The following is a 72,089-nucleotide window of genomic DNA, read 5'->3' on the forward strand; positions in this document are numbered from 1 at the left end:
ATGCAATGAAAGCACTGAGTACTGAAGTTTCTTCATTACCCGATGTAAGATGGTTTCTAGCATTGACTAAATAAAAAACAAGACCTAAGAGCTCATATGGCACTTGTGACGAGGCGAGAAGAGCTAAGAGCCAAGAAATCATATGGTATGAGCTCTAACAAAATTCTATGGATCAATAGATTGATTTAAAAAGGAAAATAAGAGGCTTAATGCCGATCAGGATTTAAAATAAGAGCTCTGAGTCACGATGTGTTTCTAAATATCAAAATTCATTAAGTTCCGATCACCCACTCGTAAGTTATAAGTACCTAATTTTTTCTAATTTTTCCTCTCCCTTTAGCCGAGCTCTGAGACACGAGATCCTTCTAAATATCGAAATTCATTATGATCCGTCACCCATTCGTAGGTTAAAAATACCTCTTTTATTATAATTTTTCCTCTCCCTTTAGCCCCCCAGATGGTCGAATCTGGAAAAACGACTTTATCAAGTCAAATTGTGCAGCTCCCTGACACGCCTGCCGATTTTCATCGTCCTAGCACGCCCAGAAGCACCAAACTCGCCAAATCACTGAATCCCTCCCCCCAACTCCCCCAAAGAGAGCGAATCCAGTACGATTCTGTCAATCACGTATCAAGGACATTTGTTTATTCTATCCACCAAGCTTCATCCCGATTCCTCCACTCCAAGTGTTTTTCCAAGATTTCCCCCTCCAACTCCCCCATTGTCAAAAGATCTGGTCGGGATTTGAAATAAGAGCTCTGAGACATGAATTCCTTCTAAAAATCAAATTTCATTAAGATCCGAGCATCTATGCGTAAGATAAAAATACCCCAATTTTCACGTTTTCCAAAAATTCCGGTTTCCCCCTCCAACTCCCCCCAATGTCACAGGATCTGGTAGGAATTTAAAATTAGAACTTTAAAGCACAAGATCCTTCTAAATATCAAATTTCATTAAGATCTGGTCACCCTTTCGTAAGTTACAAATACCTCAATTTTCAAAATTACCTCCCCCCCCCAATTCCACCAAAGACAGCAGATCCGGTCCGGTTATGTCAGTCAAGTATCTTAAACAGGTTTCTATTCTTCCCATCCAGTTTCATCCTGATCTCACCGCTTTAAGTATTTTCTAAGATTTCCGGTCCCCCCAACTGCCCCCCCAATTACGCTTGATCCGGTTGAGATTTAAAATAAGAGATCTGAGTTACGAGGTCCTTCTAAATATGAAGTTTCATGAAGATCCGATCACTCCTTCATAAGTTAAAAATACGTCATTTTTTCTTATTTTTCAGAATTAACCCCCTGCCCCTAATAGAGCGGATCCGTTCCAATTATGTAAATCACGTATGCAAGACTTCTGATTATTTTCCCTACCAAGTTTCAGCCCGATCCCTCCAATCTAAGCGTTTTCCATGATTTCAGGTTCCACCAACCCAAACTTCCCCCAATGTCACCAGATCCGGTCAGGATTTAAAATAATTGCTTTGAGACACGATATCCTTCTAAATATCAAATTTCATTGAGATCCGATCACCCGTTCGTAAGTTAAAAATACCTCATTTTTTCTAATTTTTAGGAATTAACCCCTCCCCCAAGTACCCCAAAGAGAGCGGATCCATTCCGTTTATGTCAATCGTGTATCCAGGACTTGTGCTTATTTTTCCCACCAAGTTTCATCCCGATCCCTCCACTCTAAGTGTTTTCCAAGTTTTAGGTTTCCCCCTCCCAACTCCCCCCCCAATGTCACCAGATCCGGTCAGGTTTAAAATAAGAGCTCTGAGCCACGATATCCTTCTAAATATCAAATTTCATTGAGATCCGATCACTCGTTCGTAAGTTAAAAATACCTCATTTTTCTAATTTTTCAGAAATACCCCTCCCCCCCAACTACTCCAAAGAGAGCGGATCCGTTCCGTTTATGTCAATCATGTATCTAGGATTTGTGCTTATTTTTCCCACCAAGTTTCATCCCGATCCCTCCACTCTAAGTGTTTTCCAAGTTTTAGGTTTCCCCCTCCCATCTCCACCCCCCCCCAATGTCACCAGATCCGGTCAAGCTTTAAAATAAAAGCTCTAAGACACGATATCCTTCTAAACACCAAATTTCATTGAGATCCGATCACCCGTTCGTAAGAATTACCCCCCCCCCCCAACTACCCCAAAGAGAGCGGATCCCTTCCGATTATGTCAATCATGTATCTGGGACTTATGCTTATTTTCCCATTAAGTTTCATCCCGATCCCTCCACTCTAAGTGTTTTCCAAGATTTTAGGTTTCCCCCTCCAACTCACCCCAATGTCATCAGATCCGGTCGGGATTTAAAAAAAGGAGCTTTGAGACACAATATCCCATCACCCGCTCATAAGTTAAAAATACTTCGTTTTTTCTATTCTTTACGAATTAACCGGCCCCCCACTCCCCCCCAGATGGTCAAATTGGGAAACGACTATTTCTAATTTAAGCTGGTTATGTCCCTGATACGCCTGCCAAATTTCATCGTCCTAGCTTACCTGGAAGTGCCTAAAGTAGCAAAACCGGGACCGACAGACCGACAGACAGACCGACAGAATTGGCGGTTGCTATATGTTGGTTAATACCAAGTGCCATAAAAACTATTTTCTTCGACTGAAAATAAGGAGCGACATTAAAACTTAAAACGAACAGAAATTATTCCGTAAATGAAAGGACCCACCCCCTCCCCAGCACCTCGTTGTTTATACTAAAGTTTGACTATTTGTCACGACTTTACTTTTAAAGAAATAAAGACAACTTTATAGTAAAGAGTGACGTGTTGAGGAGGAAGCAACTCCACTCATAAACGGAATAAAATCAATTTTTTTTTAGTTTTAGTTTCGCTCCTTACTTTCAGTTGAAAAAACCTTTTTTTTTTTTTTTATTTTACACATGATCAATGCAATGAAAGTATTGGCACTGGAACTTTTTCCTTACCCGAGTTAAGAGGATTCCTAGCATTGATAAAATGAAAAAAACAACATTTTTTTTCGACTGAAAGTAAGGAGCGACATTAAAACTCAAAACTAACAGAAAGTATTCCGTACATGAAAGGATCCAACCCCTCCTCAACACCTCGTTCTTTATACTAAAGTTTGACTCTTTGTCACGACAGTACTTTTAAAGCAATAAAGAAAACTTTAGAGCAAAGAGCAACGTATTGGGGAAGGAGCAGCCACTTTCTTATATGGAATAATTTGTGCTCATTATAAGTTTTAATTTCGCTCCTCACTTTCAGTTGAAAATTTTTTTTTGTTTAATTTACACGAGATCAATGTAGTGGAAGTTATTTTTTAACAATACGATAGAACTAGAAAGGATCATTTCTTCGCACTTTTTTTAAACAGCGATATTTCACTTCAAATATTTTAAAAGAAAGTCGGTAAATAAAACACTTGTAATCAACAACCACTTATGAATTAGCACTCCAAATGCTTTCAATTAAGAATTGATCAGATTCCAGAGTATAAAGATTGAGTGGCGTGCAACCCCCAATAATTTCAGTTCGTTGTGAATTATAATGTTTATCTTCACTCTAATTTGAAAGATTATGTTTTATTTAATTATAGAAAGGCCCATCAGGCCATTAACCCTTGCTATAATCGTATTCTCATTTTTAGCATATTACACAAATCTGAACATATATTCCCTATTGCATCCCCTGTCAGGCTTCGTCAAAATCTGAGCTTCTACCACACGCTGTGGCTGATTACTACCCAGGGTATGACAACCCAAGGGTATTCTTTTTAACTAGATCGTTTTGTTTGACCCTTGCACAAAAAGATATAACACGATACATCAGCTCATCTATTCAACAATAGGCTTAATTTTATAGGTTTGTCAGCTTAGGCAATAAACCTTTTAAAATTTATTGAAGGGTCCTCATTTTTTATGGTCTGGAGCTAAGATAGTAGTTTTGATTGTATTTTGATTCTATTTGCCTATTTTAAACCATTTAATTTTCCGAAAATAGAAATGGACACGGTTATCTGAGCGTCTTGTCTTGATTAGTGCCACTACACGTTTTCTTTTGTATCTGGAACATTGTAACTCTAATTCATGTTTTTATTTCTATGCTAACTCTAAACGTTTATGCTGGTTATGTGTTGATGCTAATGTTATGCTGATTAATAGGTATCTAAAGTATAATGTTTCAAGTTCTTGTCTCTGACGTTCATCCTCTTGACGTTTTCTGACGTTCATTGTCTTGACGTTGTCTCTGACGTTCTTGTCTCTGACGTTCATCCGTAATAATGAAGGAAAAACAAATACAATTTAGAAACAGTAGAGAAATTTCTTTGTTTGATACGGATAAGCAGTGTAGTCTTTGTCGCTATTTAATCAAGGACAAGAATCAAAGAACATATCTTCTTTTCTTTTGGTTCTAAAATTAACTCCCTAAAAGTTTTGAGCGATTAAGCAGTGTTTTTTTTTTCTTTTTTCAGACATGTGTGTCTGGCCAAGCACCTGCATTGGCTAAGAAGTTTAGCTAGACATACATTAGGGCGCCACCGTTAAGCGTAGATAATAAAAATAGTAGTGAAAAAGTTTCTTGGTTTCTAGAAATTGAAGCATAAGACATAGAGTTCCCGACCCAGCTGGAAGTTGCAACTTGGCTGTAACTGTTGCAACCCAGCAACAGCGAGTTTCATATGTAAACACGAGCTTCCTGGATGACCTACGGCTGTTGGACCGCGGGAACAGATACTTGTCTAGACATATACATATAAGCGGACACGCATGTAATAGTCAAGCTTTCCAAGAATCTTTTAAATGGAACATTTCAAGCTGCTTATGTTTTTTCCCTGCTACACGGGCTTCAGTGGCAGTGAAGGCAATGGACTTAGAGAGAATGAAAAAAGACTTCAGAATCCAGAAAAAAAAATTAAACTTGATTGAGGATGGACATAATAATATGTTCGCGCTTGTAACTAGATGAATTTGAAGGTTTTTTTTTCATAGCTCGAGGAGCTTCGCTTTGTCGTATTAACAGTGCACCAGCTCAATCCCCTTCAGCAGACCCTTTAAATGGAACTCAGCCAATCGGCAGAAATTGATCACGTCTCCTGGCAATGATTGTCAATGACAATATTATCGTTCATTTCTTTTGGTAGCTGGAAGATTTAAATAATCTTTGAACAATTTTTTTTCACGGCAGGCACAAGTCACAATGTCTTTTTGCATGTTCTATATGCAATTATTGTCACATTTGAAACCACAAATCCAGAGTCTTTGAAGCAAAAAAGTCGTTCAACTCCTGATCACTAGATTGGAAAATGAGTGTGAAAAAGCTTCTTTCATGGTCTATATTCATCTATATTTTTTAAATTGTTGGGATGATGTAAAACAAAATTGCATTGGGAAAATTTAGGTAGGATTTTGAAGGATGTAAAAATCAAGTCATGTTAATTGGAGATGTGCGTATTTGAAGGGGGTGGAGCTTCTGACCCAAGCCCAAAGATTTTTTTCCATTTTATCCGATTTGTTCAGATAACTTGTTCTTATTCCTTTTCAACAAAACTGAAAAACCTAAAAGTAAAAAAAATAAATACGAATTATTATTAACTTGTTGAAAATGAACTGAAAAGAAGAATTTTTTGTTGGGGATCTATGAATATAAGTGAAAAAAAGTGCAAACTGGATTTGACATTCCATAATCTTGTCTTTTTAATTCGTTTTCTTCAAATTGCTAACTTTTTTTATTTATGACTTTTTTATCTATTTATTCAAATCAATTTGATAAATATCTTATACAAAGTTCAATCGATTTTGTGCCCCTCGGTTTCATTAATACTACTAGATTCTCAAGAAGAAAGAAAAGCATTTTCTAATCTAGGGCAATTTTGGAAACGAGTTTTAAAAAATCTATATTTATTTACATTCATTGTAGCATTTACTTCAAATTTAGGGATGAAACCGTCTATTTTAATGTTAGAATTTCACAACAGTAAAAATTCTATTTTTCATTTAATCAGATTTATACATAAGCATTATTAACCTAAAGACTTCAAAAAACAAAAGTGTTTCTAAAAAAGAACGCTGAATTTTAATTTACTATAATTCGAATTTATCCATTTATTTTTTCTGTGTTTAAAAAAACGCACTATTATCTTCAGGAGATGTTGAGATTATATGTGAAACGTAATATCAGGTATATGGCCCCATACCTACAAGCGCTTATTCTGTCCATGAAATTAACCATTATTCGCTCACGTATGTCCACTTCAACTTCGTTGAGAACTCATTCAATTTCTTGTTTGTTCCAACAGATTGACAGATTTCTTTTTATAAACCCGTGACTTAGTATGCCCCCAAAGGAAAACGTCACATCTTATGCAACAAAATACTTTGATGCTGACTCCAACACCTCCACACATAGTTTCCACTGAAATGCTCTGCTCGAACTGTAATCATCGAAGGACTTATATTCTGTATGATTAGGGAACTAAGGTAGCCCTTTGAATTAGACCTCCTCCAATAGTTCATTAGCGATAAGGCAGGTAAGTAGGCTCTTATCTAGGTAATCTAGGTAAGATTTTTTTTTATCCCTTTGTATCCCTTGCCATGGAGCCTTTCGAGGGGGAATAAGAGTATTGTATTTATATTGGTTGAATAAAACTCTGAGGTCTTTTTGAGACACCCTAATACTGCAGCAAGAAAAAGAAAAAATTCAACACCACCGACCAGGGAAGTACACAGAGGGGCATCTGGGCCAAGCCCAACCCTGAGTAGTCCTAAAATCCTGGACACTCCATATTCAAACTATGATGAAAGTTTTTTTTTGTTTTATTGCTCTCCACCCGAGACAAACTCCTACACACATGCCTGTCATGGGTGTATAGTGAGGCTGTTCGATTTAAGTAGCCAGCTAAATTAAACTGTTAACAGCAAAACAGAAGAAAAAGCGTAACGTAATTAATACTTCTTAAGACTTGTGGTTTCACGGCTGAGGACATGTGAAGCACTTAGGACACAAATGATTATTTTTCTTTGGCTCCTTAATATTGATGATAAAAAAACTGATATCAAGCAGTTCGTGGTAACGAACTGTAGTAAAGAGCGACCCGGCTCAATAGTAACAAAAACTCTAAAAAATGAAATTTTGATACCAATAGCTACATCATAGTAATTGCAATTTAATCCTGATTTTAGATATATAAGTTTCATCAAGTTTAGTCTTACCTATCATAAATTACGAGCCTGAGAAAATTTGCCTTATTTTAGAAAATAGGGGGAAACATCCCCTAAAAGTCATAGAATCTTACCGAAAACCACACCATCAGATTCAGCGTACCAGAGAACCCTATTGTAGAAGTTTCAAGCTCCTATCTACAAAATTGTAGAATTTTATATTTTTTGCCAGAAGGCAAATCACGGATCCGTGTTTATTTATTGTTTTTTTTTTCCAGGGGTGATCGTATCGATGCAGTGGTCCTAGAATGTTGCGAGAGGGCTCATTCTAACGGAAATGAAAAGTTCTACTGCCCTTTTTAAGTGACCAAAAAAATTGGAGGGCACCTAGGCCCCCTCCCTCGCTAATTATTTTCCCAAAGTCAACGAATCAAAATTCTGAGATAGCCATTTTATTTAACGTAGTCGAAAAACCTTATAACTGTGTCTTTGGGGACCACTTACTCCCTTACAGTCCCCGTGGGAGGGGCTACAAGTTATAAACTTTGACCAGTGCTTACATATAGTAATGGTTATTGGGAAGTGTATAGACGTTTTCAGGGGGATTTTTTGGTTGGGGAGGGGTTGAGAAGAGGGGTATATGTTGGGGGATATGTTTGGGTATTTTTCCATCGAGGAATTTGTCATGGGGAAGAAAATTTCCATGAAGGGAGCACAGGACTTTCTAGCATTATTTAAAAAAACACAATGAAAAAATAAATATGAAGAAGTTTTTTCAACTGGAAGTAAGGAGCAGCGTTAGAACTTAAAATGAACAGAAATTATTGCGTATATGAGGGGCTCACCCCCTCCTAATACTTGGCTCTTTACGCTAATGTATTTTCAGTAATTTCAACTATTTATTCTACGGCTTTTGTGATCAAGGGGTCATTTTTAATGAATTGGGACAAAATTTAAGCTTTAGTGTAAAGAGCGAGGTACTGACGAGGAGGTGAGCCCCCTAATATATGTAATAAAAACATGAGACTACAAAAGCTCGTTACGTAAGCTAATTTATAAGTTACGTATATCTTTTACTAATAAAAACATTCGCAAAAAATTAAAAGTTCTAGTATCCTTTTTAAGTCAAAAAATCGAAGGGCAACTAGGCTTCCTCCCCCACTCCTTTTTTTTCAAAATCATCCGATCAAAACTATGAGAAAGCCATTTAGCCAAAAAAAAAAAAAAATGCAAATTTGGTTTTAATTATTCCTTTGCGGAGAGCCCAAATCAAAACATGCATTGATTCAAAAACGTTCAGAAATTAAATTTAAAAAAAAATAAGTTTTTTTAACTGAAAGTAAGGAGCGACATTAAAACTCAAACGAACAGAAATTACTTCGTATATGAAAGGGGCTGCTTCCTCATCAACGTCTCGCTCTTTACGCTAAAGTTTTTTACTGTTTTAAAAAGTAGAGCTGAGAGAAAGAGCCAAACTTTAGCGTAAAGAGCGGGGCGTTGATGAGGAAGCAGCCCCTTTCATATACGAAGTAATTTCTGTTCGTTTTAAGTTTTAATGTCGCTCCCTACTTTCAGTTAAAAAAAACCTGTTTTTTTATATTTAATATAAGTAAGGAATAGCATTAAAATTTAAAACGAACGGAAATTATTCCATGCATAAGGAGGTTACCCCCTCATGAATTCCTTGCTCTTTACGCTAAAGCTTGACTTTTGTCAAAACACTTTAAGAGCAACTGTTGAATACAATGAGAAGCATTTTCAAAGCACAAAAATTTTTTCACGTACCAAGCAAAGGATTGAGAAGGGGGCATCCCCCTCATGCAAGGAATAATTTCTGTCCGTTTTAAGTTTTTCTGTTGCTCTGGACTTTCAAATGAAAAAAAAAACATTCTTTTGATTTCAGATTGTCTTTTAACTTATGCAGAGAATTAACCTAACCTTTTTGAAAATCTTGCACTTTTTCTCAGCTTGTAGCTTTTGATGAGTAATATTAAATTTAATGAAATTTAAATATTTGGAATCAGCATAAAAGCCAATTCTTTTGATGCATTAATTGTTGTTAAAATTCCCTTTTTTAGAGCTTGGATAACTGCTGGGCCGTGTCGCTGCTTACTTAGGGTTCGTTACCATGAACTGTTGGATTCTAAATGGTTAGAAAAAAATCGAAAATAAATGGAAAATGAAAATGAAATAGCAAAAATTAAAAAGTAATAAAAAGCATAAATTTAGAAAATTTAATGAAAGTAATCCATGACTTAAACCGGAAAGCACAAAATATCTTTATATAGAATGTGATAAATGTGAAACTGAACAGTAAGATCTTTTCCAAAATTTTATGGCACTTGGTATTTATCCAGTGACATATAGCGATCGCAATTGCTGTCGGTCTGTCTGTCGGTCGGTCTGTTGATCCCGGTTTTGCTAGTTCGGGCACTTCCGGATAAGTTAGGACAATGAAAATTGGCAGGCGTATCAGGGACCAAACCGGATTAAATTAGAAATATTTTCTTCTGCGATTCGACTATCTGGGGAGGAGTGGAGGGACGGTTAATTCGGAAAAATTGGAAAAAATAAGGTATTTTTAACTTACTAACGGGTAATCGTATCTTGATAAAATTTGATATTTAGAAGGATCTTGTACTTCAGAGTTCTTATTTTAAATCCCAACCTAATCCGGCAACATTGGGGGGAGTTGGAGGGGAATCCGGAAATCTTGGAAAACACTTAGAGTGGAGAGATCGGGATGAAACTTGGTGGGAAGAATAAGCACAAGTCTTAGATAAGTGATTGATAAAACCAGACTGAATCCTCTCTCTTTGGGGGAGTTGGGAGATGTTAATTTGGAAAAGTTAGATAAATTGAGGTATTTTTAACTAACGAATGGGTGATAGGATCTTAATGAAATTTGATATTTAGAAGGAACTCATGTCTCAGAGCTCTTACTTAAAATCCCAACCAGATCTGGTGACATTGGGAGAGTTGGAGGGGGAAACTGGAAATCTTGGAAAACACTTAGAGTGGAGAGAACGGAATGAAACTTCGTGAGAAGAATAAGCACATGTCGTAGATACATGTGTGAGACTGTATCCGCTTTATTTGGGGGAGTTAGGGGGGTCCAGTGCTTTGACGGGTTCGGTACTTCTGGACGTACTAGGACAATGAAAATTGGTAGGCCTGTCAGGGACCTGCACAAATTGATTTGGTAACAGTCGTTTCCCCCGATCCAACCATTCGGGGGGCTGAAGGGAGAGGAAAAATTATAATAAAAGAGGTATTTTTAACCTACGAATGGGTGACGGATCATAATGAATTTCGATATTCAGAAGGATCTCGTGTCTCAGAGCTCTTATTTTAAATCCCGACTGGCATTAAGCCTCTGATTTTCTTTTTGAATCAATCTATTGATTCTTGGAATTTTTCTAGAGCTCATGCTCTATAAGCTCTTGGCTCTTCCCACCTCGTCACAAGTGCCATATGAGCTCTTAGCTCTTGTTTGTTCAAAAGCCATTGATAGATTTTCAGAGGGTATTTTGACCGGACCAAGTTGAGGTAGCGCTGAATAATCTATGAGGATTGTTTCCACTTGAATCCCCATCCCACACCTCCCCGTCCACAAAACTCCCCCACTTAACATCCTACCTAAAAAAAAAATTATTCCACGCATTCTCCGCTCATTAGACTCTTCAAAATACAGGTCCCAGCCTCTCAACATAGCAAGATAATATTTAATTTGCTTTAAGATATTTGTATTCCGCAGCTTTTCAATTACTGCACCTCGGCTAATATTGGAATATAGAAGTCTAAAACCAAATCTGGCACTATAGGAAGGAAATTAAAATTAAAAATTAAAATTATTATTTAAAAAATTTTAATTATAATAATTAAAAAATTGAAATTAAAAAATTACCCCCACCTCTAAACGTTGAGGAAATACCCTTTTTACATCTTCATTTTCTAAAATTGAAAAATCCCCCTCCCTATACTTTTTATGTCACTAACGAAAGTCACTAACGAATTTGGGCAGGATACATCACTTTGCAAAATATATGCTTGCTGTAGTTCACAGCTTAGATACACAATAAGTATATATAAGCTCTGCTATAGTTGCTTTATGACAATCTGTTACACTCAAAATTAATTATCATTAGAAAATCAAAAACATTTTTCGTCGTAGAAAAAAAAAATATTTTATCGATTGTTGGGAAGTGGGCAGTTGAGCGGAAGGAGATGTTTCAGGATGGACAGTTGTGTTTGCATTTGATTGTACGAAAAGGTAGTTCTGTATGGGTAGTTGTGGGTCCGAACTGTTTTAAAAGAGTTCAGTATTTTTATTCAAGGATTAAACCCGCATTATCAGGACTAGATCGAACACAAGCACGAATACAACGATTTTAATTTATTTTTTGGAAGGGGTTGCTCTTAAATGAGGAGAGGGGAATAATACATAGCAATAATAACTACATGAGATTATTTACTGATTGGATACAAATTTCTTCTAAAAATATGCTAAAAGATATATCCTCCCATTTATAATCGGTTGAGCCTCTCCCAAAATGTAGTTTTTACAAAGCCACATTCTTAGAAATCTGATAGTAAGCCCAGGAACAGTTTAACTCAGTTGTAGCTTAGGAATTCCAGGAAGCCAGCACTTAGGCAAATAACAACCAGTAGCCCTTAGGAAGCATTTGCTGGCTGCAGCTTAGGTGTTTGAAAGCCGTTCTCCGTTTTCCTTTAGTTTTCCGTTTCCGTTTTCCGTTTTCCGTTTTCCTAGTTTTCTTAGCTTGCACAGGAGCTGAATATTACTCTTTTGACTTCTAAATCCCAGCATAATGGAAATATTATATCTTTATTCAAGAAATTAGATAATACTAGCTGTTGGGGTGGCGCTTGGCGCCACCCTAACACCTAGTTGTTGGGGCGCTTCGCACCCCCCAAGCCCCCCCGCGCGCGTAAGTCGTTACGCGCCATATTAGTTACGCGCCTTTGTAGTTGTGTCCCTGTGTCCCACCTTTGAATATATATATATATATATATATATATATATATATATATATATATATATATATATATATATATATATATATATATGTTTTTCACTACGTAAAACATGCGAATATACAACATTCTTCGCTGTCCCATTGTCTGTGCATATAAATAGATTGTCTATTTATTGACTCTCGTTTACTGACTCTTGAACATGCAACATATAATTGTCCATGGGAAAAACAATCCGTATTCAGATCTATACCTCATTATTCTAATGATGTGTCCCTGTGTCCCGGTCGTCATTTATATTCCCTGTGTCCCAGTCGTCATTTGTATCCCGGTGTCCCAGTATGTAATTTCTCTTTGAGTGTCCCGGTCGTCATTTATACTCCCTGTGTCCCGGTGTCCCGGTCGTCATTTGTGTCCCGGTGTCCCGGTCTGTAATTTATATTCGAACAATCCCTGTGTCCCGGTCGTCATTTATATATCCCGCCTGTGCCCCTGGCGTCCCCGTTGTAGTTGTGTCCCTATGTCCCGGTCGTCATTTATATTCCCTGTGTCCCGGTCGTGATTTGTGTCCGGGTGTCCCAGTCTGTAATTTCTCTTTGAGGTTCCCGGTCGTCATTTATATTCCCTGTGTCCCGGTCGTCATTTGTGTCCCGGTGTCCCGGTATGTAATTTCATCAGTTGACAAACATGACGTCAGTCGACAAAAAACTTCATGACGAAATACAGCTCAATCCTTATAATGACGTCAGTCGACAAACATGACGTCAATCGACACACAAACATGACGTCACTCGACACACACACACACACAACTTATTTTTATATATATAGATATTTTATGGTAAAATACCGGGGTTAGAAGGAATCCTACTTTGTGTTGCCACAGGGCCAGGGCTACCTGACGTCCTCCTTTTGGAGAAAGAACCTGCCTTTTTTATATCTATCGTCTTGTCCTTCCCTTTTTGCAAAAAAATAAAATACGTTTGCCCTCATTTTCATGTTTAACCAGCACGAAGCAATCACACAAACATGAATACCCAAAACTTGTGAATTTTTAAATATGAAATAGAACATTTTGCTCATTAGAACAGGGTCCTCTTGTTGTGAGATATTTAGAAATTATATTTAAGGAGAGTAGAGTTATATTGCACAGCTGTCCTGGACTGGCAACACCAAACTACATTACTGAAAAACCTTTTTCGCGCGATGCCCAGGTACCAACCTCCTGATCCATTGGCTTCGACCGGGAAGTGAAATGTGTGGTTGGGGGCAAATTATTCAGCGCCCCCCTGCCTTTCTCCCAGATTTCTCCTAGTATCCAATTAGAACTAGATTGAATCTGTCTGACCTTACATAGTCATATAATTGACCCCTGTTTCAAACCAAATAACCAGTGACACCAGGACTCGAATCCCAACCTCCGGATTTCAAGTCTTGCTAGGACGGCTACAACTACAGGATATAATTGAATACATTCAGAAAATATAATTTTAGCATCCTGTTGAATGAATAATTCTTTTGTAAAAATATTTATCTTCCTATTTATACAAGAATAAAGGACATTGTCAAAGGTGATTTGTCAAATGATTTTAATTTGTCAATGATTTAATTTGTCAATGATTTGTCAATCATTGACAAGATGTCAATGATTTAATTTGTCAAAGGTGATTTGTTCCTATATTGAAGGCACTAACTGTGATTTTAACGATACAAGTTTGTTGCCAGTCTTTCAGGGCACTCAGATCCCTTCACCCTTTGTTAAAGGTACTTCAAAACAAAAGCAGTGCTTTCTAAGCATGGCTATTTTTGAACATAGACCTATTAGAAATACTGAATGTTCTCCTTTCTCCACCGAAAATACCAAAAATACTCCTTTTATCTAAACAGAGATTCTCCTGCTTGGCAACCCTGCCTACGGCCCTACACTAAAACAATTTTTTCAACTGTCCAGGATATGCTATACATGGCGCTTTTGTCACTCCACCTTTTGGACAAGCCTTGGTAATGACAAATTGAGTGACAATTTTGTATTCACTCATTTTTTCATGACGGGTGAACATTCAATCTTTTTTTCTATTTAAGGTTCAAGCCAACAGAAATAACAATAAAGGATAAAAAAAACTAAGTTATTCATGCGAAGTATGATTAGTATATAAAATTAATTCAAATCCAACATGAAAGGGAGTTTCCTTATAAGATGCACTTTTTTCTATTTTATTTTGTTTTTCGGTTACACCTATATCTGTTCAAGCTTGCTATTTATGGTTCTGTTAGCTAAAAATCCGAAGATCTTTACAATTCAAATTCAATTTTTTGTTCATGAACCTGTAGCGTGAGAATGTATATTTTGCAAAAGATTTAAAAATTGTATCAAAAATAAAACTACCGTGTTCTGGTTATGTTAGCTAAAGAATTAAGCTTCTTTAATTTTGTGTCTTAGAAAGTAAAAAAAAAAGGGAAAAATAACAGTAAATAAATTGGTCAAACTGCCTTTGATAAGTCTTCTTCTTTTTCAGTATTTTTCATTCTTTTTTTCTCCTGTTTTTTAAGCACTGAGGGCGGCTTAGCAAATAATACTTATAAGATGCGAAACATTATTTTTTTAGCTTATTTTTTGATTTTCGAAGAAAATTTTCTATGGATTATTTTATTTTTAGTTATCTTGTGTCATCACCGCACTATACCATGTTAAGCCTGTTTTTTTTTTTTTTTTTTTTTTTTTTTTTTTATTGGATTATGTGATCTTTTCCTCTTGTCGCTTTTGAAAAGTCTTCCCTTTTTCTGTATTTTTCATTCTTTTTTTCTTCTGTCTTTTTTTTAATTTATTTTTTCATTTTCGAAAAAAATCTATAGGGATTATTTTATTTTAGTTATTTTGTGTCATCGCCTCACTATAAAATGTTCTGCCTTATTTTTTTATTGCATTATGTAATCTTTTCCTCTTGTCGTTTTTGAAAAGTCTTCCTCTTTTTTTGTATTTTTCACTCTTTTTTCTCCTAGTTTTTGAGCGCCGAGGTCAGCTTAGCAAATAATACTCATAAGATACAAAGTATTATTTTTTTAGCTTATTTTTTTATTTTCATAGGAACTTTTCTAAGTATTATTTTATTTTTAGTTATCTTTTGTCATCACTGCACTATAAAATGTTCTGCCTGTTTTTTTTTTTTTATTGTATTATGTGATCTTCTCCTCTTATCGTTTTTAACCTTTTTTCTTTTCTTTTCAATTGTTAAATTATCATGATCGTTTCTGAGTGAACGGGGACAGTTCGGCGTAATCTTAGGAAGTATTCAATTCTTATGGCGTGTTTGATTAGTAAAATAATTTAGACATACCAACATTTTCCTTGGGATTTGAAAACATTAAAAATCTCTTTAGAAAAACAGTTACCTTTTCCTAACTGTTGAGGTTGATCACCTTCAAAAATAGTACCTCTTAACTGCTGAAACAACATCGAAGCACCTACCACACAAGCGCCCTTAAGAAAATAAGTGTAATTTTTTTTTTCAAAAAATCAAACATAGAAAAACAAATCAATTTCATATTTTTCACTCATAAGTGGACTATCAAAAATGTCTCCATATGGCCAAAAAGCTAAAGTAAAAAAAGATATATAAAAAATTATCAATCAAATTAAAAAAAATATTAACTAGATCAAAGAATAAATATTTTTTATCCATTAAATACAGAATAAATTTTAAACAAATGTTTTGAAATAAATATTAACTCAATTAATATTTTTTTAAGGATTTACACATAAATTTGAAAAAATAAGTTGCAGTTTTTAAAAATCGCTGAAAATACGATATTCGTTAGATAACAGCGATCCTCATCCATCAGTAGCTCGTGTCATCTCGCCGTCAATTTGAATCTCTGCAGTAAAGAGAACTACCCACTGTGTAACCTACCCGCAGGTAGAACGATGGGACTGCGGTATGCCATGTACCCGAAGCTAGCCTTGGTTAGTAGTTAAGTTGAAATGGATGGTGATTAAACAGATACTGCAGTATAAGAGGATTTAGATTGGAATACCCCCTGCTAAATTATTACCTACAAGGTACGATTCGAATTCTAAAGAAAGGGGAGGGGTCTGCAGATATCCCGCTCTTGAGTATTTTCTGTAGCCGATTTTCTCATATTTCACGTTTATTTCAGAGATGACAAAAATAAACATATAATAAGCTTCTCCATTCAATATCCTTTCCAAATATAATAATCGCTGTTGTTGTAATTGCACATCCCCGAAGTGGTTCAAATATAAACCTAGGCTTCATACAAAAATTTGCTTATTTTGTTTTTTTCTTGCAAATTGTTGATGAGGAAAATGCCAAACCCTCAAAATCATTCCAAGGCTATATATAAGGGTGTATATAGTCTAAAACTATATATGACCTCATTAGTGGTGTGGGGGATGGGATATACTTGCACCGGCAGCTGGTGTTATATTTAGAAGGAGCGTTGAATTCAGAATACAAAGAATGCGTCTTTTTTTCTATTTGATTTCTCACTTATACTATGCCTTTCTTGAATTTCTGGTCTATGAAATAAGTAAGCAAATAGGCTAACTGAACTTTTATTGTAAAATATTATTCTTTATAAATATATATTTTTTTCATAAGGTTAGTTGTAAAAAAAAATTAAATACAAATACAGAAGAGAGAATAATGAGGACTTTTTTCCCAAGACAGTGAACGAACAACACCTATTGGAATATTTCGGCCCTATATCTAAGGGCCGTCTTCAGTAAAGAAAATAATAAATAATAACACACTTACAATAAAAGTTCTCGGTTAAAAATCCATTTTTTAAAATAGCCTTGGCATCATTCCTTCTTGACAAAACGTTCAGCCAAGACTGTGTGATAAAAGCTAACATTTTACAAGCTAAAAAGGTTCATTCATTTCACTAACTGTATTTACTAAAAATTGGAATAATTTCTTATTGCGATATTTGCCTTCTCTGCAGCTAATCTTGTAGTTCTTTTGGGATTGGGCTTGTTTTTATTCATTCCTGTTTTTGTTTTATTTTGAATTATATTATTTTCTATAATTAATTTTGTGTACATAGGGTTGAGTTTGTATTCACCCAAGTCTCTATTTAGGGATGTATTATTTTTTAAGTTTGGTTTGATTTCGATTGCCTCGTGGACAGTTTGTTTGATTCCTAGGTCATTGCTAATTAGAACTGTTTTGTCAAACAGAACTTAATGGTTTGGATTTTCAAAAATATGATTGCTTAAAGCTGAATCGAAAGATATGGAGTTATTTTTATATTTTAATGCTTTTCAATACTTTCTTTGTGTTGCTGCAATCTTGTTCCTAAATTTTGGTGGGTTCGACCAATGTAATAATTTCCACAACTACATGGTATTTGATACACCCCTCTTAGACGAGTAACTGGGGTTTTATCCTTACCAGAATTGAGAAGATTCATTATACTTAAATTACTTGTGAATACAACACGTAAATTGTTTTTTAAACAAACTTTTTTCAGTTTTGAAGTAATTTTTGGAATATAAGGTAGGTAAATCGTGCTTGTGGGTTTATTCGAATCGTTTACTGGTGTGGGATTTAAGGCTTTAGGAGAATGCATCTTTAATCTTTGAGCAATAACAGTATTTATGAGAGAAATTGGGTACCCGTTGCCAAAAAGTATGTCTGTAATAAAATTTTATTCTTTTTTAATATACGGCTCCGAACAGATATTAAGTATTCTATCCACAAGAGATATTACCACACCTCTTTTAACCTGTGGAGGATGGTTAGATTTGAAGTGAAGGTATCTATTAGTATGCGTAGGTTTTCTGTGAACCGTAACATCAAGTTTATTCATATTATGTATTATCAATACATCTAAAAAATGTATTTTTCCATCTGTTTCGGTCTCTAGAGTGAATTGCAGGTTTCTATCGTAAGTATTTAAATGTTCTAGAAAACCTTTAAGTTCACTTTTGCCATAATTCCAAACTGAAATTACGTCGTCCATGAAACGTCCCCAAAACACATGATTAAGAATGATTACGAATACCGTTTTTGTCAAAATTTTAAGTTTGTACCAGTTCACGGTTAAGAAATTCCGAAAATCGCAGAGCTAGGTGAAAGAGAAAATTAGGGTAAATTTGTCAAATTTTAGGTTAACTTGAGTACTGAAAGCTGAACGTACCGTTCATTTCATCATCTACATGTCTATCCAAATATCACAATTGCTACCGTTAAATTTGTGTCCTAGCCCCTTCCCCCCTGATGCCCGGATTTAACCCTAGGTTCTATATAAAACTTTGCTGATTTACTTATTTTACATTATATTTTTTGTATTATTTCTCATTATCAACTGGTTAAAAATGGCAAATATTCAAAATCCTATTCGGAGGGGGGGCTAGGGGCTTTGTATCCTTCCCCCTCCAGAAATATTTGTCGACTCGTAAAAACGTAACAAGAATGAATGTGAAACCAGTTTCCTGTCTCCACTCGGAGATAATCAGCTTAGCCTAAGCCAGATAAACTGTATCTATGCGGGTATATTTTAATTGAATTTTAATATGCAGAGGTGGTTAGTTTAGGTATTTAATATAAGTTTTATAAGGATAGTTTAGGTATTCTCTGGGCGGCCTGCTTTCTATAATTATCTTTTGTAGTTTCCACAATTTTGTTGCAAAAGTATTATATTTTCATCAGATTTTAGTATATTTCATCAGGATTAGCCTAACTTCACTTCTTAGGTTTGGTCGCTATAACACTTAAGTAACAATATTTCAATCCCCCCAATTTAAAAAGAAAATGAAGATGTGTATTTTTTCAGAGAAGGACGATGACGAAGTATGTTTAATTGTTTACTCGCTTGTTTTATTTTTTCATTGATGATCGAAAAGCACCAATGATCCTAGAATATCGGGAGAGGTCTTAATTGAGCGGGATTGAAAGTTACAATTCTGGTTTCACATAGCAATGATTGCACCATAGTGAAGGGGTTCAAAATAGTCAATAGGTCCAATAAACCGTATATTGCTAAGGCCCATAGGCCCTAGGGCGAGATGCATAAATGATGGAAATTGGTAACGGGTTAAACATTGTCAGTGCGCCAACTACGGCAGCTCTAATGTGTCATAAAGTGTTTCCTGTTCCATGATAGAAAGTGCCTTTGCTAAAAAGCAAAACATAAAAGATAGTGAAAGAAGACCTCTTGTAATTTATTTAGTATTAATGGGACGTGTCACAAGGTCTCTAAAATTGATTAAGTGCTCCAAAGTTAGGATATACTACTCCTCCACGCACATTTTTGGTAAATGTAGGTACAACACTCCAACATATATTACCAAAAAATGCTGTTTCGGGTTAGTGAAGAAATCTTCGCTTAATATGGTAACAGAGAGCTTGCTTGAAATCTATTTTTGCCAAAGTCTAATAAAGTCTAATAGCATGTGTAGGGCTGACAACCCCCATGCCTTCTCCAGACCAGAACATAATTTGCACTTTTCTGAAAACAAAATACATTTTAAATGTTTTCTGTTTTTTAACTTTAATAAACCAAATTCCTTAAGACTTTAAGGAATGAATATCAACATTCATTTGTTTTTTTCAGTAAAGTACATATTATGTTCTGGTCTTCTGATGGCATGGGGGTTGTCAGCCCTGCTCAAGTTGATTTCTGCTGTTAATCTCGGCAAAAAATATTTCAAGACCCACGGGAATGGATTCCTTAATTCAGGAAAACAACCGTTAAACTTAGGTTAAATAGCTAAAAGTGTTCGAAACTTGAAGAAAAAGGGGTCCAAGCTACCAAAGCTAATTGTGATGTGCCACTTGGGGAAGCACGGGGGATGGAGTCTCATATACTACCATGCTACTGTATCCATATTCCACGATATATAACATAACAAAAAAAAAAAATCACCCTAAATGCCGAATCAAGAAACATGAAAAATTACCCTTTAACATGTTAGTAAAATTTTTAACGCTAGTTTTCTTTTGCTTTGAATTGTTTCTGCACCGTTCATCATAAACAACTGAGTGAATGAATGACTGATGAAAACAATTCAGTAAAATTCGTTTATTTTCCAAAAACATTGCGATACATAAATCTTAAATGGATCAGATGTAGAGTATTTACAGGAAAAATGAACAATAGATGCCATGACTCAATGATTGTATATAGTACCCGACCAGGTATTGTGCTAGGATGGTTGATATTTGGATTAAAAACGAAGCGTCATAGAAAATACTGGCGATATGAATATTGTGAATCATCATTTTTTTTTTCATTCAAGGTTTAAAATATATACAATTATAAAATATGAGGAAATGCTATCATTCGTTTCTCAGGAAAATTGTGAGAAAAATATAATTTAAAAGCGATAGTTGATTAACTGCAGTAGAATGTCAACCTGTCTTTATTTATAAAAATGGACAGAAATAAGGGTTTAGGAGCATGTTATGAGTTAACCCGAAAAGGTAACCCTTCAAAGGTTGTTCCTAACTCATTTACTTATCCCAGTGTTTGAGAACCAATTTCGGTTCCAGTCTCTCTTGTGGCCTGGACAAAATCTTGATTAGCTCCCCCCTCCCAGTCCCAACACAATTTTCTGGCCAAATTTTAACAGAATTGTCATTCATCAACAAAATTATTTTCAATATTAATTAATCAATACTTTATGTTTTAATTATTCTTTAGTTTTTTATTTAAATTGTTTAATTATTATTAATTCAATTTTGTATTAAATTTTCTTATGCATTGTTATTTTATTAATTACTCAGTAATTCTTAATTAATTTCATTTAGTAGCTGCGCCCTCAATTTTTTTTAATAAAAATAAAATTTCCAAAAAATACAAAATAATTATAAGCATCGGATTATTTATTTGAAATTTTGTGCTCCTAGAATTTCTGCGTCCGGGGCAAGTATCCCCTCTGTCCGTCCCCTATAACAGCCTTTGAAAACAACTTAGGTTTTGGTCAAATCGCATGTTTTGTCATTTTTTTACGACGATCACAAAATCTTAAATATGTTTAAAGATAAAATAACAAAGACGAAATCTGAATTAAAGACGAAACAAAAATTTAATGTTCGAAGCAGAATACCGTCTTTTTCATTTTTTGTTACTCTTTGAATCAGCACCGTGGATAATATTTTTGTTTGAAGCTTAATTTCATTTTTAACATTTGTATTTGGTACGTTTTGTGTTTGGAGCTAAGCCCAATCGTATGTGCTTTGTGTGTCCGTCTGTATGTTTGTGTTTCTTAATCAAAGAAAGCTTAATTCTAATCAAAAATAACATTTTGTACATGGTTGAACGCAAGGAAGGTTTTTTTTCTGAAAGCCGAATTGAAAATAAATGAAAACCGTTTCTTTTCGTGATATTGGGAAAATTGCAGCACTTTTCTGAAAGAAAAAATTAAAATTCTGACCACTCCAATGTCCTGGAAGAATTGTAGGCCCTCCAGTTAGTTTTTTTCAGTTACTCAAGTTGGGGTACAAAAAATGTCCTATCTCTGACAATTTTATATTTTTTTTCAGGATTCAAAATGTCTGAAAATCCCTTGCTTGACATAATTAGTGCTATAAAAGATTTAAGTGAATCTGATGAATATGAAGATAGTGGACATAGTTCTAACCCTCAATCAAGATGCTGGGGTTTCAGAAAGCCCGACGTGGATTCAATTGGATATGCAGGGACAAATACAAATGACTCTGGTTACAAGAGCTTTTGTGCTACACCTGATGTGCCTGAATATGCAGATTATGATTTGCAAAAAGTAAAAGAGATACCTCATGATTGTTCAAGTGAAGAACAAATACTGAAACTGCGCAACGCTCTGGAGTGTGCATTATCTCGTTATAAGCCCAAAGTGTGTGAAAAAAACAACTACCTCAGACACAGAAAGTGTTATTGTTCTGTTTCATGTCATGTATGTCAGCCTAAGCCTCAGATTGACTGTTGCTCATCTACCCAAAGAACTATAAAAATAGACAGTGCCCATGCTGATATTGCAAAACCCAGCGACATCTATGGTATGACGAGTGTTTCCGAGCAGTTGGATATGATTTTATACCGACTGTCACCTGGTAGGTGTTTAATTTTTTTTCTATAAAAAAAAAATTATATGTATGTATATTTATGTATTATTCTTGAGATACTGTCAAATTACACTATCTTATATCCATGGCAGCAATTTTTTAGACATGGATTTAAAAAAAGGCACTATACAAATAATCCACTGGGGTCAATTCACGATGATTTAGGAGGAAATAGATTTTCAACCGGGGGGGATGTATTTTGAGCGTTGGGGGATCGGGCAAATTTACCTAATTTATGTATAAACAATGATAATACCCCAAAAGGGTATTTTTTTTAGTTTAAGGGGATCAAAAAATTCAGTGGGACATAGAACCCTCCAGATTGACTCCTCTTCAATAATTTAAGGAAATCTACAGCCTATTGTAAGGGTATATTTTGTTATACAGTTTCTGTACGTTGGGTATGTCAAGTAGCCTAGTCTTAGAGCTAGCCAGCCACCACCAGCTGGTATCTTTTACCCGCCAAACTCTTATGCAATACATAGTTATCAGCAACTTTAAGCTTCTTAAGCCCCGAGACCTCTTAGGAGTAGCACCAAATGGTTTTAAATACGAAAATACGTGTTTATTTTTATGGATATGAATTTACCAATAAATCAAAACAAAAATCAACAAAATATCTGATGTACCTAACTTTGATGGCTTCAAATCTACAAGAATCGTTCGCTCTGCAAGTTTTGAATGTTCACTGTGCATAGTAATGGAACCTAAATATGTCCACAATTATACATACGCCGTATCTTTAGGGGGGAATCAGAAGAATTTTCAATAGGTAAGGGAGGGATTTGGTGCTTAACGAAGGGGAAATTAAGCCAAATAACAAAAATCTTTGACGGTGGGGGGGTCTTTACAACTAGTATTTTGTAAAAACCCTGGACTCCCTGTCTGCAGAAATGAATAGGCTGTGTCAAACTGTAAGTGAGGAGTGACTCAGTTCAATAGTAACTGAAACTCTAAAAATGAAATTTGGTATCAATTGATACATCAAAAGAATTAGCTTTTTATGCAAATTTTAATACATAAGATTCATTTAGTTCAGCATTACTCACCTAAAGCTATGAGCCTTGGACAATTTGGTTGATTCTCGAAAAAAGGAGTAAAAACCTTCGAAAAGTCAAAGAATTTTAATGAAAATCGATCCATAAGATTCAGCTTATCAGAAAAACCATACTCTTGAGGTTTACCAATATGTTTTAAAAGTATGTTTGAATTAGGAAGTGATATTCATACACATTCTACGAGACAGTCCGATATAATTCGTCGTCCGCTTGCTATTACCCGTAGATCTCAATTTTCTATTCGGCATCTAGGACCCCATGCATGGAATTGTTTACCTACGACTTTGAGAAACATGGATAGTTTTTTTGAATTTCGGCGGGAATTAAGGCTATTTTGCCTTAATATTTATGGTTTTGATAGTTGAGTGGACCTCAAGTGGAGCCAAGATGTTGGTTTTGATTTTGGCGATACTGGTAAAGTGGTTTTAGTTTCTTTTTGTTTTGTCTCTTTTGAAGTGTAAATCCGTTTCGATTGAAATGCAGGGTAATTGATTTTTTTCTTCTTCTTTCTTTCTTTTTTCTTTTCCTTTTCTTTTCTTTTTATTTTTTCTTCTTTTTCGTATTGTTTTATTTGTATGTGTATTGGGGTTGTAAGCCCAAACAAGCTTTGCTTCGGGCCATTTGCTTGTTTTGTTTTGTTATTTATATTAATAAACCCATCTTTCTCTCTCTCTTTCTTTCTCTCTCAAGGTCTCTTCTGCGAAATTGTGGAATTTTGAATTTTCTGCAAGAAGAAAGATCATGGATGCGTGTTATTTTTTTTTCTAGGGCTAATAGTATCGAATGAATAGTCAAAATTTTGACCGTGAAGTGACCAACAAGATTGGAGGGGAACTAGTCCTTTGTGCCGTTTTTCCCTAAAGGTGAATTGACTCCCCCTCCTTGCTCGATCAAAATTTTGCGATAGCTATTTTGCTCAGCTTAGTTGAAAGGTTCAATAACTATGGCTTTGTGTAGAACATGACTCCCACAGCCGTTGGGCTGTGGGAGTCATGAATGTTAAAGTATGTTAAACGCAGATGAATGTTAAACGTTCACAATAGATTTTATAGCTGTAAGCTTTAAAATTTGCCCATTATTTACGTTTAGTATCTGTTATTGGAAAGTATACATATATTTTTCTTTGGGGGGGGGGAATTTTCTATTGGGTGAAATTTCTGTGTGGAAGAAACTTTCTGGGGGGACTTTCCATGAGAAATTTGCGAATGTCTTTTCATTTTTTTTACTTTCTTTTTGTATATTCAATTTTACATTTAAAGATGACCTGGGGGAATTATCCTGGGGAACGGTGTTGGAATTGTTGGAGGGATTTTTACATGTGGAGGGGGGGGGTCCACAGGGGAAATTTCCACAGGAGAAAAGTCTACTGCCGTTTAAGTAACCAAACCCTGTTAATTTCTATACGGAATACAAATTACTCAGTATATGAGGAGGGTTGGTCCCACCTTAATGTCTCGCTCTTTACATTAAAGTTTAATTTTGTTCCGATTGTTTAAGAATGACTCCTCAAATAAAAGTGTCGTTTAATTAGAATAAGAAGTTTTTTAAAACTACTAAAAAAAATTTGCGTGAAGAATGAAATGTTGAGAAGGGGACAACATCCCTCACATACAGAATAATTTCTAGTCATTTTAATTTTTAGTGTTTCCCCTTTTTTATAGTTGAGAAAACATGTTTTTTAATTTAATTATATGTTATAAAATTGGCAGCAATTATGTTTCAGTATGTTATAAATATTTCAGGGATTGTCATGCACATAATCATCAAGTCAAAAAGGCTAAGATATATATTAGACTTGGTTTTGGAAAAGCGTACAAATTGCATACAGAGAGCTTAGAGAAAGCCTAAAAAAGCCTAAAAAGTCGATAAGCCTACAAAAAGCCTAAAAAGCTTTCAAAAGTCTACACACAAGAAAACCCACAAATGATACTCCTAATTTTAAGATAAATTTTTCATGTCCGCTGGACAAGGAAGGAGAGGGTCGGAGATTCAACCCCAACCTGCTGAGGTTGGATCCAGAAACAGGGTGACACCCTTGGCCTGGGTGTAGTTTACTTTTATGACGCCTGAAGCAGCACTTGTATGGTTTTATCGAGCAAGAAAAGTTTTTTCAAAATTCTAAACATTTGACCCATTATCAAAATTCTGAAAAATTCTGAAAAAACTGCCTCTAAAAATATGCACCCAGATTCAACAATTAACCTCTTCTTCATTTTTATGCGAAAGTAAATTTATTTTTGGTTCTATAATAAATGGTTTTTGTCAATTAACTTTCATGTATTCTATGCCTTTGACAACTTGCTAAAAGGTTAGGATCCCAAGAGCCAATACCCCGCTGTTAAAGATACCCGATTTGAAACAGCACCTGTACAAAAGTAATAAATCGTTTATATAGCAACGCTGTTGGCCGACAAGCTAATTCAGCCTCCATTAGTGTCCCATTTTAAAAGGATCAACTACATTCAGGTCGTTTTACCTCCTTCAATGACTTCTTGGTTGAATGAATTGAATAGCAATAAAGAAGTTAAGGAATTCATTTAACCTCTTGTTTCAAATACCGAAAAAATATAGGAATATCTATAAATGCAAATCCAAGGTTATTTAGCAAGAACAGAGCAAACGTAAAAAAAATATTTTTATATTCTTTTCCTTTTCTTTGTTTCACTAGAACATCATGAGAAACGGAGGAAATAGATTTGGTTTGTTAAAAAAATGAGGCCCGAGAAAATATGAATGTATTGACCTTAAAGGGACTTTATTTTAGCCTAATTATAGCTATACTTCTACCCTAAGCGCGTTTGCAGGGATGTGGGAGAGCCTCATCTCTCATAAATTCTTTATTTTTTCAAATTTCTGGCCACTTCTATTACGAATTTTCAATTGCTTTTTTTTTATATTATCCCTCCTCAAAAACTAAAACAATTCATGTGTATTTTCCTGGTCTGTACAACGCTTGTATAGCTGTGAAATTCAACGAATGAGCTTGTTAGTAGTATCCCCTCTGTGAGTTTAACCGGGCCCTGTTCTGGTGTACTATTGGAGTTGTTAACATCTTTTTTGGCATCATTCCAAAAATGTCCAAACGGGTTTCCAAGAATTTCACAAAATTTAAAGAATGAAGCGTTATCTGGTATTGCGTAATCATTCATGTTGTCGATGAAACAATGCATCGAATACAACCAGCCGATATTATGTTTTTCGAGAATTTCACGAATAATGGATTATCTGGTATTGTGTAAGCATTCATATTGTCAGTCAAACATTAAGACGAATACAAGCGGGCCCACGTCCTGATTTCTGAGCTTGTTTCTGAGAATTTCAAGAATGATGCGTTATCTGGTATTGTATAATGATTCATGTTATTGGTGAAACAATACAAAACGTTCTCTGACAGCCCTCACATCTGGTCCTTTGAGATAACAACTGAGCCAACAATGTTTATAGCTTACAAGCAGTTTTCCAGTTATTCGATGAAATTTATGTTTGATGCATGAATCCAACGTGAGATCCATTATTTCCTACGGTAATAGAACGACAAGCTACTCGACTGAGCCAACAAGTCATTGATTTTATTGTATTCTTAGAAATACATTCTAAAGAATCAATGTATTGTTTATGGGATGCTAGCCAACTGATTTTAATTGTCACTACATCGTAAAAAGTTATTTGCGCAATTGATTTCTCATTTGGATATAAGGTAAAAGCAATCAGTGATTTGTTTCCGGGCACCTTTTTTGGCGTCATTCCGAGAATATGCAAAACAAGGTGACTTGAGATACTTGCTGGACAGACATATTATTTTGATGGTTAATGAAACTTATTTTGGTCTCCTAAAATTATAATGACTACAAGCGGCCAGACACCATTTTTGTAATGTAATGATCCTGAGCACTGATTATTGATTATTGATTATTGATTATCGATTATCGATTACCGATTATCAATTACTGATTATTAACGATCGATCATTTATTGTAGACTATTGATTATTGATATTCATTATGGATTACTGGTTATTGTATATCAATTATTAATTATCGATTATTTACCATTGATTTTTTTGTTATTCGTTTTGGAACCTAGAATTTATTTTGGTTCAACTAGAAACTAAAACCCAAGTATATTAAATACTAAAAAATTATTTAAAAAATCAGATGTGTTTTAAACGTGGAAAACTAAAAACCAAGTCTAATAAATACTCAAATATTATTAATAAAATCAGATGTATTTAAACGTGAATGTCCTTATTTCTGTAAACTAAAACCAAAGTTTATTAAATACTCAAATATTATTAATAAAATCAGATGTACTTTAAACGTGGATGTTCTTACTTCTGAAAACTAAAAACCAAGTTTATTAAATGCTCAAATATTATTAATAAAATCAGATGTATTCTAAACGTGGTTGTTCTTGTTTCTGAAAACTGAAACCCAAGTCTATTAAATACTCAAATATTACTAATAAAATAAATTTTGGTTTAAAAGCAGATATTCATATTTCCGAAAATTAGAACCCAAGTCTACTAAATACTCAATTATTATTAATAAAATCATATGTATTTTAAACGTGAATGTTGATATTTCTGAAAAGTAAAACCCAAGTTTATCAAATATCCAAATATTATTAATAAATCAGATGTATTTTAACTAGGATGTTCTTATTTGTGGAAACCGAAACCCAAGTTCATTAAATATAAAAATATTATTAATAAAATAAAATGTATTTTAAATATGGATTTTCTTATTTCTGAAAACTAAAACCCTAATCTATTAAATACTTGAATAATATTAATAAAATCAGATGTATTTTAAACGTGTATGCTCTTGCTTCTGAGAACTAAAACTCAAGTCTATTAAATGCTCAAATATTATCAATAAAATTAGATGCATTTTAAATGAGGGTAGTCTTATTTCTGAAAACTAAAACCCTAATTTATTAAATGCTTAAATATTACTAATAAAATCAGATGAATTTTAAACGTGGATGTCCTTACTTCTGAAAACTAAAACTCAATTTTATTGAATATTATTAATAAAATAATAAAATCAGATTTAGGCTAAACGTATATATCTGGATTTCTAAAATCTAAAACCAAAGTTTATTAAATACCTATATATTTTTAATAAAATAAGATGTCTTTTAAATGTGGGTTTTCTTATTTCTGAAAACTAAAGCCCAAGCTTACTAAATAATCAAAAATTATTAATAAAATCAGATGTGTTTTTTAACGTGGATTTTCTTATTTCTAATTGCAGGGACGCTTAGTTAAACCAAGCGAACCTAGCATAAAAAACAGTTAACATAATGTAACCTAGGTAAAAAATTATGTTTACTGTGGGTACCTGGGTGCGGCAGGTTGGCTGCGGGAACCCTGGGTGTGGCAAAATGGTAGCATTTCGGGTAGTAAAAAACACATCTTATATTATTAATAATATTTGAGTATTTAATAAACATCGGTTTATATAAAAAAATATGAACACACACGGTTGAAATACATCTAATTTTATGAATAATAGATGATTATTTAATAAACATGGGTTTTAGTTTCAGAATTAAGAACATCCATGTTTAAAATAAATCTGATTCTTTTAATAACTTCTGAGTATTTAATAAACGTGGGTTTTAGTTTTCAGAAATAAGAACATCCACGTTTAAAATACGTATGATTTTATTATAATGTTTGAGTATTTAATAAACTTGGATTTTTGTTTTCAGAAATAAAGACATTTTCGTTTAAAATACATCTGATTTTATTAATAATATTTGAGTATCTAATAAACTTCGGTTTTAGTTTTCAGAAGTAAGAACACCCATAGTTAAAATTTATCTGATTTTATTTATAATTTTTGACTATTTAATAACTTGGGTTTTAGTTTTAAGAAATAAGAACATCCTCATTTAAGAGAAAATCTAAGTCCAAATAAAAGTCCAAATAAATTCCAAAGTAATCAGTTTTGATAATCAATAATCAATAGCCAATAATCGACTACAAAAATCGATAATCAACAATCATTGTCAATAATCGATAATCAATATCCAATAATCAATAATCAGTGCTCAGGACCATTACATTACGAAAAAATACCTGGCTGCTTGTAGTCATTACAATTTTTGAGATGAAAAAAAGTTTCATTAACCACCAGAAGACTATATCTGGCCAGCAAGCATCTTAAATCATTGTTTTCTGCATACTCTCGGATTGATGCCAAAAAAAGGTGCCCGAAAACAAATCAGTGATTGCATTTACCATATATCCAAATGAGAAATCGATTGCGCTAATAGCTTGTTACGATGTAGTGACAATTGAAATCAGTTGGCTAGCATCCCATAAACAATACATTGATTGCTTAGAACGTATTTCTATGAATATAATATAATCAATGACTTGTTGGCTCAGTCGAGTAACGTGTCGTTCTTTTATCTCAGGAAATAATATGTCTCACGTTCGATTCACGCATCAGACATAAATTTCATAACATCGTTCGAAAACTGCTTAGAAACTAAAAAATGTTCTTGGCTCAGTTGTTATCTCAAAGGACCAGATGTGGGGCTGTCACATAACATGAATGGTTACGCAATACCAGATACCGCATTATTATTAAAGTTATCAGAAAACTGCCAAGAAATTATCGGAAGTCGGATGTGGGCCCGATTATTTTTGTTGTATTGTTTCACCAACAACATAAATGCATATGCAATATCAGATAATGCATCACTTGATATTCTCGGAAATATGCCAAGAAATTCTCGGAAATTATGATTTGGGCCCGCTTGTATTCGATGTATTGTTTCACCAACAACAAGAATGATTGTGCCATACTAGATACAGAATCATTCTTGAAATTCGCAAAATTCATGGAAATTGGTTTATATATTCTTGTAATGATGTCAAAAAATGTGTTAGCAACTCCAATAGTACACCGGAAAATGGGTGAACTTGACCTATTTTTTCTTGGGTTAGGACGGTTGAGATGTTGCACTTTTGGATAAAAGTCTAAAAGCTTAGAGTAGTGCGTATATTTAGAGATATTTTCCTCGGGGAAAAAATTCCCTGACCATTTAAAATCAAGCGTACGCTTGAAACCGCAGCAAGGGCGCCATATTAAAATGTACGGAGGGGAAAAAAATTTTCCCTCCTGTGACATAGCGGATTTGCCTCTGCTTTCGCAATGCGAAGACCAAGTTTCGATCCCAGGGGCAACAGGGCCGACGCAAGGGATTTTGCAGTCAAGAAACCTCGTTATTCGTAGAGTAGAGCCTACTAGATATATGTTCGTATGAGCTCTCTCCCGACCACCACAGGGCCCTGCTTCTATGCGATCATTCTTGAGGAAAAACAAAACAAACATATAAAAACGCATCAGTGGCACCCTCCAAGTGGACAATGCAAAATTTAGTTATGTAGCCAAGGGGTACAGAAATGAATAGGGGCGTTTGCTGTCTTCCATAACTATGGAATCTTTGTTATTGCAGTTCATTTTTAACTCTGAAATTAAATTAATGGAGGTTGTAAATTGCGAAGCAGTATTAAAACCAGATTCTTACGCATGTACATGTCGCAGCAAGATTAAATAACCGATAGTTAGATTAACTACCTAGGTTTTCGGTCAAAACCCGATGGATCACAAATTTTCGAAAGTTTTTAACCTAGATTTGTGATTCCCGAAGTTGGGTACAAGCCCCGCCGGTGAGGCATAGCAATATTTTGGCGAATCATGAGCAGGACGTGCAGCTTTTGGCTGACTATGCTTTAGAGTCTTAATTCCAAAAAAAGTTAATGTAAATGATGTCAGATTAACATGCATTTAAAGAGCAAAAAAGATAGAAGGTAGTATTGCAATAGCACCAAGTACCACCAGGAGGGGAGGGAGGCATTAGGATTTTGGAAATGTCTAGGTCGGGCATGACCCAAAATTCGTTGGGAACCACTGACCTAGATGAATTAAAATTTCAGAAACCGATTTAGAGCCAAATCAGGCTTATCCTAACCCCCATTAACCTACATCTGAAGAATCTACTTTTCATGCTCATTTCATATTTAGCGTGGTCCTGAAATGTAGCCACTCGGTATCGCCATTTTGGTCCATTAAGCATGCGCAGTGTTAAGCGTATACTCATGTATGGCGGGTAAAAAGAGATTGTGCCAATTGTACCAAACGTGTTTCAACAGTAGCGCGGAATGGTCCTCGATTGGATAAAAGTGATCGCACTAAATCACTTTCAACTAATCAGAGATGTTTTTCAGTGGCGTAAATTTACTGAAAGGGGAAGTGGTTCCCCTTTGAGTAAATTCCCCTGAAAATTCCCCTTTGGCGTAAATTCCCCTGAAAGGGGAAGTGGTATGCCTATAGTCAAAGCGTCACAGACAGACAATGAGAAACTCTCTGGCTCGAGTAAATTCAGTCTTCTGCGCCACCATTGGTTCAAATTTGAGACTGTTGGTCTGGAATGTGAGAGGGATTAGTCAAATTTGAGACAAATGTACAAAGTAGCGATACTGGGAAGCCAACGAGACTGTCAGACCTCGTTTGCCAGCCTGAGATAAATGAAATTTGTTCTGTGGATGAAGGATGGCATATTGCCGATTGTCCTTTTTGGCCAACCGTCTGGGGCTACACGGAAAGCATGTCGTCCTCCTCTGGGTTGGGAGGATGTCATAAATAAAGATCTAAAGAAAATGGGAGCTTCCTGGGAGGATGTAAAGAGGGAGGCCTTGAATAGATTGGGTTGGAGAAGAAGCGTGCGTAGCTGTGTTGGCCTCAGGTGGCTTGGTGCTGCAGTAAGTTATTAGTAGTAGTAGTAGTAGTATTAATCTTAAATTTAACCTTTACATGTTAAGCCTACAGGGTTTTCTTTTCCTTTTCCTTTTAGCAGACATTCGGTTTCCGTTGATAAAGGTTGATCTTTACTTGCCTTTCATTACCAAGAATGGTTTGATAATTGATTTATGCCAATCAAATCAATTTGACTCGCAAAATCCAGCTTTCAAATTAATTACAATGATTATATAACGATTAAATAACAATACTTCATAGAGAATATAAATAAGTCCCAATATTCTTCTAAATTATATGAGTATTTGTTCTTTTAGGACTTGATGACTTAGTACCAGAAGAGCACAAAACATTCACAACAAAATTTTAATCGTCAGTCGGGTATCAAAAGGTCGTATCTCCGTATTTTCAACGTAACACCCTAAATTAGGTATCATTTTCTCAGACAACACTGCCTTTCTAAGACTAACAAATAAATGTTCAAATGGGGATAAGTCCATTTATTTAGACAGTGAAAACAGGTACAAAAGTCTAAATATTTTAATCACATATACAGTGCTCGTCATCAGTAGAGATACTACTGATATTTGTAGAGATGACAATCACTGTATATGTGATCGAAATATTTAGATTATTGTGCTTATTTTCATATCTAAAAATGGATTTATCCCCATTTGAACGTTTTTTTTTCTTATCTCCATAATTGTAAATTTTCATAAAGAGCAAATAAAAACCTCATAAATTTGTTATTTCCTCTCCGATAGCCATAAAAGACAATGAATTGATATGCAAAATCAAAGCAATATATCTAAAATCAAAGTCACCAAAGGTAAAATAAAAAGTTGTCAGGTTTTTTGTTTGCTCTTCTGAAAATTTTTAATTATGGAGATATGACCTTTTGATACCCGACTGACGTAATATAATGTAAAAGATCATATCCGTGTTGTAGAGTTTCACAATAAAAACAATAGATTTAGAGAAAAATATTGACAAAGCAGCTAAAAATTGGTCACCATGAAAAATCAAAAAGGTGTAGTTCTTTGTGTTCACTTTCGGGCTTCAGATGACAGTGAAAGAGAATTTATTTTCTCGATATTTTTTCCCTGAAACACTCCGTTAGTTGGTTTTCATTCAGAAAGAAAACAATAAAATGAATTTATATTTTAGGGTTTAAATTATTACATAGTTGCATTTATAAGATTTTACTTCAGGAATGACGTGATTTGTATTGATTTTTATATTGCATGTCCATTCTTAAAATAAAATTACTTCCTAAATATTTTTTTGCCCAGAGGTATTTTGTCAATTGGTTTTATTCAGAAAAAAACCATTAAAATAAATTTTTGTATTTTCAGAGCTGGTAAATCTATATATTGTTCAAAAACAATATTAAAGCAAACGTAAAATAAATATAAAACAAAATTCAAAAGGATCTTAAACTCATATATGTACTAGTCTGTAATAGACTCCTCTAACTAATTTGTTTAATTAAATCATTTTCTTGATTTGTTGCAGCTGACACAATTATTCTGTTTCATTAAAAAAAAGCGCATGACAGACATATGGCGTAAATTAAATAGAAACTTTGCATAACAATGAAAATGTCAACGAAGACAAAAAGATGGCATAGTAGATAATTAGACTAAAAACAAAAGATAAGAATTTGTAACAATAGAAAACTAACACGAAAAATAAGCAAAAAATGAGTGGAAAATTTGAAGCAAAGATTAGGGTTTAACCCAGTTGTGATGAATCCTGTTCGTCAAGGTTTTTCTTTCTAAAGCAAATTTTACTATTTTCAAATTAATTTCAAAGGCAATTTGTTGGTGTCAGAAATAACGTTCAAAATCCAAAAATCCGAACGGAAAATAATTACTTGACTGACTACTACTACTAACAAGTCACTGTAGCATCGATCCACTGGAGGCAAACGCAGCCACGCACGCGCCTCATCCATGCCACTCTTCAAAGATAGAGTCTTTATCCAGTGCCAGATCTAGTTCCGGGTGGGTAGGGGGTAGCTGCTCCCAATCAGATTTTCCGACATAAAATTCCTCTTATTAATATTTCTAGACTCCTATTAAGGTACCCCCCCCCCCGATTGTAATGCATAAAACTCCTAGTATCTTTACCCACTCCCATGAAGTTCTAATTTTCTTCAAATCCTTTATTATCATATTTGCACCAATGTTTGTTGCTGTTATCGCCATTCTCAAGAAAGATATTCACAAGAACAAGAGTTAAGAGCTCATATGGCACTTGTGACGAGGCAAGAAGAGCTAAGAGCAAAAGTTCTAATAATCAATAGATTGATTTAAAAGGAAAATCAGAGGCTTAATGCCGGTCAGGATTTAAAATAAGAGCTCTAAGTCACGATTTACTTCTAAATATCAAAATTCATTAAGATCCGATCACCCACGCGTAAGTTATAAATACCTCATTTTTTCTAATTTTTCCTGTCCCTTTAGCCCCCAGATGGTCGGATCTGGGAAAACGACTTTATCAACTCATTTTGTGCAGGTCCCTGACACGCCCACCAACTTTCATCGTCCTAGGACGTCCAGAAGCACCAAACTCGCCCAATCACTGAACGCCTCCCCCCAACTCCCCCAAAGAGAGCGAATCCGGTACGGTTATGTCAATCACGTATCAAGGACATTTGCTTATCCTATCCATCCACCAAGCTTCATCCCGATTCCTCCACTCCAAGTGTTTTCCAAGATTTCCCCCTCCAACTCCCCCTAATGTCAAAAGATCTTGTCGGGATTTGAAATAAGAGCTCTGAGACATGAATTCCTTCTAAATATCAAACTTAATTAAGATCCGATCACCTATTCGTAAGATAAAAATACCCCAATTTTCACGTTTTCCAAGAATTCCGGTTTCCCCCTCCAACTCCCCCCAATGTCACAGGATCTGGCCGGAATTTAAAATTAGAGCTTTAATGCACAATATCCTTCTAAATATCACATTTCATTAAGATCTGGTCCCCATTTCGTAAGTTACAAATACCTCACTTTTCCAAATAACCCCCCCCCAACTCCACCAAAGAGAGCAGATCCGGTCCGGTTATGTCAGTCACGTATCTTAGACAGGTTTTTATTCTTCCCATCCATTTTCATCCTGATCTCTCCGTTTTAAGTATTTTCCAAGATTTCCGGTCCCCCCAACTGCCCCCTTCACTGACGCTGGATCCGGTTGAGATTTAAAATAAGAGTTCTGAGTTACAAGGTCCTTCTAAATATGAAGTTTCATGAAGATCCGATCACTCCTTCGTAAGTTAAAAATACGTCATTTTTTTCAATTTTTCAGAATTAACCCCCCCCCCAATAGAGCGGATCCGTTCCAACTATGTAAATCACATATCTAAGACTTCTGCTTATTTTTACCACCAAGTTTCATCCTGTTCCCTCCAATCTAAGCGTTTTCCATGATTTTAGATTCCTCCAAACTCCAAACTTCGTTAATACCAAGTGCTAGAAAAACCCAGCCTGAAGAAATACCAAGAACGATTATAATTGTTAAAAACCGTTAATATTCACCAATTAGGGCAATTATTCCTCCCTAGATATTTGGCCTCGTCCCTAGATAATTATATCTTTTTGTATTTTCAATGAAAAAATGGGTACCCTGGATTTTTGACATTTTCTTCATTGGAGAAAAAAACAGAAAAAAAAAATCTTTCTCCTCTCCCACACGGTGTACATGATTTTTGGAAGAGAATAACCCTTCAGATGAGATTAAAAAAAAGACGAACGAACATTCATAAAAAAAAATGAATAGCGTAAAAATTTATTTGAAAATTGTATGTGAGGGAGGGTGCCAAGACCATTTCCAGAGGGCGAGGAGATATAGGTTTGACCCCCCCCCCCTCTGAAATATTTTCCCATTCGTAAAAACGTGACAAAAAAGAATATAAACAAATTTGTTATGCGTTTTTAAAGTCTTTATTGTTCACCCCCCCCCAAAGAAAAATCATTGTGAACAAAAGTTTATTGTTCCAAATTTAGGGGGTATTTTGTTATTCAAAATAGAACACCAGTCGTTGTTTCAATGAAAATACCAAAAAAGGTTTTTTTTATAAATCTAGAGGGTGACAGCATAAAAATATTGCGGGGACCAAGTCCCCCCTCCAATTGACTAATTCTATGAAAAACACTTATAATACTCAGAATATAGATGGTTGAGTTTAAAACATATCTTTAACGAGTCATTAAATAGAAAAAACAAGTTTTTTCAACTGAAAGTAAGGAGCGACATTAAAACTTAAAACAAACAGAAATTACTTCGTATATGAAAGGGGCTGCTTCCTCATCAACGCCCCGCTCTTTACGCTATAGTTTGACTCTTTCTCTCAACTCTTCTTTTTAAAACAGTAAAAAACTTTAGCGTAAAGAGCGGGGCGTTGATGAGGAAGCGGCCCTTTCATATACGAGGTAATTTCTGTTCGTTTTAAGTTTTAATGTCGCTCCTTACTTTCAGTTGAAAAAACTTGTTTTTTTTATTTAATTTCTGAACGTTTTTGAATCAATGCATGTTTTGATTTTGGCTCTCCGCAGAGAAATAATTAAAACGAAATTTGCATTTTTTTTTTTTTTGGCTAAATGGCTTTCTCATAATTTTGATCGAATGATTTTGAGAAAAAAGAGCGGGGGAGGAAGCCTAGTTGCCCTCCAATTTTTTGGTTAATAAAAAAGGCAACTAGAAACTTTTAATTTTTTACGAATCTTTTTATTAGTAAAAGATATACGTAACTTATAAACTAGCTTATGTAAAGAATTTTTTATTCTCATGTTTTTATTACACATATGAGAGGGTTCGCCCCCTCGTCAGTACCTCTCTCTTTACACTAAATCTTAAATTTTGGCCCAATTCATTAAGAATGACCCCTGAATAACAAAAGCCGTAGAATAAATAGTTGACATTAGTAAAAATACTTTAGCGTAAAGAGCGAGGTATTAGGAGGAGGTGAGCCCCTCATATGGGTAATAATTTCTGTTCGTTTTAAGTTTTAATGCTGCTCCTTACTTCCAGCTGAAAAAAACTTTTTCATATTAATTTTTTCATTGTTTTTTTTTTAATAATGCTAGTAAATCCTGCGCTCCCTTCATGGAAATTTTCTTCCCCCATGAAAAATTCCTCAATGGAAAGTTCCCCCAGTATATCCCCCTCTTTTCAACCCCTCCCCCAACCCAAAAATCCTCCTGAAAACACCTGTACACTTCCCAATAACCATTACTATATGTAAGCACTGGTCAAAGTTTGTAACTTGTAGCCCCTCCCACGGGGACTGTGGAGGAGAAAGTCGTCCCCAAAGACATAGTTATAAGGTTTTTCGACTACGCTGAATAAAATGGCTATCTCAGAATTTTGATCCGTTGACTTCGGGAAAATAATTAGCGTGGGAGGGGGCCTAGGTGCCCTCCAATTTTTTTGGTCACTTAAAAAGGGCACTAGAACTTTTCATTTTCGTTAGAATGAGCCCTCTCGCAACATTCTAGGACAACTGGGTCGATACAATCACCCCTGGGAAAAAAAACAAAAACAAACAAATAAACACGCATCCGTGATCTGCCTTCTGGCAAGAAATACAAAGTTCCACATTTTTGTAGATAGGAGCTTGAAACTTCTACAGTAGGGTTCTCTGATACGCTGATGGTGTAATTTTCGTTAAGATTCTATGACTTTTAGGGGGTGTTTCCCCCTATTTTCTAAAATAACACAAATTTTCTCAGGCTCGTAACTTTTGGTTCGTAAGACTAAACTTGATGAAACTTATATATTTAAAATCAGCATTAAAATGCAATTCTTTTGATGTAGCTATTGGTATCAAAATTCCATTTTTTAGAGTTTTGGTTTCTATTGAGCCGGGTCGCTCCTTACTACAGTTCGTTACCACGAACTGTTTGATAAGTCCTTTTAAAAAGACAAACTCGTCATTCAATATAGTTAAATTTTTAATACAATGGTTGACACTGAATGGTAATTTACTAATTTTATGGCTTCGAAGCACAAAATCAATTCTGGACAACTTGCACAGCATGCACGAATCAAAAGTAAATTTTCAATAAACTAATAAAATGTGTCACACAATCGTGTTGAATACACTTACGTTCAAAATTCAATAGAACATTTAATTTCAATAGATTATCATCAGATGTCAATCATTAGTCGCATTGCTACTATGGTTACAAGTATGGTTAATACTTACATTCCTCTGATAAATGTTTATCATTGTCATAATTATTCAGTAAGTCAATAAGATGTTGACATGGAATTGGGCGCCTGGGTAGTAAAGTAAGGCGAAGTACCAAGGAGAGTGAAAGTAACATCTGATTGTTTGAGTTGGTTAAGCAGAAGTTTATAGAGCCACATATATATATATATATATATATATATATATATATATATATATATATATATATATATATATATATATATATATATAATATATATATATATATATATATATATATATATATATATATATATATATATATATATATATATATATATATATATATATATATATATATATATATATATATATATATATATATATATATATATATATATATATATATATATATATATATATATATATATATACAATAAAAAACATATTTAATAAACATCACCAGGAAATATAAGGTCACCAACCCTTCCATGGCCATAGAGAGAAGAATCTCCAAATTCAGTACCAATGTTTTAAGAGCCAACCACCCCTGGACTAGTGTTATTTTATAATATTTGTAGTTGAAGTGTATTTAAATTTTTGTGCTTTTCTTTCTTTTTCTTTTATATACTCCGTCTTTTCCGTTTTTGACGGGTAATAAATTAATAATAATATATAAAATATTAAAAAACATATAATAAAAACATATATAATACAAAACATATATATATATATATATATATATATATATATATATATATATATATATATATATATATATATATATATATATATATATATATATATATATATATATACATATATATACATATATATATATTAAAATATCGAATTTAAATAAAAAAATAAAAAAATTTAATAAATTTAAATAAAAAATATTAAATACTATATATATTAAAAAAGAAAAAAAATCGAGATTGTTTTTCTGATTACTAAAAAAATATTCAACTGTATATGTTTATATTGTACTGCAAATGCAGTTATGCATTTTTTGGTTATAACAATATCAAATCAAAAAAACAAAACATAAACGCTGGTGAAAATTCAGTCAAACAATAGGTCAAAAACGTACAGAACGAAACAACTGAAGAAGATGTAGCTTTCCTTTGAAAGCGTAGCTGTTTTTGGAAAGCAACAGATTCTTAGGCTAATTTTGCTTATTATTTATCTTCACGGTTGAACGTGGCAACACTGAAAAAAATATGGTACAGTCGTAAAAACCCCATAATTTTGAAACAAATTAAAAGAGGAACGTTAGAAATTTATGGTCTTCGGATATAAACAGACCTAGGATAAGCCTAGAGGACAAAAAATGTTATTTTAATGTTATTGGTACTTACAGGTAATGCCGTACTTAGGAGGGGAGGCTAGGTGGTTTGAAACCGTTTCCGCCATGACATTTTTGTCCGACTTGTAAAAATGAAACAAAAATACTTATAAATGATTTTGATGCATTTTTTTGTGCCCCCTCCCCGAACAAAAACTCTGGATATGGCCTCGCTTACAACTTTTCCTTATACCGTCGCTGTACGCCTTAAGTTTGTGTGTAACATTTTATAACTTCTGATATATATGCCTAAGATCGTTTGCTAAGCTGTTATAAAGGGTGTATGAGCAGAAAAATGTATGTTCAATTGCACTTCAATTCTTCTGATCCATGGATGTACGCAGAAGGCAACATCCGACATCGTAAAGTTCCCGGAGTTTCTTGGTACATCTTATCCATATTATCAAACAAAATTTCCCGTCGAGAGAAAAATTCTGGCTATATGTCTAGCTTAACCTCTATTGCCCGGCCGAAACCCCATCCCCTTTTGAGGAAAGCTTAGAAAATGTCTTTTTGAAATAATATGAAAAGTATAATAATGTTAGATGAAAGTTGTATCCAGGATTTTATCCTGGAAGGATATTAACATATTCTTCCTCTTTAAGTTACAGCTTTAAACTGGCTGCTAAATTGCAGCACTCAGTAGTAGTAGCAGTAGTAGTAGTAGTAGCGAGCACGAGCCCTAATCTATTCGACCATTTTATTAGGTTATTAATACATAAAATATAGGACATAATAATTATATGATATTATGTAATAATTATATAATGATTATCACATAATACACATGTTTAATTCACGAACTTTGTGATAAACTGAACACAATAGAGAGCTAAAAGCATCGACAGTAGAAACATATTAGAATTTAGAACTGTTGAAACATCGACTGATGGAATTACTTGGAAATCTAGCCGAATATGAGCGAAACCATACACAATGGAATATTGAGTTTTTCGCATAAATATTGGGTTTGTCTTACCTCGAAGGGTGGATCATATCCTTTCTTTGCAAACAACTGTTCGTCAATAATAGTTGAAAAACTCAAGATGTACTTTTATTTTTTTTATTCTCAAAATTTTTAAATAAAATAAAACACAAGTACTAAAAAACGGGTAAATTTGTTTAATAAAACAGCTATATCTATTGTGTAACATATCACATTCTGAAGTGCTATAACCGATATGCTTCTATCTAAAAATAGTTCATGATGAATAATAGAAAGAATTTTTTTACGACTTCAATAGTTGTTGTCTTGTTAGTTTTCAGGAAAATAAGTAAGCTGAAAATACAATCTCTACCCCTATCCTCGAGTTAAAGCTGTATGGACCTGTAATTCAGTTCCAATGCTGAAATTCAGGGAAATTCGATGATCAGAAAATAGTTGAGCTCCAAAGGTGTAACCAGTGCTTTTGTTTGGAGAGGCGGCTATGTTTTGGAGAGGTACAAAATAACTTTTAAAACGCGTCAAAAACTTGTTTATATTCATTTTTGTTACGTTTTTACGAGTCGGACAACAATTTGGGGGGAGACTTGTAACCCCGTTGCCCCCCCCACCCCTTGGTATCGTCTTGTCTAACTCCATTGCAATAGAAGAAAATTAGAATGTTAAACTATACAAAAAAACTCGATTGAAGAAACTACTTAGGAATTTCACCAAATGTGATTTAGTTAAAATTTTTAGCTAGCTAAAATTTAATTTTTACAAAAAGACAATGGAAGAAAGCAATTACTCATGGACACAAAGTGATATTTTGCATGATCTATTACGCATTCTTATCTAGAATAATTTTATTTTTTGTATTATTTAGCAGTTATACTGGAAAGCAACTCATTGTTTTTTACGATGTAACACAAAATTGTGTCATACTAAAAAGATTGGTTTGTGATGAAAAGTTTACTTTGGCATAAATATTCTTCTAATTTCGCAAATAAAGACAGGGAATACTTATTTTTTTCCCATTGGTACTCGCATAAATTTCCTCCAGGATCTAGGGAAGGAGGATAAATTTGAAGAATGTTTTTAAGGAGATAAAAGTGCGTAAAAAGATTCACAAATGTTTTTCGTGAAATATATACATTTTCAAGTTGTTTCTTACTTATTATTGAATAAAAAAAAACTAGTTTTTTTTAACTGAAAGTAAGCAGCGACATTAAAACCTAAAACGAACAGAAATTACTCCTTATATGAAATGGGTTGTCCCCTCCACAATCCCTCGCTCTTTACGCTAAAGTTTTTAATTGTTTTAAAAGGTAGAACTGTGGCAAAGAGTCAAACTTTAACGTAAAGAGCGAGGGATTGCGGAGGGGACAACCCATTTCATATACGGAGTAATTTCTGTTCTTTTTAAGTTTTAATGTCGCTCCTTACTTTCAGTTAAAAAAACTAGTTTTTTTTATTTAATTTCTGAACGTTTTTGAATTAATGCATGTTTGGTTTTGGCTCTCCGCACATAAATTATTAAAATGAAATTTGCATATTAATTCTTTTTTTGGCTGAATGGCTTTCTCTTAGTTTTGATCAGACGATTTTGAGAAATAAGGGGTGAGGAAGGAGCCCTGTTGCTCTCCAATTTTTCGGTTACTTAAAAAGGCAACTAAAACTTTTAATTTTCAACGAACGTTTTTATTAGTAAAAAATATACGTAACTTAAGAATTAACCTACGTAACAAACTTTTATATTCTTATATTTTTATTATGTATATAAGGGGGTTTGTCCCCTCGTTAATTCCTCGCTCCTTACACTAAATCCTAAGTTTTGTCCCAATTCTTTAAGAATAACCCCTGAATCAGAAAGGCCGTAGAATAAATAGTTTAAATTACTAAAAATACTTTAGCATAAAGAGCGAGGTATTTATCTTCTCATAAATACCTCGCTCTTTATGCTAAAGTATTTTTAGAACCCCTCATATGCGTAATAATCTCTGTTCGTTTTAAGTTTTAATGCTACTCCTTACTTTCAATTGAAAAAACTTTTTCATGTTTATTTTTTCATTGTTTTTTATAGTAATTCTAGAAAATCCCGCACCCTTTTCATTGATTTTCTCTTCCCCCATGACATATTCCTCCAAGGATAGATCCGCCCACATATCCCCCTCCCATCAACCCCACCCCAAACCAAAAAAATCCCACTGAAAACTTCTGTACGCTTCCCAACAACCATTACTGTATGTAAACACTGGTCAAAGTTTGTAACTTGCAGCCCCTCCCCCAGGGACTGTGGGGGAGTAAGTCATTCCAAAACACATAGTTATTATGGTTTTTGACTATGTGGAACAAAATGGATATCTCAAAATTTTGATCCGTTGAATTTGGGAAAAAATGAGCGTGGGAGGGAGCCTAGGTGCCCTCCAATTTTTTTGGTCACTTAAAAAGGGCACTAGAACTTTTTATTTCCGTTAGAATGAGCCCTCTTGTGACATTCTAGGACCACTTGGTCGATACGATAACCCCTGAAAAAAAAACAACCAAAAAACAAATAAACACACACCCGTGTGATCTGTCTTCTGGCAAAAAATACGAAATTCCACATTTTTGTAGATAGAGGCTTGAAATTTTCGCTATAGGGTTCTCTGATACGCTGAATGCGATGGTGTGATTTCTCACAAGATTCTATTACTTTTAGGGGGTGTTTCCCCCTATTTTCCAAAATGAGGCAAATTTTCTCAGGCTCGTAACTTTTGATGATAAAAACTAAATTTGATGAAACTTATATATTTAAAATTAGCATGAAAATCCGATTCTTTTGATGTATCTTTTAGCATCAAAATTCCGTTTTTTAGAGTTTCGTTTACTATTGAGCCGGGTCGCTCCTTACTACAGTTCGTTACCACGAACTGTTTGATTCATCGATTATTGAAATCATTTAAATTGAAACTAGGTGATTTGAGGGTTACTAAAAAACAACCAAACAAATGAATAACAATGTGCACATCAAAGTGATGTAAAATTCATGAAAATGTAGGGGATAGGAGGGTCTAATTTTTCAAAGGTGGCACGGTTATTGTTTCAATTTCTTTTCAATGAAACTACCAAAAAAGGTGTTTTTCACCCTCCCAATTCTTTTTCAAATTTAGGGAATACAGGTGGAATCAATGGGGGGGGGACAAAAGCACCCCTCCGATTGATTCCACTGTTTGTTTTAAGTCTTAACCTTGATTTTGTTTTCATTTGAAAAAATACCTGCTTTTTCAGTAGTTTTCATTCCTTTTTAATATCATATACAGACTTATTTTGGGCCGAAAATGCAAAAAAGTGAAAAAAATTCTGCAAGTAATTTCAGGTAGTCATAAGAAGCCTCGAGATTTGAGTGGGGGTATGGGTCTGAAGACCCTTGCAAACAACTCTTGGGGAAAGAATACTCCTTTGCGTATCGGTACAAGTAAAAAATAATATTATTGTAGTATTATTGTATCACCAAAGACAAAAAGTAACATGGAAATCCGCACTGTACAATTAAATTTCTTTTTTTACATAGAACCGGTAAAATACAAAAGTCAACCAAAATAAAAAAGAAATATATATATATATATATATATATATATATATATATATATATATATATATATATATATATATATATATATATATATATATATATATATATATATATACATATATATACATATATACATATATATATATATATATATATATATATATATATATATATATATATATATATATATATATATATATATAGGTAAAGTGGGCTTATATCCAAGCGACCTGTTAGCAGAAAAATAATTTCAAGACAATTGCAACTAAGGCCATTAAGCAATTAAAATTATTGACAAAACATGTTTTAAAATAAGTATATTTTTATGGTGATTTTTAAGTGTTTCAGGAATTTTATTAAACGTTTCCAATACTTCCCTTCTTAGAATGACGATTGGAGGTACGGCCGATACGACAAGTAAATTTCTGTTATGGATGACTTGACTTTTCTGGACATAATAAACAAAAATATAAACTATTACAGATGTAAATCACTACACAAGGGAAAAATTAAATTTTGCTAACGCGTAGCGATTACATAAACATTCCTGAAGACATCCTAAATTAAAAATAATAATAAAAAAACCTACACGAATATTCCTAGAAGCATCCTACACTTATTAAAATAATAATGAAAGGAAAAAAGAAAAAAGACAATCACCTTCTCACAAAAACCCTCAGGGTAGAAACCTTCATCCAAATGCAACTCCCGCGTTTGAAAACCTAAATAGTGGAAGGACAAAAAAATTGATCATTTTTCTAGTCAGCCCATAATTAAGTAATTAATATCATGATAATTTTGGATATTAAAAAACATTTTTCTATAATTTTTTGTTTTGTTCGTCCGATTTGAACAAAAATTTTCTTTAACTACTTTTTATTATATTTTTTTTTTCCTAGAGATGCCTTCATCTTCGGTTGCCGAGAAGACCTCAAATAAATCTAGTCAGCCGGCTTTTGTTACCAATCATGAGCCAGACACGTCAAATTCAAACCCACCACAACCCCCAAGCATTCGATCAAAAGTCAAATGTTTCAAAACAGCGTCAAATTCCTCAGCTGACACTAGTGATTATCATTTGTATGAGGAAATTGTTTATGAATTAATGACTTCAAATTCCAAATCAGAACCAGACGAGCCCCCTCCTTTACCTGAGCGGCCTAAGGCTCTGAAGAACTCTAAGCAGAAGAAGAGGAATAAATTATTTCAGTTTATTCAAAAAAGAAAACAACCACCATCAAACGCAAATGTGGATGATGACTATGGCTTCTGTTCAACAGCCAAAAAGTGAATATGATTTTAATTTTGGCCAAAAATATACAGAGTATTTGAAACTTCGTGACAACAGTGAAAGTTTTTAATGTGAAAACAGGGGCGTAGCAAGAATACAGTTTAGAGGGTTCAGCAATGAAAAAGGTGTGTTCAAAGTAAATATTTACCCGAAGTTTTCAAGGCTCAACTCATGAGAACCCCCTTACGACTGCTTCCACTGGTATATAAACCAATAATTTTTCCAGTATCGAAGATATATCTTGCTGTGAGACAGGTTAACAAAATGTATTCCGAATCACAGTTTGGCAGAAACCCCATGATAGCGGCTCTCGACGGTTCTCAAATTTTGGACTGTCCTGGTCTGTGTACTGTATTGACAGTTATTTTTGATATAAATGTGTGTATTCGCAATTGTTGGTCTCTTTGTGTCAAAAATGTTCAAATATAAAGAATTTGTTAATCAAGAAGTGTTTAGCAGGTTCTGGAAAGCTTTTTAAATTTCAAATGATTGTTATCAAGATTGTCGCGTGGGTGAATTTACCAATTTGTTGAAGGAATAAATACATCCTGATGGGTCAAAATCGGGATTTTCTTGTTTATGTTCTAGGCCAATTAAGAAACTGGTGGGTATATCATGAGCTAGAAATTGTAACTTTCTTTTCAGAAAAGTGATTTGTAATATTTGTATTAGATAAGATAAATGAGATATATTTTCCAACAACAACAAAAATCTTTCAATAAATACAAGGCATTGATCCGCACAAAGGTTCCATGAGCTATGAAGGAGAAGTGGATTCATCAATTTCGGTAAAGGCCCATCACAATGAGATTTTCCTAAGACAGAGATTTTAAATTCCGTTAATTTGAGCCATTTCATAGATTTTCCCAGCCAATCAGAGAATTCAACGAAAAATTTAATTGACTAAAACTAACGGTTGCTAAATCTCGAATATTATGAAAATGCCATTTTTCATAGATTTTCCCAGACAATCAGAGAATTCTATGAAAAATTTGGTTGACTAAGATTAACGGTAGCTAAATCTCGATATTATCAATATTATCGATATTATCGACTCTTACCTATCTAAGAAACGGTTCACCGATGCAGGAAGGTTTCATTGATGACTTTTATACACATCTTACCGTCAGAGGCATAAGATAAGGCACCTGGATTTGGAGTCAAAATATTCGGGTTTTTATTATTATTTTTTTCAACTGCTTCATTTAAATTTTTTACCTATTTGTCTCTATATTTCCATTCAATAAATTTCTGAGTGAGGTATAAAAACTGATTTTCTACATATAGTAGCAATCAAGGGGTCGTCAACTTTCAGAAATCCTGTAAACCAGGTAGCGCATGCCAAGCCTGTTAAAAGTGTGCCACGCGTAGCGGATCTGTGCCATGTGTACCAGAACTGTTCAGCAATCGTACTGGTCTGAGATACACATCAGTTGGAAGAAAGTATGAAACCCTCGGAAGCAATAAAGAAGTCTTAAAAACTATGCATATTTTAAATTTAGTTGTCAAAAATTAATCTGTTCATACGAGGTTGTCAAGGGTTTGGAAATAAACTTTTGGTTTCTTATCACTGCTAATTCGTCGAAAAATTGCTTCTAAAGTTTGTATCCCCTTCGAGTTCATATTCTAAATGTCTACACTTCGACTGATGGAATTCACAGCTTTGATACCAATACAGTTATGAAAACTCGATTTATTTTTGGGACACAGGGCGCGGTAGCGATGCTTGCGGATGTAGACAGGAAACAGGCAGTCTGAATCTAAAGTCGGAGCAATTCACAGCTTAGATACCAATATTGCGTTCCCACCTATGGTGTTGTAGTACGATCTACGCGTCGGAGCGCGGGCTCGGAGGAGGCGCCAAGTTCATAGGTCGGTACCAAAAGCTTCTCATGGGCGAGATAGGAGTTTCATAACGGTATTGGTATCTAAGCTGTGGCTGGAATTCAACTAGTGCTAGGCCGAGACACACCTAGCGTCTTTTACCTAGCGTTTGTTTTACCAAGCGATTTTTTACCGCCCACTATGTCCGTCGCAATACTATTCTTTACACCTCTAAGGAATGCTCGGTAAAACAAACACTCGCTAGAAAACGCCAAGTGTGTCTCGGGCCTTAGTTGACCCTTTCTATGAAAGTGTTATTTACAGCACATCCAGTTAAAAGAAATATGTTCCATTGATTAATTCAACTAACATCCTTGGATCCTATTTGGATTTCAAGATGATTAGAGTTATCTTTTCCAGCTTCTTTTTCAAAATCCATTGGTTCTTCTTTTGTCAAATGCTAATATAGTTGGAAAACTGAGCTCTTGGTATCAAAACTGCAATTATCTGATATTCAAAATCCCAAACGTGTCTCGTAAAATTTTTCGTGTCCAGTAAGATATTCGCATATTGCAACATTGCGCTTTTGAACTACCGGAACTAATTCGACCAGAAGTACATTTCGTTTCTTTTGCTAGATTTTTGACCCTTAGAAACTGTAAATTGTGCATGACGCAGAGGTGGCTCTAGAAGAGGGACAGAGCACGCAGAAATTTTAAGGGTGCAAAATTTCAAACAAATAGTCTAATGGTCATAATCAAATTGTAATTTTCAAAATTCTATTTTTAGTAAAATAAAGTAACTATATATATAAAAACGAAAATAACTAATAAATTAATAATTAGTTGATAAAATAGAAAAAATAATGCATTGGCAATAAGTGAATTAAAACAATAAGCATTTAATAATAAATAAATAATTTAAATACTAAATTAAAAATAATTAAACAACAAGTTATTAATTAATTAGTAAATTGAGCATAATTTTTTTGATAAATGAAAATTTTGTTGAAATTTGGCCTGAGAATTTTTTGGGAGATAGGAGGGAGGGCTGCTAGTCAAGATTTTGCCCTTGACGCAAGGGAGGCCAGAACCGCCACTGGTATGACGTTTTTTAAACACATAATTATCAAAGATTATTTTATTTTAAAAGTTGAAAGACATTGTGTATATACAAAAATTTAATGTCCCTTCAAGAGAAACCCAAAAGTTCTATGGCTTTTTTTGCAATTTTCTTATGGTTTGTGTCGTTTATGCTCTTTTGAAGAAGTTCCCCCATCCCCTTAAAAACGGTTCTCCTATGTGTCCGCTTATCAAGCACATATCTTTATTGAAACAATAAACCGCAGAACTTAGATTATGTTAATATTGATACAAAGTCATCAGGATTTAAAATGTTTTGCTTGGAAGTTTTATTTTTCAAGAGAAATTTATGAATCGAGGCAAGGACCAAATTCATTAGCTGTCAAGTTTGGGGAAGCATCATTACCTGCGAAGGACATAAAAAGCACGACAGGCTGTCTCCTTGGATCTTAAGAGGAATAACTTTGGCGATTAAGGTATCTTAATGAAGTTGTAATTTGTACTAAAACTACTGCTAACAGCTTACCGCAGCACCAAGCCACCTGAGGCCAACACAGCTATGCACGCTCTTCCTTCATCCCAATCTTTCAAAACCTTCCTCTTTACACCCTCCCTGGAAGTTTCCATTTACCTTAAATCTCTCTTTATGACATCCTCCCATCCCAACCACGGACGACCTGCTTTCCGTTTAGCCCTAGACGGTTGGCCGAATAGGACAATCTTCGGCAATCTGTAATCCTTCATCCGCAGAACGCGCCCTAGCCATCTCAACAGCCCTAGAAAGTGGGATTGAACCTCACTTTTCTTAAAGCCTACTGTGAAATAGGGCCTGTCAGCCGTGTACCCAAAGTTATCCAATTTTGTACCAAAAGATTTTAAGCATTCACAATAAGGGGTCTGAAAATTAACTTTTTTGCACTACGACCTGGTATTCCAAAAAATCCTCCGCGAGTTGCTTGGACTACTATTATATCAAATTTTAAGCCACTCCACTTCTCACACTGAAATGATTAACATAACGGTTAGTCCATAACTAGCGAACCAATACATTTAAAATGTATTTTGGCCTAGATGATGAAGACAAAAGATAGCTATTTTGAGTCTATTTAGCAAAATATATTTTTTGGAAATGTCCCTGAAATATATTCATGGCATGATACTCAGAACAAATAGAACAAGATGTAGATTTTAGGGACTTATAGGATAAGATTTTATATATTACCTTAATTCACACTTGGTTCCCGACAAAATGAGACAATTAATACAAAGATTGAAAAAAAAACATAAATTAAACAAAATGAACATGGAATAGGGCGTTAGTTACGCGGCAATAAAAGGAACGGAAAAAGTAATAAAGAAAATAGTAAACAAGAGAGAGGGAAACAGTCAGGTCAATTTACGAAAAAGTAAAGGGAGATGTAAAATTTATTTCTATAAAGCTAGGTGTCGTAATTTATTCTTCAATTTTTTATAATTTATTCTTCAATTTCCAATTTATTTTCAATTTATTTTTCAATTTTTCAATGAAACTGGGAAAAAAGTCATTTTCAGTGAAAGTGCCAAAAAATGTATTTTTCGAAATCTAGGAGAGACTGGCAAAAAGTCTAGGGGATAGTTTCCCTCCCTCGATTGAAGTCTCTGGAGGGGAAGTGGAAGGTGGCTCTGTCTAGGGGTCTTCGCAGCCCATTAGCCCCATTGGACTCATCCATTACAAGCTCTTTACAGCACATAGCCATCCACAAGCCGTGTCAGCACAGCGCAAAACTGTGTGAAAAATCCTTGGTGATTTTTATGTCAAGGGTTGCCACTCCTTGAGAGAGACGGCCTTACAGCTGTAACAATCGTGTTTGAACTGTGGTCCTGAAAGTTCCCAGGTGGGGTTTTATCCACTGTACTGTCACAAGGTCATGATCTGATCCTGATTATATATTTCGTATACATGAATAGGGACTGAATCGGAAGTGCCTAAAAGTGGATTCTTTTCTCTTCAATTATCATGTAATTTCAAGCAAATTAACACAATAAGCATGCAGATGACAATAATTACCAAAAAGAATAAGTTATAATCTTCTTCCTTTTTTGAAGTTCGCTCTCATACACAATAATATACTTAAAAAAAAAGAATGCAAGTAAAACACCTACATCCGGTAAATTGAGAGCCTTGAATTCAACTTTATCGACACAACTGGTTTTTAATTGGGCGAACCCCGACAGTAATGGAAACTAAAACTCAACCCAAGTAATTTATTGCTGTCGAATTGTTTTATTACAGTATTTCAGTTGACAAATTCAGTGACTAGTTACTAAGTTTAACAGTTACATTACTGCAAATAGTTTAGCTTCAAGGAGCAAGTACTATATTTGCGCGAGTTGCCTTAAAAAAGAATCATATGCCTCCCATGTGTTTTTTTTTTTCTGCCTGACCATTTCCTAGAGAAGCCGTGGTCGTAGAAACTTCGAAAGGGGCTCATTCAGTCGAAAATTGATAGTTCTATATTTTAGTTTTGACAAGATTTTTAAAGATACTAAATTTCAGCTAGTGGAGCAAATTGGTGTCTGGGAAAGCGGCAAACTAAGGTCCGGGAGGGGTAGCTGCTTACCCTGCTCCATTGCAAATAACGTCCTTGCTTCTCATTGGCATATTCCTGAGACAACACGCGTACCTGGGCAAAAAAGACATTATGTGCATTAGAGCTTCAAAACAATGAACCTAGTATGTGACCTTGACTTTTAACTTTGGGTTGTTAGGGGTTGAGTTGAAAACTTTAAAGGTTTGGGAGGGGAAGGAAGGAGTATTTAAAAGTTTTTACTAAGGGTTTTGACCAAAGATTTTATGTCTGTCATCCACCTAAAAGTTTCTACCATGTATGACCCTGTGGAGCTCAAAATCTGTTCTTATTGATATTAGTGCTTCCACTATTCCTGAATTTTTGCGAAATTTGCGAATTTACCCAATGCTGCCCTATAGAAAATCGAGTCCCGAATCCCCCAATTTTTTCTCTGCTATTTTGATTGTAAGAATAACTTTAGTACTCTTATTGGAGCTCAATTTTTTGGTCATAATTATGGCATAAGATAAAGGACATAATTCATGTTTTTTTTTGCACACAAAAGGCATCTCTATTTACCAAGAACGCATCCTCCTGTGACATCTCTCGGAGAAACCCTACTAATTTAGGATAAATGATTTCTAATAATAAATGATTAATAAAACGCAAATGACACTCTGGCCTTTAGAGTATTTAGGAGGTGATGGTTCTACTCTTATCTGTGGTAATTCCTGTTAGATTTGACTATTCAGTGCTGGTTTTGCTCGTTCTAGAATTCATCTATTCAACCATAGTAGCATCTGTAATGACTAAAAAGATTAAAAAATAATAAGGCTCCGGGTGCTGATAGTGTGATAAATGAGTTTCTTAAATGTGGCGGCTCTGAGGTTAGGAATAAGCTACTGAAGATTATGAACATGATTTTTGAAAAAGGGGAAGTACCTAATGATTTTAGGAAAACCTTAATTAAACCACTGTAAAAGAAAGGTGACAAGAGTGAGTGTCGTAATTACCGAGGTATTAGTCTGGTCTCTGTAGGTAGCAAATTACTGAGTAATGTGATACTTTTTAAGCTGAGAGATGCTGCAGACAAAGTTTTAAGGGAAGAACAGTGCGGTTTTAGAAAAGATAGAGGATGTGTCAACCAAGTTTTCACTCTTAGGTTAGTAATTGAGAAGTCCCTTCGTTGTCAAATACCTTTGGTCCTCAGTTTTATAGATTATGAGCATGCTTTCGATTCTGTTGATAGAAGAGCGTTAGCAAAGGTCTTATCCTTATATGGTATACCAGAAAAATACATTAAAGTGATTTGTGCTATGTACGAGAATGATACTGCTGCGGTTAAGGTAGAAAATGAAGTTAGCAACTGGTTGTGTATTAAACCAGGAGTTAAGCAGGGTTGTGTTCTATCCCCCTTTATATGGATCATTTTGATGGACTTCGTCTTAAGGAGCACAGGAAAGGCAAGTGGAGACCACGGAATCAAATGGGGAGGAAAAACGCTCCTGGACTTAGATTATGGTTACGATTTAAGCTTATTAGATGAAAGTGTGAGCAAAATGAACGAACTTTTAGAGGTTTTGCGAGTTCAGGGTGCTAATATAGGCTTGAAAATTAATGTTAAGAAGACTAAGTCACTAAGGCTAAGAATCAGTGAAGATGAAAAGGTTACATTGGGTAACAAAAAGATTGATCAGGTTGGGAGCCTTCACTTACCTTGGTAGTATTATTAGTAAAGATGGTGGGAGCAGTGAAGATGTTAAAAGCAGAATAGCTAAGGCTCAAGGTGTTTTTTTCACAGTTTAAAATTTTTTGGAAGAATATAAAAATAAGTTTGCAAACTAAGATTAGAATATTGGGAGCTACAGTGATGACAGTGGTCAAATATGGCTCTGAAGCATGGGCGCTCCGAAAAGCAGATGAAAATTTACTAGATGTTTTCTAGAGAAATTACCTACGGATTATTCTGGGTACCCGGCTGACTGACTGTATTTCAAACAGTGGATTGTACGAAAAATGTGGTTTAATCCCGCTTTCTAGGACTATAATGAAAGAAAGGTTGAGATGGCTAGGCCATGTTCTGCGGATGAAGAATGACAGATTGCCGAAGATTGTCCTTTTTGGCCAACCGTCTGGGGCTACACGGAAAGCAGATCGTACTTGTCTGGGCTGGGAGGATGTCATAAATAAAGATTTAAAGGAAATGGGAACTTCCTGGGAAGGTGTAAAGAGGGAGGACTTGAATACATTAGGCTGGAGGAGGAGCGTGCGTAGTTGCGTTGGCCTTAGGTGGCTTGGTGTCGCAGTGAGTAATTAGTAGTAATAGCATCTGTAATCTTTACGGTTGATATGGTCATTCATTTTCTGTTCAATTTCTCAGTTTTATTAGTGTTCAATTTCTTAGTCGTGTTTGTTTCATGTTCAATTATCTCTTCGTCATCCAATTTTTGTTCGCCTGGGGTTTCATTAACTCAATCATAGTAATTTGAATTATTATATGAATTACTTAGGTTGGTTTCCAGTTTTAGTATGGCTTTTTACTTTTCATTTAAAAGCTTCATTTTCTTAAAATGTTTTTTTTTTATATTAATTTTATATAAGCCAACTGTGCTATTCAGGAAGAGCGTGGCTTCCGTATTGTTTTTTTTTCTCTCTCTCTCTTTGTTGTGATCGGTTCTCTGTTACTCAATAATTTAAGACATACCAGAAGTAAGATAAATTCCAAGCAGAAACATTCAAGGAGAAGGGGGGGGGGTACAACCGGAGCAGCTGCCACGGGCACCATCACTGGGGGTGTGGCTGGGGGGTTGCCCACTTTGATCAAAATTTTCTCTTTGATCCGGCTTTTTTTTTTGCTTGTATTTGCGTCAGGAGGGAAAGAAACTTTAATTAATTTTACCCCGGGCACCACCAACCCCAGGAATGGCTCTGTCTCCTAGAGAAATTCTAAGCTTTTTGTATAGAAATCGTGAAACAGGAAAGACACCTTCCTCTGCAGTTGCCAAATTTCCCTTAATTTTCAAGAAAAAAGGTAAAAGTCCTTTTTTTTCTTGCCTACTAAAAATCATACGCAAGAGGCAAAACAGAACGATTCTAAATCTGATAGTAAATTATTTTGGGAACTTGTATAGTTGGATTCATGTAAAGTATAAATTATCTATTAGAGACCCAAGACCGAATTTCCCAATCACTTCTAATTTTTTAAGAAAATAAATAATATCCTAATTTGTTTCTTACTTTTTATGAAATATCCAACTTTGATTAATTCGTTTTCAATTTTAGATCAATACTTGAAACTCCATACTTCAGAAGAGACTGAAAATGTCCCAGCTGTGTTATGACTAGTAAAAGAAGAAGAAAAAGTACATACGTGGAAATAGTTTGGGGAGGGGGGTGAATAAAAATTAATTCGTCGAAACTAGGATAGGACCTGGAAACTTATGGAAACTCATAGCTTCTTATGAGGCTTCACGAAACTACAAATTGGAAGAATAGAACAGTCAGGAGGTTGCCGAATTTAGTTCGTTCCTTTCAAAATGTGAAGAGTTCTTTTTATTATCTTACTCGGGATGTCTGTTGGTAACACAGTTCAAATCAATCTCTTATGCAAGGAATCGTACCTTAAAAGCACATTAAGCTTACATATTATTATTATTTTAGGTTTTTTTTTAAGCTTGAGATTTTGCGTAAGGGAATCTCGGAGTATTGTTGAATTCTCTTTGTCAGTCCTGATTGTAGCCACACCGCCCAGACTCAAGGCCGCAGCAAAAAAAAACATTATATGCAGGGCCATATCAAGGATTTTTGCTCGGGGATGGGGGGTATTTTTCATGTGAGGGGTAGAAAAAAAAACTTTTAAAACGCATCAAAAATTTGTTTGTATAAATTTTTTCTAATTTGGATAAGTCGGGCAAACATTTTGGGGTGGGGTGATCAGCCCCCCAGACCTTCCCCTTGGATATGGCCTTGATTAGGTGATGCGCATTGTCTTTGGCCACCAATTTATAATTAAAGGTTTTTTCTGTTTCTTGTAGCAATCTATCGTAAACGGTTACAATATAAAATGCAAATTACATACATTAATAACGTTGATAACACATACAATGTTTTTAAATTGTTTGGCAAGTTTGGGTAATGTTTTATACGAAGTTACCTGATGCAAAAGATTGGCTATAATGAATGGATGATGAATAATTTATAAACACATTCAACAGAGCATCTATAAAAAGCTAAAAAAAAACAACAACAAATTAACATAATCAAAACACCAGAAGCTAATAACTTTACGCCTCGAATAAAATTCGAGACTCTTCTACTTGTTGGCAAGGCCGTGTTCAGGATTTTTTCAGGGGAGAGGTATATTTGTTCTGTGGGAGGGGGGGGGGGGTTTCACAAAAGAAAACTTAACAAAACGCATCAAAAATTTGTTTATGTGCACTTCGTTACTTTTTCACGAGCCGGACAAAACTTTTGGGAGTGTTGAAACCTGGTAACCCCCTTGGATGTGGCCTTGCTTGCGGGTAAAAAGGTATAATGTAGAGAGGAAATTGCTATGTAGTAGTCAGAGTTCGTGCTATAAAAAGTATGCAGAGTTTTTCCATGTTTTTTTTTTAGTTTGATAAAAGCGTTGCCTGCATAAACAATGCGTGTTGTAACTTTGTAGTCCAGACTTCCATCAGAATTTATGATGCTTCTAAGATGCTTGAATTCTGAAACCTCCTCCAGCTCATTAGAAACAAAGTTAAGCATCCGGTCCGGCGTTATATTTACGCTAATATGCATGATTTTGTGTTATGGTTACTGATTGACAATCCTACTCATCCGGCTTTAATTGAGAGTTCTGTGATGTTCTGCTGCAGGTCTTCTCTCTGACGAGAAAGGAGTGCAATTTCATCAGCAAAATCACCATCAATGATAGCACAGCTCTCATTCAAATGAATGCCTCCAACAAACTGATATGCCTGAAGTATGCAAGTAATGAGAACTGTCAAGAGCATAGGAAAGAGAATCTAGCCTATTCGAACACAGTAATGGATCTAGATGCATTCCATCAGGTCTCCATCGCCGGTTTGTAGAGCGCCCAGAAGCAATAGCAATCAGTAAAAGCTTTCATTATAGAAAGTTATAATATTTCTAATAATTATAACCGGGATGCCACAATGTCGTAGCATTTTCAGTTGGAATTCCCTGTGTAAAGACTCATAAGCCGATTTTGAAGTCAATAAACGCTATTAACATTTCAGTCTGCCACTAGTTGGATTCTCCAATTTGTATTCTTAAACTGAAAATTAGATCAGCACACAATCTTCCTGGCCGAAACTATGTTATTCTTTTACAAGGATCTCAAGATTTCTTGATTGAATGCGATTTAAAAGTATTTGGCAAAGGACCTTACTTCCTGTGGACTGCAAGGTAACACCTCGTCAATTGTTGCAGTCAACAATTCGACTCCTATTAAAATGTGACCCCTTTCTTGCAACCAACAGGGACACTCCCGTTTTCCTGAGTTTAACTCAAAATTTGGTGTAGATGTCTCGTTATGTCTGTGAAGCCACACTTCAACAATTCAGGCTATAAGCTGCTAACTCTGGTAGCTTCTGGTAACTTTTGTATTACAGCTTGACCTCCACTATTTTAACGGGTTTGGTGTTGATATCCACCTTGGAGAGTAAAATTTAGGCTTTACAGCAGGGGAAATAAAATAAAATACACCGTTGATGTGTTTTCTTCATCCGTTATTAATATCTTTTTTTCTTGTAAGTATGTCTCCCATTCTGCTTTCAACGTAGCATAGAGGTTTTCGAAAGTAACCTATGATCTCCTTCGTTATCCGGCACACTGTTTTACGATCACCTTTGCTAGCAGCTGTATCAACTTCATTTCTTATAGACTGGTTTACAGTTTTGTGGGTTTTAGCTTATACTGGGCCTTGAGATGATGTCTATATTGGAGGTTACATTACTATAACAGCGTTCAAGCTCAACCTTTATTTCTTTCCTGTCTTGCTGGAGTTTCCATGTGCCATCACTGACCCACGTATCACTCTTCTTTTTCTGCAAGCAATTGACACTGTGGCTCCACTCATAAAATCCAAGATTTTTCTCCACTTCTCTTTAACTGAGGCATCTGTTTCATCTCATTTTAGGCTTGTAAGTTTGGCAGAAAGGGCAACACAATAAGCCTGCCCTACATATTTATCACAGAACTTCCGAGTATCAAATACTTTCATAGTCTTTCTACACTTGCGACAGTCTAACTTTAATTTAAGACTTGCAATAACTAGTTACTGATCAGAATGTGAATCAGCCCAATGAAAAGTTTGAACGTCCTCTAGCCTAGACAGCGCCTGGACCACTCTCTGACGGGAGCGTTATCTATCTGAGTTTGTTAAGTCTGCACGGCTCCCCTTCCAAAGACATCCAATCAAAATTTTGAAGATAGCCATTTTGTGCAAAATGGTCCAAAGGTCAAACAATTACGCCTCCGGGGTTACCAAAACCCCCCGCAGCCCCTTGGGAGAAAAAGATGTAAGTTATGCAGGCTGTCCTCTGTTTACTTACACAGTTTTTTCTTGGAAAAAGGGGCATGTTTGATCTTGTATCAAATATGCCTTCTTCCCAATACTGATCGAAATCGAAAAAACATCTTGTTCAAAATCGTCAAAAGGTCCATTAGCTATGACTCTAGGGATACCACACCAACGTCCCCCAAGCCCTCGTGGGTAGGGCTGTAGATCTTGCAATTTGCCTATTTTTACATACAGGATATATTATTTGGAAAGGGGGAATGTTTGGTCCAGGGTGTGTCTGAAAAAGCTAGGCATGTCAAGGTGAAACTTAAGGGAACTTTGTGGGGGGATGTTGAACTAAATCAAAAGACACTAGCTATATAGGCTATCAAAAGTGGAATCTACAATATCCGAGAAACAGCTAAGGCTATCACTACTACTGTACTTGCGAGTACAACTAGTTGTGACTGCATTTGTGACTATTAGTGACTGCGTCTGTTCCTGTGACTACTCTTGACTGTGACTAATTCTTTTTGCCCTACTTTCAGGGAATGTTGGGGGGATGCGGAAGAAATTAAAACAAAAGTATTTGCATGGTGGTTGTCAAATGGTAAATCAGCAATATCAGAGGAACGGCGGAGGACAATAAGTTTAAACTTCCAGGGTATGTGGAACTGTGCAAAGCGCAAAATACCCTGAAGGGAAAAGTGCCCCTTTGTCCTTTTTAGATGCCCTACGCCGTCAAAAATTATCAAAATCCTGAAAAAAATATTTGTGCAAAATAGTTAAAAGGTCTAACAGCTATGCCTTTGGGGATGCCCTGCCCCCAAAGATCTCAGGGAAAAGGTTTTGATTTATGCAATCTGCCCATCGGTTATATACAAGATAATGAATGCGAAATGGGGAAATGTTTTATCCTGGGTGCGTCAGAAAAGGCTAAGGGTATTAATATGAAACTTCAGGGAATGTTGAGAACGATGTTAAACTAATTCAAAACATACTATGTGATTTCGGGTTATCAAAAGGGCGTATGTACATTATCGAAGGAACAGCTAGGGGTAATAGCTTGAAACATTCAGGACCACTATTACTGCTGCTATTGCGACTATCACTGGTATTAATTAAAGCTGAGACTCCAACAAATTGCAACAGCGACGATGACTACTTGCAACTACTTGCAAGAGTGACTACTTGTGACTTCAACTACGACAACTTGCAACTGGGACTGTGACTATCTTTGACTGCGACTACTTGCAACGGCCACAGTGACTACTTGCGACTGCAATCACAACCGCTTGCGCAGACGACTACTTGTGACTGCAACTGTGACCACTTGCATCTTTGACTGCTACTACTTGTGACTTTAACTACTTGAGATCTGCTTGTGACTGCAAATACTAGCGACCGCGAATACTTTTGACTGTGGATACAACTAAGGCAACTTCCAATTGAAACTGTGGCCAATTGCGATTGCAACTGTAACTACTAGTGACTACGAATACTTGAGGCTACGACCACTCGCGACTATAATTATTTGTAACTTTGACATCTTGCGACTTTCAGTACTTGCAACTATGACTACTTGGGACATTGACTACTTAAGACTGCGAGTGAAACTACTCGTGATTGCGACAACTTACGACTATGACTGCAATTGCTTGTGACTGCCAGTACGAATACAACTTGATTGCCACTACAGCTATTTGTGACTACGAATGCGACAAACTCTGACTGAAGCTGATACTACTTACGACTGTGACTACTACTGCTACTAGTACTTCTACTACTGCTGCGATTGCGACTGTAACTGCTATTGATAACGCAAGTTCTGTTATTACAGGTAGAACTGTTGAACTCAATCGAACGAGTTTACTCTATCCTGCTCGCCAAAATGGTTTTAACTCGAACCCATTTGACTGCTTGGGTTACCGGTACTAAGTTGAAAATTTCATAGAATGCTGAAGGGGATTTTAAACAAAATCAAAAGACACTAAATGTATCCAAGTTGTCAAAGCAGCACATATCCAAAATTTCAATAACAGAGAGACAAGTTATCAAGTGGAAACATTCGGAGGATGTTGAAGAGAATGCTGAATTTAAATACACTGTGTGCATCCAAGTCGGCAATGAGCGTAGCTACAATTTCTTGAGAACGGCTTAGATTATTAAGTTGAAACTTTCAGGAAATTTCTATTGGGTAATTAAACTGAATCACAAGACACCATATGAATCCTGGTTGAGAAAATGTCATTTCTGCAATATCTCAGGAACAGTTAAGGGTGTTAAGCTGGAATTTTCAGAGAATGCTAAGGGTGACGTTGAATTCAATCAAAACACAACTGTGTGTATCCCAGTTGTCTAAGTTCACGCTAGTGAATAAAGCGCATAATTTATAAAATTATACGCCCTGTATACGAAAATCTGTGATAAAATTTGTACACGCTTCTCTCAGCGTGTTAAAAATTAATAGAAGCAAGTCCTTTTTTCTGTGCTAAAAATTTTACGTGGGCTAGCCAACTTTCACATCATGTGTTTAAGAACGAAAAGAAGAAATTTTATTTTGCCAAAAATGAGTTAATGAACTGGAAAATATAGGAAATTTTCGGAATTTTTATTTTTATTTTTGATATTATGAGAAAGAGAGAGTACGAACTTATGTAACAAAATGTCAATTGGGCAAGCCACAACAACGTTAAACTTGCTGTGATAATTGAAAACATTTGCTGTACAAATTATTCCAATTATGAACGGGTGTAAAGAATAAGGACTATACACGCACATTGTATTTAATATTTTTACGTCAGCCTGAACAGCCCTTAAAAGAAATATCTCAGGATCGGCTAAGAGTATTTGGTTGAAACTTCATGGGGGTATTAATTTAAATCAAAAGATATCGTGTACATCCAGCTTGTTAAAATGGTATATGCAGCATATGAGGAACACTTAAGGGTATGAAACTGAAATTTTCAGAGAATATTAAGGGGTAGGTTGAACTCGATGAAAAGATACTTAGTACATCCTGATTATCTAAAGTTTCTATCTGCATTGTACCAGAAACAGCTGATGACATCTAGTTGAAACGTTCAGGGAATGTTGATGGGGATGTTGATATAAATCAAGACATACTAATTGCAACTAATCTGAATATGCAAAAATATGGAAAAATATTTATTATACTATGTATTAACAAGACTTTTGTAAAAAAAAGCGAACGTACATGAATTAAATTTTTTTCCCGAAAAAGTATTTTTCAAAGCGAAGTAAAGAACCAAATTAAAGGGCCAATACTACGTATATTTGAATAAATAAATCTTAAAACGAGTAAAAATCAGATTGTATATTTAAGTGAAACTTAAAACGAACAAATGTTACTACAAACCGGAGTTTGGCTACTGCTCCCCTCTTTCTTCCTAATTGTTTGCCCTTATATTTTGTTTGCCCTTTACTGCAAACAAAATATATTATAATTTTTTTAGATATCTGTAAAATTAAAATTTCCAAGATTTTCAGGAATTAGTGTCATTATTTATTAAATTCTCAGTTTACTTTCATTAGTTTTTTCCAGTCATCTTGATTATCATAGTGATTTATTTTTATTTTTTTGCAGATGGATTGAAAAATTAAAGCCTTCTGTTCAAAATCTATGTATTTTTTTTTTCAAGTAAAAAGCAAGTAACGCAATAGGCTTTACAAATTTTACGATTCGTGGAGGGCAGAACGGGAAGCATCCAAACTCCTGTTTGTAGTAATTAATATTCGTTTTAAGTTTAATTGAACATTCAATTTAGTTTTTACTCGTTGTAAGATTTGTTTATTCATCTATATCAGCATATGTTATCTCTATATTTGGCATGATCATTTGTTTTAATTTCTGGTTGTTTTGATTTTGAATTATTAAAGGACTTCATTTCTGCTGGTCTTTTGTCTAATATATCTCATCTTTTTATTGTAAGGCTGTTTTTTAAAGTTTTTTTTTAATTAGTTAATAATAAGTTATTCCCTTCCACTCTCTGGACGATTCTCGTAATAGATCACAGCTTAGATACCAATATACAGTTATGAAAACTCCTATCTTGCCCACGAAAGGCTTTTGGTACTGAGGTCTGAACTTGGCGCCTCCTCTAAGCCTGCGCTCCGACGCGTAGATCGTACTACAACACCATAGGCGGGAACACAACTTTGATTGTTGCATACACAGCTTAGATATTGGTATCTAAGCTGTGCTCTCAGTTTCTTGTCTCCAGCCGCTAGCATCACTACCGCGCACTGTACCCCAAAAATAAATCGAGTTTTCATAACTGTATATTGGTATATAAGCTGTTTAATAGACAAGGCAGAAAGCAGAAGTGACAACAATTTGACTTTTTGAAGTTGTAATTGGGTAATAGCAGATAATAACGATAATACAACCTGTTTTCAATCATAAGCTGCGTTGACAGGAAAAGGAAGATAATTATAAAGGGGTACCTTAAATATGGGAACGAGGACAGAAGGTGTAAACATTTTGTATATATTTTAATCAAGGTTTTGGGTGTAGCTATCAACTATTTCTTGATATTTCATGAATTTTATAATTCTGCCATAAATAATCAAACAAAGCTGTATTGAAAATTCCAGTGAAATGTGATGGACATAGCTCCATCTTTCAAATTTAAAGTACATATACTTTATTTTTAGGTTCCTTAAAGAAGAGTTTATGATGATGCTTCTGTTTATTAAGTTGTCTCTACTGGCCTACCTCTCTGGTCTTAAGGCCCACATCTCTGGGGTCTTGAGGTCACATGATGGGTCTTAAGGCCCATCATAAGCGAGTTCTCTGGTCTTAAGGCCCATATCTAGATATATCCATGGTTGACTTGTCCTATATAAACGCTAGAGTTCTGGGTTGTTCAATATTGAGTTTCTTTTGATGAGTTGCTGGTGTGTTAAAATGTCTGTGTTGAATGACCACAGTTGAGCTACCTTTGCTGGGATGAAGGCTTGTTGAAGGTCCTATGTGCTGCATTAGCTTTGTTGGTTTTTCTTAGCACCAAGTCATCATGATCAAAAATACGTGTAATATATCCAACTCTCCGCTAAAACTTTTTTTGGACATCTAGTTTACAACTTTTTTTCCAACTTCGGTTCTACGAATTTTAAACCTCAAATTATGAACTCATTGAATAGTCAAATTAAGTTAATTTTATAAACTAGTTTAAAAAATACAATTCAGGAGCCTCTTGTATAAGATTGTATAAAAAAACAACAACAAATTTTATCAACTAAAACTAAGGAGCAGCATAAAACTCAAAACGAACAGAAAATATTCCACATATGAGGAGGTTGCCCCCCTTCTCGATACCTTGCTCTTCATGCTAAATGTTTTTAGCACTTTTAAAAAAAGCTTTTAATTCTAACTAAATGCCCTTTGTGGTTCAGGATTTGTTTTTAAAACTTTGGACACACAGTCAAACTTTAGCGTAAAGAGCAAGGTATCAAGGAGGTGGCAACCCCTTCATATACAATATAATTTCTATCAATTTTCAGTCTGAATGTTGCTCCTTACTTTAAGCTGAAAAAGCATTTCTCATTTAATTTCTGATTGTTTTTCAAATAAGACATGGTAAATCCCCCCTTTCCCTGAGAAGTTTTCCTCCCCTTATTGGAAATACTTACGTTTAAAGGTCCTTCCACATAAATTACCCCAAAATAAAATTCCTTCCGGATGCTTCCATTCTCACAAAAAAAAACCTTGCGGACGTTTCCGACTAAAAATTCTATTCAGCATAATTTCATTCGAAAAAGACTTATTTCTGATCATTTTTCCAACCGCTCCAGCCACTCCGCTCCCCCTTCCAACCGTTCCCCCTTCCGTGGAAAATTTCGCCAGAAATCAACGCCTCTCCAATGGTGGGGTGCTGGTTTTGCAGAAATACCTCCATGGTAAGTTTCTCCTGTAGAAAATTCTCCCATGGAGAATTCATTCCACAAAAAATCCACAGCCCACTCAAAAATTCCCCATGCAATTCTAGACTTGCTGAAAATTTCTCCCGGCCAAATCCCCTGGAGCATCTCCACATACAAAATTGAGTCGGCAAAAATAAAAGTACGATAAATAAAAAAAAAACTGTATAAGAATTCTCTGAAATACCCCAGTGTAAAACTTCCCCCTCTAAGTTCACCCCAGGAAACTTTCTTTCCCGCGACAAATTCTTTCTATGGAAACCCATACTCAGCAAAAATTCCCCTTCAGAAAGATGTCTGTATACTTCCCAATAACAAATAATGTTCGTGAACAACGGGCAAATTTCATAACTTACAGATCTTTACCCAGGGGCTATTGGGGTCATGTTACCCTTATAGGCATAGTTATTGGATCTTTTAACTATGCCGTACAAAGTGACTATCTCAAAACTTTGGTCAGACAACTTTGGGGGAAAGGGGGCATTGGAGCTGGGCAGATGTCCTCCAATTTTCGGTCTCTTAAAAAAAGGGCACGAGAACTGCCCCCTTCCGATCTTCTAGGATCATTGGTTGGCATGATCACCCTGGGGAAAAAAACAAACAAATAAATATGTGACCATTCTTCAGGCAAAAAATGCCAAATTCTACGCCTTTGCTGATGGGAGTCTGAAACTTCTACAGTAGGGTATGCACGATTTTCATTAAGATTGTTTGACTTTTAGTGGGTGTTTCTCCCCTTTTTGGAAAATCAAGCAGATTTTCTCATACTCGTTGCCTTTGCTGGGTAACACTAAGCTTAATGAATCTTATATATTTGGAACCAGCATAATAAATCAACACTTTGGTATATCTTTTGATTTCGAATTCCATTTTTTAGGTAACTATTTAGCCGAATCGCTACTTACTTACAGTTTGTTACCACGAACTGTTTGATCCTACTCATTTTCTTCCAAGCACAAAACCTTTTCATCAAGACTGTATCCAGGGGAATGGGATTTTATGTCCCCCCCGGGAATTTTTCTCCAACTCGTAAAAACGTAACAGAAATGCATATAAACAAATCTTTGCTGCTTTTTTAAAGTATTTGTCAACCCCTCCCCGCCTCTAAGAAAATGGATGCGCATTTGTTTTTCGCTAATATTCCAAACTGATTTTTAAACACTTCACCTCTAGAATATCATCTTCTATTGCACTATTTGCCTAAAATAATTATACCCATATTCTCCTCAAAATTGAGAATGATAATAATTGTCAAACAAGTCTTGACGCTCATATAATTGACTTTTCTCAAATTTTTGTTCTATTCGTCATTTCAAATAGTACGCAGTAACGAACTGTAAGTAAGGAGCGATCCGGCTCAATAACAACCAAAACTCTAAAAAACGGAATTTGTATACTCATAGATATATCAAAAGAATTGAATTATTGTGCTGATTTCGAATATGTAAATTCATTAAGTTTAGTTTTGCCCATTATAGGCTACGAGCCTGAGAAAATGGCCTGATTTTGGAAAAAAAGGCGGAAAAACCCATAAAAGCAACAGAATCTAAATAATAATCGAGCCATCAGATTCAGCGTATCAGAGGATCCTTCTATAGAGGTTTCAAACTCTTATCTGCAAAACTGCGTAATTTTGTATTTTTTGCCAGAATGGATGTTTTTTTGTTTTTTTTCAGGGGTGGTCATATAGACCCATTGGTCATACAACATCGTGAGAGAGCTCATTCAAAAGGAAACAAAAAGTTCTAGTGTCCTTTATAAGTGATTAAAACAACTAGAGTGCAACTATGCCCCCTCCCCCACACCCTTTTTACCAAAATCGTCCAATACAAAATTTTGAGATAGCCATTTTGTTCATTTTAATTGAAAGGCCCAATAACTATGTATTTTTATATAAGATAACCCCCCCCCCCCAAAGACCCAGTGGAAATGTCTAAATTATAAAATTTGCCATTGTTTACGCATAGTATTTGTTATTGGGAAGTATGTATACATTTTCGGGTTGGGGGTTGGAGACGAAGTTTCTGCTGAAGGTTTTCCCACAGTGGAATTTTCCATGGGGAGGAAAGTCTCCAGAAGGTGAACTTTTCAGGGAAAATTATACACAGGGTGAATTTGCCAGAAGTCCTGCAGAAAATCTTTTTATCTTGCTTTCTCTTTTTCTGTCTCAATTTTGCAAGTGGGGTTGATAAAGGTAATTGTCTGGTGTAAATTTCACCCGAGAGTTAATTGTCTAGATGATATTTCCGTGGGAGGCAGATTTATCCGTGGAGGTGGGGCCAGATTCCCTGGAATTGTTAAAAAACGATCAGAAATAAAAAAAAGTTAGTTTTTTCAACTGAAAGTAAGGAGCAGCATTAAAACTTAAACCTAACAGAAATAATTACGTAAAAGAAGAAGATTGCCCCCTCCTCAGCACCTCGCTCTTTACGTTAAGTTTGGGTACTGTTCCAATTCTTTAAGAATGACTCCTGAAACCCAACGCTCATTTAATTAGAAAAATAAGCTTTTTTAAAAGTACTAAAAAAGTTTAGCGTAAAGAGAGAAATGTTGATTAAGGGGCAGCACCCTTCATATACGTAATAATTTCTGATCCTTTAAAGTTTTAATGCTGCTCCTTACTTTCAGCTGAAGAAAACTTTTTTTTTTGTTTAATTTTTTACCAGAAATGAAGTAAACCTTGTCTTTACTATCTTTTCAATAACTTTGGAAACAGGAGATAAAATTGTAATAGGCCTACAACTGTTTGGAACACCTTTGTCACCTTTTTAAAATAAATGTAAAACTTTAGCTACTTTAAGACAAACTGGAAAAAACACATTTTATGCAAGAATTAAAAATATATAATAGCGGTTGATAAACTAAAATCTTTAAACAGAGAACTCGACATACCATCACATCGAAAATCCATTTTTCAAACTATTAACAGCTTTGTGGTACCCCAAGAACAGGATAGGGTGTATAAATGTAGTCTTATCTATTTATTTGGTAAAAATTTTCTTTGATTATGTGTTCCATCAGAAATTTAATCAGCCAGATAATTTCCAACTTTCCTAAAATGGTCATAAATATTTGTTACTAAATTAAAATTTTTGGGAGACAGAAAGGGGGGTGGCCAATCAAGATTTGGTCCCGGGTGCAAAAAAGACCAGAACCACCGCCGATCTTCAAATGAAGTTACTCATGGCTCCTTAAGCCTAGACGACGATATTTTTTAATTCTTATTTCAAAATTAACACATCTCTTATAAAGGACCTTTCATTTACTTTCCTTTCTATGGAGGAATTCTAGAAGGAATTCTAGAAGGAATTTATGGAGTTCACATCTATAGATTAATTCTTTATTCAAAATCAATACGCTTTGAAATTTGTTCACTTGGGCCAGGGCTTGTTTGTAAATAACGAAACTGTAAAATATGTAATCAAACACGTTATTGTAGCGTACTGTAAGTAATGAGCGACTCGTGCTAATAGCAACCAAAAAACAAAAAAAATTTTTTTTATAGCAACGTCGAAATTTGAACACGTCAAAAGAATCAGCATTTTTAAATTTATTCCAAATGTATAAGATCTATTATGTTCCAGAGAAATTGCCTACGGATTGTTCTGGGTGCAGGGCTGACTGACCGTATTTCAAACAGTAGGTTGTACGAAAAATTTGGTTCAATCCCGCTTTCTAGGGCTATAATGAAAAAAAGTTGAGATGGCTAGGCCACGTTCTGCGGATGAGAGATGACAGATTGCCTAAGATTGTCCTTTTTGGCCAACCGCCTGGGGCTAAGCGGAAAGCAGGTCGTCCTCGTCTGGGATGGGAGGATGTCATAAATAACGATTTAAAGGAAATGAGAACCTCCTGGGAGGGTGTAAAGAGGAAGGCCTTAAATAGATTGGGTTGGAGAAGGAGCGTGCGTAGCTGTGTTGACCTCAGGTGGCTTGGTGCTGCGGTGAGTTATTAGTAGTAGTAGTATTATGTTCCAAATTACTAAAGAAAACATAGAGTGCGTAAAATTTGCTGAACTTATAAAAACGGGAAAACATCCACAGAAACAGGATTGTTTTCATGAGAGTCACACTATTAAATTCAGTATATCAAAGAACCCTAGTACAAAGGTTCCACTACGGATTTCGTTCCTGAAAATTACTTGAGCTACAGTAGGAATATTCATGGTAACGAATATTGAGGAGTGATGTGTTAATAGTAACCAAACCCTAAAAACGAAGTTCCGTAACAATCTATGAATCAAAAGAATTGACTCTTTATAATGATTCTAAATAAATTAATTTCATGTTCTAGGTTCATTGAATCAGAGAATTCCAGTACCAAGGTTTCACTCTAAAATTAAGACTACCCGGACTAGAGCTTTTCTGCCTTTAGGAAAGCGGGAAATGCACAATCCTTACTACTCCAAAATCCGTCCTGTCCGTTTTTTAATCAGATTAAAAAATTTTTAAATAGCGATTTGTTTCACCTTCCTTGCACCATCAGGGATTGAACCTAGGACCTTACTATTACGAAAACTTAGCTTCTTCCACTACGCTGGCGCAAGGTAGTAACCATTTCGTTTTGGGAATTGCTGATGTAAAATAGCTGTAAATGCATTGTAAATATGTAAGGTCTTACTATTGTGTTTAATGCAGTTATCGCGCCTCGTATTTTTAACTATTAAATAAAAAAAAAACAAGTTTTTTCAACTCAAAGACAGGAGTAACATAAAAACTTCAAACGAAAAAATTATTACGTATATGAGGGGAATCGCCCTCTCCTCAATACCCCACGCTTTATGCTAAAGTTTTTCAGTACTTAAAAAAAAAATCAAGTTGTTTTAATTAACCAACCCATGTTTTTTGGGAGTCGTTCTTAAGCAACTGGTACAAAAAGTCAAACTTTAGCGTAAAGAGCGATGCACTGAGGAGGGGGGAACCCTTCTCATGTGCCTAATAATATCTGTTCGGTTTAGCCTTTAATGTTGCTCCTTACTTTCAGCAGAAATAACTTGTCTTTTAAGTTCAAGAAGAATTACAAATCATTGTGAAGTTGATTTAGGAACATTTTTGGGAATTCCTACTGAACATTATTAAAAAAAGTCGTCATTTCTTCGAGAATAGCAAATATATTATTTAATTGCTAGTACTACTTTTAAACTTTGGAGCACAACAGACGATGTTTTCATTTTTAAAAATTAACATAAATTTCAAAAGCGTTCGAAAAAGGTCTGGACAGACGAAAGTTTTGTATACACGTCTATAGCCTACACATATACAAGTATACACGTATACTTGTCTTTCTTGTACACGAAAGACAAAAACCACTAATTCTCAGCTATTAGCTAAGAGGAAAAATACTTAAATATTGACATCAAGGCCGTATTCAGGGGGGATTAGAGGGTTTGACCCCCCCACCAAATGTTTGTCCAATTCGTAGAACCGTAACAAAGATGAATATTAAATAATTTTGTACATGTGTTTCGAAGTTTTTAAGCCCTCCCCCACTGAAAAAGTTCTTTGTAACCTCCCTCCTCCCGAAAAAAATCCCGGATACGGCCATGATTGACATGATCATTCCTTCGGGGAAAATATCCTGGTGCAGCACTGCACTGATATTAAAATTTTCGATTTTTTTTTTAACATTTTTTTTTCGATTTTTTTTTAAGGCTACATCCGATAGAAAAAAAGAGTGAATCTTAAATCTAGAAGAAAGAACAAAGAAAACAGTTTCCCAGAAGAAAATAATTTCCAGTTTTATCTGTTGATAACCCCTCAGTGGCAATTCTGACCTTTCTTGCACCAGGGGCAAAATATTGTTTTGCGCCCTTCCCCCACCCGAATTTTCAAGCAAAATCTTAAGAAAATTTTTATTTATCAACCTGATTATTTTCGATTTATTAAAAAATATAATTTTTAATTCATTTTTAAATCATTTGGTTATTATTAATTATTTTCATTTAATTAATTTAGTAACTATAATTTAATCGTTTTGTTTTATATTAACTAATACATAGTTCATTAATTATTTTCATTCAGTAACTGCACCCTCCCTTATAATATACGCTGTTATATGAATATATTATAACCGAATGCGAAAAAAAACTGATTTACTCAGATCAAACAAAGCAAACTTCTTGAGTGTATTCTGGGTAATACGTAAGTGCCTGCTCTTTTTTTTTTACAATCTCACAATGCAAAGCGAGAATTTAAATCGTCAATCGGAAACACCTTTGAGTTGCGCAAACCTGGTCTAAAAGCTTTCATTGTTTGAACTGAATAAATTTGTAAGGAAGCTACGAGTCCCTGAGTTAATGCCACCTGTTGAGGAATGACAAGGCCTCAGCGAGATAGCTGGCTTCTCGCAGTTCATCAATAACAAACTATTACCTGTTCGATTTTCGCTTTCAGCTGTTTCGACAGCATATTTGAATATATTAAACAAATATGCTAAGGAAGGGTTAACAGTCCTTTGCAGTAGTGTCTGGTATCTTTTGTTCAATAATTCAATGTATTCTTGATTAATCAAATGCGTAGATCCTATCAGGGCTGTCTTAAGGGTTACTTCACAAACGACCTCAAACCCATGACCTTTAAATAAAAAAAAGAACATCTTGCCGTTCCTCATAAAATTCAACCTGAATGCTACCCCCTACCTAATGTTCTTCTTGTATGTTTCTCAGACACTCAATCCTAACGAATTATACAAAAGTAAGATAAAAAATATAATACTTAAGAAACAAATTTGGGTTATATATTTGCACATTAGTGGTAGGGTTGGGTAAAGCATAGCGGGTCTGTATGCCTAACGTGTTAGGTACAATTATTTTGCATATTATGTAGTAAGATTCTTTGGTACTTGTCGGCTACATAATACACATTCGTGAAGTGAAATTTGGTTAATGCTAATGAAATAAAACAAAATATGATGAAAACATAATAGTTTAGAAAAAAGTTTGGGTTATATGTTTGCACATTAAGAGGGGTAGGGGCAAATCATAGCACATATTAAATACTTAACCTAACCTAAGCAAAATACCAACTAAATACTAAAAATAAAATGTAGCTATAATTTATTTGACAACCAAGCCAAAACTAATTGTCTGGTATAAAGAAGTTGTTTGACCAGTTTCTTGTCTCATGTTCGCATCATTCGCGATAGAAATTCACGAATGTGTATTATATAACCGACAAGTAAAGAATTGCTTTCTAACTTCACACTGTCCAAATACTTTACCCCCCTGATGTACAAATATATAGCCTAAATTAATTACTTTCCATATATTCTGTCACTTTTCTCACGCTAAGCTGAAAGAAACTAAAGAAGAAAAACCGGTTCTATAATGCATCAATTGAGTGTTCCTAAAACTACGTTCCGTGTGGTAGCGTTGTGGATTTAATCTCTGCTTGGTATTGCAGGGTCGGGGTTCGATCCAAGCTGCCACGAGGTTGACAGAGCTGCCATTCTCTGTAAATGTATGTGCCACTAATGGCTTTAGAAGGTCTTTATCCTTAATCCTATAAAATTAAGCATAATGGGGCACAATTACGAGTCAGGTTTTATGGAGGGGAGCCAGTACCCCCTGGAAAATATACCCAGAAAATGGCCTCCCACGGAAAATACCCTCCTCCATCCATGGAAACTTCCCCCCAGAGACAAATTGAACTGCCACAGAGAAAGCACAAAATAGGTACCTTAAATGACATTCGTATGTCAAAAAGACCAGATATCAAAAACAGTTTTAGGACAAGGGTTGGTTGGTTTCCAATCACTTCAACTTATAAAAAAGACTAGAACCCTCAATTTCCGATTGAATGAGCATCATCCGAAGTTCGTACGACTGGGGATGAGGAAGGGGCAGCCCCTTCCAACAAGGAAAAACATTTTCTAATTTGTTACTCATTATTTTCGTAATAACAGCGTAGACAGATTAAGTATCAGTGTCTACCTCCACCTCCATCCCCACCCCCTCAAACATCTGCCCCCTCCCTAACAACAGTAAAAAAGAGCTTGGGGGTGGTTGCTTTCCGATCATTTTTTACCCTAAAAAGGACCCTAGAACAATTTCCTTCTATATGAGTCCCCTCCACAGTTTATAGGACAGCCCATCCCATAAAAACCTTATATCTTAACAATAGGCAACATTTAGTTTGCAATTGAATGAGCCCCCTCCAAAGTCTATACGACCACCCCTTCCATACGAAGTGCATCTGGAAAAATAAATAATAATACATTGACCTCTTATGTCTCTTTGTCATAGGCAGCGCTCTGACTTGGTGAGTAGGACCGTAGGACTTTCAGTTTCCCTTCTAGTGAACATACAAAATTATCTAGGGGAATATGGGGAGGATTATCGAAGTACGGGGGAATTTTCCGTGAGGGCAGAATTTTCCACGGAAGGGAATTTTAAGAGGGCATTTTTCCGCGGGGAGGGACGCCTAGACCCATTATAGAGGAGGGTCAGTGGGTCTTTCTGGGGTTGGGGCATTTAAAGCATTGGGGGCAAACTTTACCGGAAAGAGCAGCGTTGTAGACAGGGGCAGCCCTCGTGATATGTGGAATAGTTACTTTTTATTTTCAGTTGCAATTTCACTCTTACTTTCACTAAAGTGAATTTGAGAGTATTTGCATATTTTTTGCTCCCCGTCAAAATACATGTCTTGTAAGATATGGCCTATAGGGGGTCTGTTTCAAATAATCTCTATGTGGTTCGTATTCCATAGTTTTTATCTTTTACTGAGTGGTGTTTATGGGGGGGGGGGGTAGGGGGACGCTTATCTCCACCCTGGATTTTGGAGTAACTCCTTCAAAAAAGAAAGTCCACTTAGTTTTTAAAAAATGTACTCCGCCT

The 72,089-nt window shown here is 35.0% G+C and overlaps 1 protein-coding gene across 1 annotated transcript; it reads left to right on the forward strand.

The window, feature by feature from the left end:
• The first annotated feature begins 16,047 nt into the window (after positions 1 to 16,047).
• On the forward strand, positions 16,048 to 45,912 carry LOC136032702 (uncharacterized). Its single transcript, XM_065713006.1, has 3 exons — positions 16,048 to 16,195; positions 21,648 to 22,196; positions 44,959 to 45,912. The coding sequence occupies exons 2-3, from the start codon at positions 21,656 to 21,658 to the stop codon at positions 45,348 to 45,350; spliced, it is 933 nt and encodes a 310-aa protein (XP_065569078.1). The 5' UTR covers positions 16,048 to 16,195; positions 21,648 to 21,655; the 3' UTR covers positions 45,351 to 45,912.
• Positions 45,913 to 72,089: the final 26,177 nt, after the last annotated feature.

The sequence above is a fragment of the Artemia franciscana genome, chromosome 11 (assembly GCF_032884065.1).
Source record: "Artemia franciscana chromosome 11, ASM3288406v1, whole genome shotgun sequence".
Classification (NCBI taxonomy): Eukaryota; Metazoa; Arthropoda; class Branchiopoda; order Anostraca; family Artemiidae; genus Artemia; species Artemia franciscana.

Bases quoted from the DNA above. Each gene is read 5' to 3' on its own strand.
- LOC136032702 (XM_065713006.1), top strand. From the start codon at position 21,656: ATGTCTGAAAATCCCTTGCTTGACATAATTAGTGCTATAAAAGATTTA. The intron at 22,197-44,958 runs GTAGGTGTTTAA...TTTTTTTCCTAG, and splicing joins TTTATACCGACTGTCACCTG to AGATGCCTTCATCTTCGGTT.